This window comes from Phyllobates terribilis, unplaced genomic scaffold, assembly GCF_046119375.1.
Source record: "Phyllobates terribilis strain yellow unplaced genomic scaffold, ASM4611937v1 Scaffold_13__5_contigs__length_258822181, whole genome shotgun sequence".
Classification (NCBI taxonomy): Eukaryota; Metazoa; Chordata; class Amphibia; order Anura; family Dendrobatidae; genus Phyllobates; species Phyllobates terribilis.
Window position 1 is genome coordinate 17,070,610 of NW_027362773.1, and position 72,089 is coordinate 17,142,698.

Below are 72,089 nucleotides of genomic sequence, written 5' to 3' on the forward strand. Positions count from 1 at the left end.
AAAAAATTTTTTTCAACTTTTTTCAATTTTACCCCCGTGGGATATATATTCTACCCACTCACATTTGTAACTCTCCTGGGGTACACTCACACATATTATTCCCTCATTTAGTGGATATTTTCACAAAAAAGTGAAATTTTCCAATATTCAGAAAATTGGCTGAAAACTACTAAATATGAAGGACTCAACGGGCGAATCCAGGGGAGGAGTCCTGAGGAGATAATTTGCATATTTCCACTGCATTTTGGGGTAAGTGAAGAGTCTCCGCGAGCTCAAAGAACACTGGATTTTGGCTGTTGGAGCTGAAAAGAGGACATCGGTAAACCAGGGGAGGAGTCCTGAGGAGATAATTTGCATATTCCCACTGCATTTTGGGGTAAGTGAAGAGTCTCCGCGAGCTCAAAGAACACTGGATTTTGGCTGTTGGAGCTGAAAAGAGGACATCGGTAAACCAGGGGAGGAGTCCTGAGGAGATAATTTGCATATTCCCACTGCATTTTGGGGTAAGTGAAGAGTCTCCGCGAGCTCAAAGAACACTGGATTTTGGCTGTTGGAGCTGAAAAGAGGACATCGGTAAACCGCGCGCCGTTAGGCGCGCGCATTTTGAAGCATTTTTCACTGTTTTCAGAACATTAACAGTAAGAACATGGAAGAGTCCAGGAGCCATTTGGTGAGCTGCATATCCTGCTACATGTTCACAGACTTGCCAGTGGAAAAGCCAAACTTCACATGCCAGAAATGCAAGCTTGTGTCCCTGTTGGAGGAAAAGTTGCGAAATCTAGAAGAGAGGTTAACTACCTTGAAAATCATTAAGGAAGGTGAAGAGTTCTTAGACAGAGCAGAATTATCTCTTCATGATTCAGAAAGAGAAGAAATTCGAACTGCACCTGACGAAACAGAGGAATGGAAGCATGTGACCCACAGAAGCAGGAGGATCGAGAGGCAGTCAGCACCCATACTGCTCAGGAACCAGTACCAGGCTCTCACACAGGAGAACCATGAAGAAATACAGCAAAATAAGACTTTGCCAGCAATGAATAACCTTGTAAGCCCTCAGAATCCTCCTGGATGGAGAAAGAAGAATGTTGTGAAGAAAAAACGGAGAGTGGTGGTCATGGGGGATTCCCTGTTAAGAGGAACAGAGGCCGCTATCTGCAGACCAGACATAACCTCAAGAGAAATGTGCTGTCTTCCAGGAGCAAAAATTAAAGATGTGTCTGACAGGATATCAAGACTCTTCAGACATACAGATCACTACCCATTCCTGCTAATACATGTGGGGACAAATGACACCGCAAGAAAGGACCTGGAAACCATCTGCAGTGACTTTGAAGACTTAGGCAAGAAAGTGAAAGAATTGGGAGCGCAGGTGGTCTTCTCATCCATCCTCCCAGTGGATGGCCATGGAACAATGAGGTGGAATAAGATTCTACAGGTGAACAACTGGCTACGTCGATGGTGCCGTCAACAAGGATTTGGATTTCTGGATCACGGGATGAATTACCTATACGATGGACTACTTGCTAGAGATGGGGTGCACCTTACGAAGACTGGAAAACATGTATTTGGAAGTCGCCTTGCTACACTCATCAGGAGAGCTTTAAACTAGAACAATGTGGGAAGGGAAGCAAAAGGCCAGAAAAAGCCATACAGCTGACAAATACTATTGAGATCTCTGCTACTGGAAGTGGAAAGAAAGAACATAGACAAAAAAATCTAAATAAAAATATGGGAGGAAGAGAAACCAATCACAAACTAAAATGTTTTTATACAAATGCACAAAGCATGGGCAACAAACAAGGAGAATTGGAACTACTAATGCAGGAAAAGGAATATGATGTCATTGGAATCACTGAAACTTGGTGGGACGATACACATGATTGGAATAAAAGGCTAAAAGGATACAACTTATTTGCAAGAAACAGAATTGATAAACGAGGAGGAGGTGTCGCATTGTATGTTAGAAAAGCGTATATCTGCACAGAGATTGATGCTTCAGAGACTGGGAGTTCTGTGGAAACTGTTTGGGTAAGAATACAAGGAGAGAACAACGGAAAGGACACCATTGTAGGCATTTACTACAGGCCACCTGGGCAAGCTGAAGATATGGATGAACTCTTTATGTATCAAATGACCAAGTTCTCCAAAAAATATGACGTAGTGGTCATGGGAGATTTCAACTATCCAGACATTTGTTGGGAATCTCTCTCAAGTAAAACTAACAGGTCAAGCAAATTCTTATTCTCTCTTGCTGACAACTTTATCTTCCAAAAGGTAGGGGAGAAAACAAGGGGATCTGCTACTTTGGATCTAATCCTTATAAACAGGGAGGAAATGGTTGAGGAGGTAAAGGTGGCTGGGACCCTAGGAGGCAGCGATCATGCTATTATAGAATTTTGGATAACTAGAGGAGGAAGACATGTGAAGACTCAAACTTCAAGGTTAGATTTTAGAAAGGCAGATTTTAAGAGACTCAGAAAGAGAATAGGAGGGATCCAATGGCTGGATGTCCTTAAGGACAAAAATGTCCAGGAAGGATGGGAAATTTTTAAAAATGAGATTCTCAAAGCACAATCGTTAACAATCCCGAAAAGTAGGAAGAATGGGAAGCATTTAAGGAAACCAGGATGGATGAACACAGAACTTAAACACATGCTAAAAAGAAAGAAAGAAATGTTTATTAAATGGAAAGAGGGAGGCATATCTAAAGAAGATTATAATGCAGTCTGCAGATCCTGCAGGGCACGTATCAGGTTAGCTAAAGCTGACAATGAATTAAGGCTTGCAAGAGATGTCAAAAGCAATAAAAAAGGATTTTGGGGGTATGTCAAAAGTAAAAGAAAAGTCAAAGATGCTATAGGATTTTTACAGGATGAAAATGGAGAAATGGTAAGAGAGGATGTTGAGAAGGCCGAACTTTTTAATTCCTATTTTGCATCTGTTTTCTCTCAGAAAGAAAATGTAACATCAACTGATTTTCACTGTCCTTTTAAAGGAATAGAAGAATCCAAGTTATCTGTAAACAGAAAGATTGTGAGGGAATATTTAGCTAACATAAATGAGTTCAAGTCTCCAGGTCCAGATGAATTACACCCCAGAGTACTGAAGGAGATCGTAGAAGAAATTTTAGAACCACTCTCCATAATCTTTGAAAATTCTTGGAGAACAGGAGAAGTCCCAGAAGACTGGAGAAGAGCAAATGTTGTTCCTATCTTCAAAAAGGGGAAGAAGGTGGACCCAGGGAACTATAGGCCGGTGAGTCTGACTTCTATACCAGGAAAGATCTTTGAACAAATTATTAAACATCATGTATGTAAGTACCTGGATAAGAATGAAGTGATTAACCAGAGTCAGCATGGGTTTGTAACTAACAAGTCATGTCAGACTAACTTAATTTCCTTCTATGACAGAATCACTGACTGGGTGGATCAGGGAAATGCTGTAGATATAGTATATCTTGACTTCAGCAAAGCATTTGACAAAGTATCTCACACCATCCTTATTGAAAAAATGACCAAGTATGTAATGGACCAGGCAACTGTTAGGTGGATTCATAACTGGCTTAGTGATCGGACTCAAAGGGTGGTTGTAAATGGCTTCACATCCAGCTGGATGAATGTCTCAAGTGGGATACCACAGGGCTCTGTCCTGGGACCTGTATTGTTCAACATCTTCATCAATGATTTAGATGAAGGAATTGAGGGTAAACTGATTAAATTTGCTGATGACACAAAGCTAGGAGGGATAGCTAATACTAGAGAAGAGAGAGAGAGGATTCAAAAAGACCTAAATAAACTGGAGCAGTGGGCAGCAACCAACAGAATGGTTTTTAACAGGGAAAAATGCAAAGTACTACATCTGGGCAATAAAAATGAAAAAAGCATATACAGAATGGGAGGAATAGAGCTAAGCAACAGTACATGTGAAAAAGACTTAGGTATACTAATAGATCATAGACTGAACATGAGTCAACAGTGTGATGCAGCAGCAAAAAAGGCAAATACAATTCTGGGATGTATTAACAGAAGCATACAGTCTAGATCACGTGAAGTCATTATCGGTCTTTACTCCTCTTTGGTCAGACCTCATCTGGAATACTGTGTACAGTTTTGGGCACCACATTTTAAAAAAGACATTGACAAACTGGAACAAGTTCAGAGAAGAGCGACCAGAATGGTGACTGGTCTGCAAACCATGTCCTATGAGGAACGGTTGCAGGATTTGGGAATGTTTAGCTTGCAAAAAAGAAGACTGAGAGGAGACTTAATAGCTGTCTACAAATATGTCAAGGGCTGTCACATTGTAGAAGGATCATCTTTATTCTCATTTGCACAGGGAAAGACTAGAAGCAATGGGATGAAACTAAATGGGAGGAGACACAGATTAGATATTAGAAAAAACTTTTTGACAGTTAGGGTGATTAATGAGTGGAACAGGCTGCCACGAGACGTGGTGAGTTCCCCTTCAATGGACGTCTTCAAACAGAGGCTGGACAGACATCTGTCTGAGATGATTTAGTGAATCCTGCTTTGAGCAGGGGGTTGGACCAGATGACCCAGGAGGTCCCTTCCAACTCTACCATTCTATGATTCTATGAATCACTCTGGAACTGAAATCGGAACGCTCACTGACATTTGCCCTAATTGAAAGTCTGATAAACGCCGGAAAAATGACTAAGTCCAAAAAAATTTTTTTTTAAACTTTTTTCAATTTTACCCCCGTGGGATATATATTCTACCCACACACATTTGGAATTCTCCTGGGGTACCCTCACACATATTATTCCCTCATTTAGTGGATATTTTCACAAAAAAGTGAAATTTTCAAAAATTCAGAAAATTGGCTGAAAACGACTAAATATGAAGGACTCATCAGGCGAATCGCTCTGGAACTGAAATTGGAACGCTCACTGACATTTCCCCTATCTGAAAGTCTGATAAACGCCGGAAAAATGACTAAGTCTAAAAAAAATTTTTTTTAAACTTTTTTCAATTTTACCCCCGTGGGATATATATTCTGCCCACACACATTTGGAACTCTCCTGGGGTACCTTCACACATATTATTCCCTCATTTAGTGGATATTTTCACAAAAAAGTGAAATTTTCAAAAATTCAGAAAATTGGCTGAAAACGGCTAAATATGAAGGACTCATCGGGCGAATCGCTCTGGAAGTGAAATCGGAACGCTCACTGACATTTGCCCTAATTGAAAGTCTGATTAACGCCGGAAAAATGACTAAGTCCAAAAATATTTTTTTTCAACTTTTTCAATTTTACTCCTGTGGGATATATATTCTACCCACACACATTTGGAACTCTCCTGGGGTACCCTCACACATATTATTTCCTCATTTAGTGGATATTTTCACAAAAAAGTGAAATTTTCAAAAATTTAGAAAATTGGCTGAAAACGACTAAATATGAAGGACTCATCGGGCGAATTTCTCTGGAACTGAAATTGGAACGCTCACTGACATTTCCCCTATCTGAAAGTCTGATAAACGCTGAAAAAATGACTAAGTCCAAAAAAAAAATTTTTCTCCTTTTTTCAATTTTACCCCTGTGGGATATATATTCTACCCACACACATTTGGAATTCTCCTGGGGTACCCTCACACATATTATTCCCTCATTTAGTGGATATTTTCACAAAAAAGTGAAATTTTCAAAAATTCAGAAAATTGGCTCAAAACGACTAAATATGAAGGACTCATCAGGCGAATCGCTCTGGAACTGAAATTGGAACACTCACTGACATTTCCCCTATCAGAAAGTCTGATAAACGCCGGAAAAATGACTAAGTCTAAAAAAAATTTTTTTTAAACTTTTTTCAATTTTACCCCCGTGGGATATATATTCTACCCACTCACATTTGGAACTCTCCTGGGGTACCCTCACACATATTATTCCCTCATTTAGTGGATATTTTCACAAAAAAGTGAAATTTTCAAAAATTCTGAAAATTGGCTGAAAACGACTAAATATGAAGGACTCATTGGGCGAATCGCTCTGGAACTGAAATCGGAATGCTCACTGACATTTCCCCTATCTGAAAGTCTGATAAACGCCGGAAAAATGACTAAGTCCAAAATAATTTTTTTTCAACTTTTTTCAATTTTACCCCTGTGGGATATATATTCTACCCACACACATTTGGAACTCCCCTGTGGTACCCTCACACATATTATTCCCTCATTTAGTGGAGATTTTCACAAAAAAGTGAAAATTTCAAAATTCTGAAAATTGGCTGAAAACGACTAAATATGAAGGACTCATCGGGCGAATTGCTCTGAGACTGAAATTGGAACACTCACTGACATTTCCCCTATCTGAAAGTCTGATAAACGCTGAAAAAATGACTAAGTCCAAAAAAAAAATTTTTCTCCTGTTTTCAATTTTACCCCCGTGGGATATATATTCTACCCACACACATTTGGAACTCTCCTGGGGTACCCTCACACATATTATTCCCTCATTTAGTGGATATTTTCACAAAAAAGTGAAATTTTCAAATATTCAGAAAATTGGCTGAAAACGACTAAATATGAAGGACTCATCGGGCGAATCGCTCTGGAACTGAAATTGGAACGCTCACTGACATTTCCCCTATCTGAAAGTCTGATAAACGCCGGAAAAATGACTAAGCCTAAAAAAAATTTTTTTTAAACTTTTTTCAATTTTACCCCCGTGGGATATATATTCTACCCACACACATTTGGAACTCTCCTGGGGTACCCTCACACATATTATTCCCTCATTTAGTGGATATTTTCACAAAAAAGTGAAATTTTCAAAAATTCTGAAAATTGTGTGAAAACGACTAAATATGAAGGACTCATCGGGCGAATCGCTCTGGAACTGAAATCGGAACGCTCACTGACATTTGCCCTAATTGAAAGTCTGATTAACGCTGGAAAAATAACTAAGTCCAAAAAAAAATTTTTTTAAACTTTTTTCAATTTTACCCTCGTGGGATATATATTCTACCCACACACATTTGGAAATCTCCTGGGGTACCCTCACACATATTATTCCCTCATTTAGTGGATATTTTCACAAAAAAGTGAAATTTTCAAAAATTCAGAAAATTGGCTGAAAACGACTAAATATGAAGGGCACATCGGGCGAATCGCTCTGGAACTGAAATTGGAACGCTCACTGACATTTCCCCTATCTGAAAGTCTGATAAACGCCGGAAAAATGACTAAGCCTAAAAAAAATTTTTTTTAAACTTTTTTCAATTTTACCCCCGTGGGATATATATTCTACCCACACACATTTGGAACTCTCCTGGGGTACCCTCACACATATTATTCCCTCATTTAGTGGATATTTTCACAAAAAAGTGAAATTTTCAAAAATTCTGAAAATTGGCTGAAAACGACTAAATATGAAGGAATCATCGGGCGAATCGCTCTGGAACTGAAATTGGAACAGTCACTGACATTTCCCCTATCTGAAAGTCTGATAAACGCCGGAAAAATGACTAAGTCTAAAAAAAATTTTTTTCAACTTTTTTCAATTTTACCCCCGTGGGATATATATTCTACCCACTCACATTTGGAACTCTCCTGGGGTACCCTCACACATATTATTCCCTCATTTAGTGGATATTTTCACAAAAAAGTGAAATTTTCCAATATTCAGAAAATTGGCTGAAAACGACTAAATATGAAGGACTAAACGGGCGAATCGCTCTGGAACTGAAATCGGAACGCTCACTGACATTTGCCCTAATTGAAAGTCTGATAAACACCGGAAAAATGACTAAGTCCAAAAAAATTTTTTTTTAAACTTTTTTCAATTTTACCCCCGTGGGATATATATTCTACCCACACACATTTGGAACTCTCCTGGGGTACCTTCACACATATTATTCCCTCATTTAGTGGATATTTTCACAAAAAAGTGAAATTTTCAAAAATTCAGAAAATTGACTGAAAACGACTAAATATGAAGGACTCATCGGGCGAATTTCTCTGGAACTGAAATTGGAACGCTCACTGACATTTCCCCTATCTGAAAGTCTGATAAACGCTGAAAAAATGACTAAGTCCCAAAAAAAAATTTTTCTCCTTTTTTCAATTTTACCCCCGTGGGATATATATTCTACCCACACACATTTGGAATTCTCCTGGGGTACCCTCACACATATTATTCCCTCATTTAGTGGATATTTTCACAAAAAAGTGAAATTTTCAAAAATTCAGAAAATTGGCTGAAAACGACTAAATATGAAGGACTCATCAGGCGAATCGATCTGGAACTGAAATTGGAACGCTCACTGACATTTCTCCTATCTGAAAGTCTGATAAACGCCGGAAAAATGACTAAGTCTAAAAAAAATTTTTTTTAAACTTTTTTCAATTTTACCCCCGTGGGATATATATTCTACCCACACACATTTGGAACTCTCCTGGGGTACCTTCACACATATTATTCCCTCATTTAGTGGATATTTTCACAAAAAAGTGAAATTTTCAAAAATTCAGAAAATTGACTGAAAACGACTAAATATGAAGGACTCATCGGGCGAATCGCTCTGGAACTGAAATTGGAACACTCACTGACATTTCCCCTATCTGAAAGTCTGATAAACGCCGGAAAAATGACTAAGTCTAAAAAAAATTTTTTTCAACTTTTTTCAATTTTACCCCCGTGGGATATATATTCTACCCACTCACATTTGGAACTCTCCTGGGGTACCCTCACACATATTATTCCCTCATTTAGTGGATATTTTCACAAAAAAGTGAAATTTTCCAATATTCAGAAAATTGGCTGAAAACGACTAAATATGAAGGACTCAACGGGCGAATCGCTCTGGAACTGAAATCGGAACGCTCACTGACATTTGCCCTAATTGAAAGTCTGATAAACGCCGGAAAAATGACTAAGTCCAAAAAAATTTTTTTTTAAACTTTTTTCAATTTTACCCCCGTGGTATATATATTCTACCCACACACATTTGGAACTCTCCTGGGGTACCCTCACACATATTATTCCCTCATTTAGTGGATATTTTCACAAAAAAGTGAAATTTTCAAACATTCAGAAAATGGGCTGAAAACGACTAAATATGAAGGACTCATCGGGCGAATCGCTCTGGAACTGAAATCGGAACGCTCACTGACATTTGCCCTAATTGAAAGTCTGAAACGCCGGAAAAATGACTAAGTCCAAAAAAAATTTTTTTAAAACTTTTTTCAATTTTACCCCCGTGGGATATATATTCTACCCACACACATTTGGAACTCTCCTGGGGTACCCTCACACATATTATTCCCTCATTTAGTGGATATTTTCACAAAAAAGTGAAATTTTCAAAAATTCAGAAAATTGGCTGAAAACGACTAAATATAAAGGACTCATCGGGCGAATCGCTCTGGAACTGAAATCGGAACGCTCACTGACATTTCCCCTATCTGAAAGTCTGATAAAGGCCGGAAAAATGACTAAGTCTAAAAAAAATTTTTTTTCAACTTCTTTCAATTTTACCCCCGTGGGATATATATTCTACCCACACACATTTGGAACTCTCCTGGGGTACCTTCACACATATTATTCCCTCATTTAGTGGATATTTTCACAAAAAAGTGAAATTTTCAAAAATTCAGAAAATTGGCTGAAAACTACTAAATATGAAGGACTCATCGGGCGAATTGCTCTGGAACTGAAATTAGAACGCTCACTGACATTTCCCCTATCTGAAAGTCTGATAAACGCCGAAAAAATGACTAAGTCCAAAAAAAATATTTTTCACCTTTTTTCAATTTTACCCCCGTGGGATATATATTCTACCCACACACATTTGGAACTCTCCTGGGGTACCCTCACACATATTATTCCCTCATTTAGTGGATATTTTCACAAAAAAGTGAAATTTTCAAATATTCAGAAAATTGGCTGAAAACGACTAAATATGAAGGACTCATCGGGCGAATCGCTCTGGAACTGAAATCGGAACGCTCACTGACATTTGCCCTAATTGAAAGTCTGATAAACGCCGGAAAAATGACTAAGTTGAAAAAAAATTTTTTTAAAACTTTTTTCAATTTTACCCCCGTGGGATATATATTCTACCCACACACATTTGGAACTCTCCTGGGGTACCCTCACACATATTATTCCCTCATTTAGTGGATATTTTCACAAAAAAGTGAAATTTTCCAATATTCAGAAAATTGGCTGAAAACGACTAAATATGAAGGACTCAACGGGCGAATCGCTCTGGAACTGAAATCGGAACGCTCACTGACATTTGCCCTAATTGAAAGTCTGATAAACGCCGGAAAAATGACTAAGTCCAAAAAAATTTTTTTTTAAACTTTTTTCAATTTTACCCCCGTGGGATATATATTCTACCCACACACATTTGGAACTCTCCTGGGGTACCCTCACACATATTATTCCCTCATTTAGTGGATATTTTCACAAAAAAGTGAAATTTTCAAACATTCAGAAAATGGGCTGAAAACGACTAAATATGAAGGACTCATCGGGCGAATCGCTCTGGAACTGAAATCGGAACGCTCACTGACATTTGCCCTAATTGAAAGTCTGAAACGCCGGAAAAATGACTAAGTCCAAAAAAATTTTTTTTAAAACTTTTTTCAATTTTACCCCCGTGGGATATATATTCTACCCACACACATTTGGAACTCTCCTGGGGTACCCTCACACATATTATTCCCTCATTTAGTGGATATTTTCACAAAAAAGTGAAATTTTCAAAAATTCAGAAAATTGGCTGAAAACGACTAAATATAAAGGACTCATCGGGCGAATCGCTCTGGAACTGAAATCGGAACGCTCACTGACATTTCCCCTATCTGAAAGTCTGATAAAGGCCGGAAAAATGACTAAGTCTAAAAAAAATTTTTTTTCAACTTTTTTCAATTTTACCCCCGTGGGATATATATTCTACCCACACACATTTGGAACTCTCCTGGGGTACCTTCACACATATTATTCCCTCATTTAGTGGATATTTTCACAAAAAAGTGAAATTTTCAAAAATTCAGAAAATTGGCTGAAAACTACTAAATATGAAGGACTCATCGGGCGAATTGCTCTGGAACTGAAATTGGAACGCTCACTGACATTTCCCCTATCTGAAAGTCTGATAAACGCCGAAAAAATGACTAAGTCCAAAAAAAAAATTTTTCACCTTTTTTCAATTTTACCCCCGTGGGATATATATTCTACCCACACACATTTGGAACTCTCCTGGGGTACCCTCACACATATTATTCCCTCATTTAGTGGATATTTTCACAAAAAAGTGAAATTTTCAAAAATTCAGAAAATTGGCTGAAAACGACTAAATATGAAGGGCACATCGGGCGAATCGCTCTGGAACTGAAATTGTAACGCTCACTGACATTTCCCCTATCTGAAAGTCTGATAGAGGCCGGAAAAATGACTAAGTCTAAAAAAAATATTTTTTCAACTTTTTTCAATTTTACCCCCGTGGGATATATATTCTACCCACACACATTTGGAACTCTCCTGGGGTACCTTCACACATATTATTCCCTCATTTAGTGGATATTTTCACAAAAAAGTGAAATTTTCAAAAATTCAGAAAATTGACTGAAAACTACTAAATATGAAGGACTCATCGGGCGAATCGCTCTGGAACTGAAATTGGAACACTCACTGACATTTCCCCTATCTGAAAGTCTGATAAACGCCGGAAAAATGACTAAGTCTAAAAAAATTTTTTTTCAACTTTTTTCAATTTTACCCCCGTGGGATATATATTCTACCCACTCACATTTGGAACTCTCCTGTCGTAGCCTCACACATATTATTCCCTCATTTAGTGGATATTTTCACAAAAAAGTGAAATTTTCAAACATTCAGAAAATGGGCTGAAAACGACTAAATATGAAGGACTCATCGGGCGAATCACTCTGGAACTGAAATCGGAACGCTCACTGACATTTGCCCTAATTGAAAGTCTGAAACGCCGGAAAAATGACTAAGTCCAAAAAAAATTTTTTTAAAACTTTTTTCAATTTTACCCCCGTGGGATATATATTCTACCCACACACATTTGGAACTCTCCTGGGGTACCTTCACACATATTATTCCCTCATTTAGTGGATATTTTCACAAAAAAGTGAAATTTTCAAAAATTCAGAAAATTGGCTGAAAACTACTAAATATGAAGGACTCATCGGGCGAATTGCTCTGGAACTGAAATTGGAACGCTCACTGACATTTCCCCTATCTGAAAGTCTGATAAACGCCGAAAAAATGACTAAGTCCAAAAAAAAAATGTTTCACCTTTTTTCAATTTTACCCCCGTGGGATATATATTCTACCCACACACATTTGGAACTCTCCTGGGGTACCCTCACACATATTATTCCCTCATTTAGTGGATATTTTCACAAAAAAGTGAAATTTTCAAATATTCAGAAAATTGGCTGAAAACGACTAAATATGAAGGACTCATCGGGCGAATCGCTCTGGAACTGAAATCGGAACGCTCACTGACATTTGCCCTAATTGAAAGTCTGATAAACGCCGGAAAAATGACTAAGTCCAAAAAAAATTTTTTTAAAACTTTTTTCAATTTTACCCCCGTGGGATATATATTCTACCCACACACATTTGGAACTCTCCTGGGGTACCTTCACACATATTATTCCCTCATTTAGTGGATATTTTCACAAAAAAGTGAAATTTTCAAAAATTCAGAAAATTGGCTGAAAACGACTAAATATGAAGGACTCATCGGGCGAATCGCTCTGGAACTTAAATTGGAATGCTCACTGACATTTCCCCTATCTGAAAGTCTGATAAACGCCGGAAAAATGACTAAGTCTAAAAAAAATTTTTTTTAAACTTTTTTCAATTTTACCCCCGTGGGATATATATTCTGCCCACACACATTTGGAACTCTCCTAGGGTACCCTCACACATATTATTCCCTCATTTAGTGGATATTTTCACAAAAAAGTGAAATTTTCAAAATTCTGAAAATTGGCTGAAAATGACTAAATATGAAGGACTCATCGGGCGAATTGCTCTGGAACTGAAATTGGAACACTCACTGACATTTCCCCTATCTGAAAGTCTGATAAACGCTGAAAAAATGACTAAGTCCAAAAAAAAAATTTTTCTCCTTTTTTCAATTTTACCCCCGTGGGATATATATTCTACCCACACACATTTGGAACTCTCCTTGCATGCCCTCATACATATTATTCCCTCATTTAGTGGATATTTTCACAAAAAAGTGAAATTTTCAAAAATTCTGAAAATTGGCTGAAAACGACTAAATATGAAGGACTCATCGGCCGAATCGCTCTGGAACTGAAATCGGAACGCTCACTGACATTTCCCCTATCTGAAAGTCTGATAAACGCCGGAAAAATGACTAAGTCTAAAAAAAAATTTTTTTCAACTTTTTCAATTTTACCCCCGTGGGATATATATTCTACCCACACACATTTGGAACTCTCCTGGGGTACCTTCACACATATTATTCCCTCATTTAGTGGATATTTTCACAAAAAAGTGAAATTTTCAAAAATTCAGAAAATTGGCTGAAAACGGCTAAATATGAAGGACTCATCGGACGACTCGCTCTGGAAGTGAAATCGGGACGCTCACTGTCATTCGCCCTAATTGAAAGTCTGATTAACGCCGGAAAAATGACTAAGCCTAAAAAAAATTTTTTTTAAACTTTTTTCAATTTTACCCCCGTGGGATATATATTCTACCCACACACATTTGGAACTCTCCTGGGGTCCCTTCACACATATTATTCCCTCATTTAGTGGATATTTTCACAAAAAAGTGAAATTTTCAAAAATTCAGAAAATTGACTGAAAACGACTAAATATGAAGGACTTATCGGGCGAATCGCTCTGGAACTGAAATTGGAACACTCACTGACATTTCCCCTATCTGAAAGTCTGATAAACGCCGGAAAAATGACTAAGTCTAAAAAAAATTTTTTTCAACTTTTTTCAATTTTACCCCCGTGGGATATATATTCTACCCACTCACATTTGGAACTCTCCTGGGGTACCCTCACACATATTATTCCCTCATTTAGTGGATATTTTCACAAAAAAGTGAAATTTTCCAATATTCAGAAAATTGGCTGAAAACGACTAAATATGAAGGACTCATCGGGCGAATCGCTCTGGAACTGAAATCGGAACGCTCACTGACATTTCCCCTATCTGAAAGTCTGATAAAGGCCGGAAAAATGACTAAGTCTAAAAAAAATTTTTTTTAAACTTTTTTCAATTTTACCCCCGTGGGATATATATTCTGCCCACACACATTTGGAACTCTCCTAGGGGACCCTCACACATATTATTCCCTCATTTAGTGGATATTTTCACAAAAAAGTGAAATTTTCAAAAATTCAGAAAATTGGCTGAAAACGACTAAATATGAAGGACTCATCAGGCGAATCGCTCTGGAACTGAAATTGGAACGCTCACTGACATTTCCCCTATCTGAAAGTCTGATAAACGCCGGAAAAATGACTAAGTCCAAAAAAAATTTTTTTTTAACTTTTTTCAATTTTACCCCCGTGGGATATATATTCTACCCACTCACATTTGGAACTCTCCTGGGGTACCCTCACACATATTATTCCCTCATTTAGTGGATATTTTCACAAAAAAGGGAAATTTTCAAAAATTCTGAAAATTGGCTGAAAACGACTAAATATGAAGGACTCATCGGGCGAATCGCTCTGGAACTGAAATCGGAACGCTCACTGACATTTGCCCTAATTGAAAGTCTGATTAACGCTGGAAAAATAACTAAGTCCAAAAAAAAATTTTTTTAAACTTTTTTCAATTTTACCCTCGTGGGATATATATTCTACCCACACACATTTGGAAATCTCCTGGGGTACCCTCACACATATTATTCCCTCATTTAGTGGATATTTTCACAAAAAAGTGAAATTTTCAAAAATTCAGAAAATTGGCTGAAAACGACTAAATATGAAGGGCACATCGGGCGAATCGCTCTGGAACTGAAATTGTAACGCTCACTGACATTTCCCCTATCTGAAAGTCTGATAAAGGTCGGAAAAATGACTAAGTCTAAAAAAAATTTTTTTTCAACTTTTTTCAATTTTACCCCCGTGGGATATATATTCTACCCACACACATTTGGAACTCTCCTGGGGTACCCTCACACATATTATTCCCTCATTTAGTGGATATTTTCACAAAAAAGTGAAATTTTCAAACATTCAGAAAATGGGCTGAAAATGACTAAATATGAAGGACTCATCGGGCGAATCGCTCTGGAACTGAAATAGGAACGCTCACTGACATTTGCCCTAATTGAATGTCTGAAACGCCGGAAAAATGACTAAGTCCCAAAAAAATTTTTTTAAAACTTTTTTCAATTTTACCCCCGTGGGATATATATTCTACCCACACACATTTGGAACTCTCCTGGGGTACCCTCACACATATTATTCCCTCATTTAGTGGATATTTTCACAAAAAAGTGAAATTTTCAAAAATTCAGAAAATTGGCTGAAAACTACTAAATATGAAGGACTCATCGGGCGAATAGCTCTGGAACTGAAATCGGAACGCTCACTGACGTTTCCCCTATCTGAAAGTCTGATAAAGGCCGGAAAAATGACTAAGTCTAAAAAAAATTTTTTTTCAACTTTTTTCAATTTTACCCCCGTGGGATATATATTCTACCCACACACATTTGGAACTCTCCTGGGGTACCTTCACACATATTATTCCCTCATTTAGTGGATATTTTCACAAAAAAGTGAAATTTTCAAAAATTCAGAAAATTGGCTGAAAACTACTAAATATGAAGGACTCATCGGGCGAATTGCTCTGGAACTGAAATTGGAACGCTCACTGACATTTCCCCTATCTGAAAGTCTGATAAACGCCGAAAAAATGACTAAGTCCAAAAAAAAAATTTTTCACCTTTTTTCAATTTTACCCCCGTGGGATATATATTCTACCCACACACATTTGGAACTCTCCTGGGGTACTCTCACACATATTATTCCCTCATTTAGTGGATATTTTCACAAAAAAGTGAAATTTTCAAATATTCAGAAAATTGACTGAAAACGACTAAATATGAAGGACTCATCGGGCGAATCGCTCTGGAACTGAAATCGGAACGCTCACTGACATTTGCCTTAATTGAAAGTCTGATAAACACCGGAAAAATGACTAAGTCCAAAAAAAATTTTTTTAAAACTTTTTTCAATTTTACCCCTGTGGGATATATATTCTACCCACACACATTTGGAACTCTCCTGGGGTACCTTCACACATATTATTCCCTCATTTAGTGGATATTTTCACAAAAAAGTGAAAATTTCAAAAATTCAGAAAATTTGGCTGAAAACGACTAAACATGAAGGACTCATCGGGCGCATCGCTCTGGAACTTAAATTGGAATGCTCACTGACATTTCCCCTATCTGAAAGTCTGATAAACGCCGGAAAAATGACTAAGTCTAAAAAAAATTTTTTTTAAACTTTTTTCAATTTTACCCCCGTGGGATATATATTCTGCCCACACATATTTGGAACTCTCCTAGGGTACCCTCACACATATTATTCCCTCATTTAGTGGATATTTTCACAAAAAAGTGAAATTTTCAAAAATTCAGAAAATTGGCTGAAAACGACTAAATATGAAGGACTCATCAGGCGAATCGCTCTGGAACTGAAATTGGAACGCTCACTGACATTTCCCCTATCTGAAAGTCTGATAAACGCCGGAAAAATGACTAAGTCCAAAAAAATTTTTTTTCAACTTTTTTCAATTTTACCCCTGTGGGATATATATTCTACCCACACACATTTGGAACTCTCCTGGGGTACCCTCACACATATTATTCCCTCATTTAGTGGATATTTTCACAAAAAAGTGAAATTTTCAAAATTCTGAAAATTGGCTGAAAACGACTAAATATGAAGGACTCATCGGGCGAATTGCTCTGGAACTGAAATTGGAACACTCACTGACATTTCCCCTATCTGAAAGTCTGATAAACGCTGAAAAAATGACTAAGTCCAAAAAAAAAATTTTTCTCCTTTTTTCAATTTTACCCCCGTGGGATATATATTCTACCCACACACATTTGGAACTCTCCTGGGGTACCCTCACACATATTATTCCCTCATTTAGTGGATATTTTCACAAAAAAGTGAAATTTTAAAAAATTCAGAAAATTGGCTGAAAACGACTAAATATGAAGGACTCATCGGGCGAATCGCTCTGGAACTGAAATTGGAACGCTCACTGACATTTCCCCTATCTGAAAGTCTGATAAACGTCGGAAAAATGACTAAGCCTAAAAAAAATTTTTTTTAAACTTTTTTCAATTTTACCCCCGTGGGATATATGTTCTACCCACACACATTTGGAACTCTCCTGGGGTCCCTTCACACATATTATTCCCTCATTTAGTGGATATTTTCACAAAAAAGTGAAATTTTCAAAAATTCAGAAAATTGACTGAAAACGACTAAATATGAAGGACTTATCGGGCGAATCGCTCTGGAACTGAAATTGGAACACTCACTGACATTTCCCCTATCTGAAAGTCTGATAAACGCCGGAAAAATGACTAAGTCTAAAAAAAATTTTTTTCAACTTTTTTCAATTTTACCCCCGTGGGATATATATTCTACCCACTCACATTTGGAACTCTCCTGGGGTACCCTCACACATATTATTCCCTCATTTAGTGGATATTTTCACAAAAAAGTGAAATTTTCCAATATTCAGAAAATTGGCTGAAAACGACTAAATATGAAGGACTCATCGGGCGAATCGCTCTGGAACTGAAATCGGAACGCTCACTGACATTTCCCCTATCTGAAAGTCTGATAAAGGCCGGAAAAATGACTAAGTCTAAAAAAAATTTTTTTTCAACTTTTTTCAATTTTACCCCCGTGGGATATATATTCTACCCACACACATTTGGAACTCTCCTGGGGTACCTTCACACATATTATTCCCTCATTTAGTGGATATTTTCACAAAAAAGTGAAATTTTCAAAAATTCAGAAAATTGGCTGAAAACTACTAAATATGAAGGACTCATCGGGCGAATTGCTCTGGAACTGAAATTGGAACGCTCACTGACATTTCCCCTATCTGAAAGTCTGATAAACGCCGAAAAAATGACTAAGTTCAAAAAAAAAATTTTTCACCTTTTTTCAATTTTACCCCCGTGGGATATATATTCTACCCACACACATTTGGAACTCTCCTGGGGTACCCTCACACATATTATTCCCTCATTTAGTGGATATTTTCACAAAAAAGTGAAATTTTCAAATATTCAGAAAATTGGCTGAAAACGACTAAATATGAAGGACTCATCGGGCGAATCGCTCTGGAACTGAAATCGGAACGCTCACTGACATTTGCCCTAATTGAAAGTCTGATAAACGCCGGAAAAATGACTAAGTCCAAAAAAAATTTTTTTAAAACTTTTTTCAATTTTACCCCCGTGGGATATATATTCTACCCACACACATTTGGAACTCTCCTGGGGTACCTTCACACATATTATTCCCTCATTTAGTGGATATTTTCACAAAAAAGTGAAATTTTCAAAAATTCTGAAAATTGGCTGAAAACGACTAAACATGAAGGACTCATCGGGCGAATCGCTCTGGAACTTAAATTGGAATGCTCACTGACATTTCCCCTATCTGAAAGTCTGATAAACGCCGGAAAAATGACTAAGTCTAAAAAAAATTTTTTTTAAACTTTTTTCAATTTTACCCCCGTGGGATATATATTCTACCCACACACATTTGGAACTCTCCTGGGGTGCCCTCATACATATTATTCCCTCATTTAGTGGATATTTTCACAAAAAAGTGAAATTTTCAAAAATTCTGAAAATTGGCTGAAAACGACTAAATATGAAGGACTCATCGGGCGAATCGCTCTGGAACTGAAATTGGAACGCTCACTGACATTTCCCCTATCTGAAAGTCTGATAAACGCCGGAAAAATGACTAAGCCTAAAAAAAATTTTTTTAAAACTTTTTTCAATTTTACCCCCGTGGGATATATATTCTACCCACACACATTTGGAACTCTCCTGGGGTACCCTCACACATATTATTCCCTCATTTAGTGGATATTTTCACAAAAAAGTGAAATTTTCAAAAATTCTGAAAATTGGCTGAAAACGACTAAATATGAAGGACTCATCGGGCGAATCGCTCTGGAACTGAAATCGGAACGCTCACTGACATTTCCCCTATCTGAAAGTCTGATAAACGCTGAAAAAATGACTAAGTCCAAAAAAAAAATTTTTCTCCTTTTTTCAATTTTACCCCCGTGGGATATATATTCTACCCACACACATTTAGAATTCTCCTGGGGTACCCTCACACATATTATTCCCTCATTTAGTGGATATTTTCACAAAAAAGTGAAATTTTCAAAAATTCAGAAAATTGGCTGAAAACGACTAAATATGAAGGACTCATCAGGCGAATCGCTCTGGAACTGAAATTGGAACGCTCACTGACATTTCCCCTATCTGAAAGTCTGATAAACGCCGGAAAAATGACTAAGTCTAAAAAAAATTTTTTTTAAACTTTTTTCAATTTTACCCCCGTGAGATATATATTCTGCCCACACACATTTGGAACTCTCCTGGGGTACCCTCACACATATTATTCCCTCATTTAGTGGATATTTTCACAAAAAAGTGAAATTTTCAAATATTCAGAAAATTGGCTGAAAACGACTAAATATGAAGGACACATCGGGCGAATCGCTCTGGAACTGAAATTGGATTGCTCACTGACATTTCCCCTATCTGAAAGTCTGATAAACGCCGGAAAAATTACTAAGTCTAAAAAAAAATTGTTTAAACCTTATTTCAATTTTACCCCCGTGGGATATATATTCTACCCACACACATTTGGAAATCTCCTGAGGTACCCTCACACATATTATTCCCTCATTTAGTGGATATTTTCACAAAATAGTGAAATTTTCAAATATTCAGAAAATTGGCTGAAAACGACTAAATATGAAGGACTCATCGGGCGAATCGCTCTGGAAGTGAAATCGGAACGCTCACTGACATTTGCCCTAATTGAAAGTCTGATTAACGCCGGAAAAATGACTAAGTCTAAAAAAAATTTTTTTTAAACTTTTTTCAATTTTACCCCCGTGGGATATATATTCTACCCACTCACATTTGGAACTCTCCTGGGGTACCCTCACACATATTATTCCCTCATTTAGTGGATATTTTTACAAAAAAGTGAAATTTTCAAAAATTCTGAAAATTGGCTGAAAACGACTAAATATGAAGGACTCATTGGGTGAATCGCTCTGGAACTGAAATCGGAACGCTCACTGACATTTCCCCTATCTGAAAGTCTGATAAACGCCGTGAAAATGACTAAGTCCAAAAAAATTTTTTTAAAACTTTTTTCAATTTTACCCCTGTGGGATATATATTCTACCCACACACATTTGGAACTCTCCTGGGGTACCCTCACACATATTATTCCCTCATTTAGTGGATATTTTCACAAAAAAGTGAAATTTTCAAAATTCTGAAAATTGGCTGAAAACGACTAAATATGAAGGACTCATCGGGCGAATCGCTCTGGAACTGAAATCGGAATGCTCACTGACATTTCCCCTATCTGAAAGTCTGATAAACGCCGGAAAAATGACTAAGTCCAAAAAAATTTTTTTTCAACTTTTTTCAATTTTACCCCCGTGGGATATATATTCTACCCACACACATTTGGAACACTCCTGGCGTACCGTCACACATATTATTCCCTCATTTAGTGGATATTTTCACAAAAAAGTGAAATTTTCAAAAATTCAGAAAATTGGCTGAAAACGACTAAATATGAAGGACTTATCAGGCGAATCGCTCTGGAACTGAAATCGGAACACTCACTGACATTTCCCCTATCTGAAAGTCTGATAAAAGCCGGAAAAATGGCTAAATCTAAAAAAAAATTTTTTAAACTTTTTTCAATTTTAACCCCGTGGGATATATTTTCTACGCACACACATTTGGAACTCTCCTGGGGTACCCTCACACATATTATTCCCTCATTTAGTGGATACTTTCACAAAAAAGTGAAATTTTCAAAATTCTGAAAATTGGCTGAAAACGACTAAATATGAAGGACTCATCGGGCGAATTGCTCTGTAACTGAAATTGGAACGCTCACTGACATTTCCCCTATCTGAAAGTCTGATAAACACTGGAAAAATGACTAAGTCTAAAAAAATTTTTTTAAACTTTTTTCAATTTTACCCCCGTGGGATATATATTCTACCCACACACATTTGGAACTCTCCTGGGGTACCCTCACACATATTATTCCCTCATTTAGTGGATATTTTCACAAAAAAGTGAAATTTTCAAATATTCAGAAAATTGGATGAAAACGACTAAATATTAAGGACTCATTGGGCGAATCGCTCTGGAACTGAAATCGGAACGCTCACTGACATTTCCCCTATCTGAAAGTCTGATAAACGCCGGAAAAATGACTAAGTCCAAAAAAATTTTTTTTCAACTTTTTTCAATTTTACCCCCGTGGGATATATATTCTACCCACACACATTTGGAACACTCCTGGGGTACCGTCACACATATTATTCCCTCATTTAGTGGATATTTTCACAAAAAAGTGAAATTTTCAAAAATTCAGAAAATTGGCTGAAAGCGACTAAATATGAAGGACTCATCAGGCGAATCGCTCTGGAACTGAAATCGGAACGCTCACTGACATTTCCCCTATCTGAAAGTCTGATAAAAGCCGGAAAAATGGCTAAATCTAAAAAAAATTTTTTTAAACTTTTTTCAATTTTACCCCCTTGGGATATATATTCTACCCACACACATTTGGAACTCTCCTGGGGTACCCTCACACATATTATTCCCTCATTTAGTGGATATTTTCACAAAAATGTGAAATTTTCAAAAATTCTGAAAATTGGCTGAAAACGACTAAATATGAAGGACTCATCGGGCAAATCGCTCTGGAAGTGAAATCGGAACGCTCACAGACATTTCCCTATCTGAAAGTCTGATATACGCCGGAAAAATGACTAAGTCCAAAAAAATTTTTTTTCAACTTTTTTCAATTTTGTTCCTGTGGGATACATATTCTACCCACACACATTTGGAACTCTCCTGGGGTACCCTCACACATATTATTCCCTCATTTAGTGGATATTTTCACAAAAAAGTGAAATTTTCAAAATTCTGAAAATTGGCTGAAAACGACTAAATATGAAGGACTCATCGGGCGAATTGCTCTGGAACTGAAATTGGAACGCTCACTGACATTTCCCCTATCTGAAAGTCTGATAAACGCTGAAAAAATGACTAAGTCCAAAAAAATTTTTTTTCTCCTTTTTTCAATTTTACCCCCGTGGGATATATATTCTACCCACACACATTTGGAACTCTCCTGGGGTACCCTCACACATATTATTCCCTCATTTAGTGGATATTTTCACAAAAAAGTGAAATTTTCAAAAATTCAGAAAATTGGCTGAAAACGACTAAATATGAAGGACTCATCGGGCGAATCGCTCTGGAACTGAAATCGGAACGCTCACTGACATTTCCCTATCTGAAAGTCTGATAAACGCCGGAAAAATGACTAAGTCCAAAAAAATTTTTTTTTAACTTTTTTCAATTTTACCCCTGTGGGATATATATTCTACCCACACACATTTGGAACTCTCCTGGGGTACCCTCACACATATTATTCCCTCATTTAGTGGATATTTTCACAAAAAAGTGAAATTTTCAAAATTCTGAAAATTGGCTGAAAACGACTAAATATGAAGGACACATCGGGCGAATTGCTCTGGAACTGAAATTGGAACGCTCACTGACATTTCCCCTATCTGAAAGTCTGAAAAACGCTGAAAAAATGACTAAGTCCAAAAAAAAAATTTTTCTCCTTTTTTCAATTTTACCCCCGTGGGATATATATTCTACCCACACACATTTGGAACTCTCCTGGGGTACCCTCACACATATTATTCCCTCATTTAGTGGATATTTTCACAAAAAAGTGAAATTTTCAAAATTCTGAAAATTGGCTGAAAACGTCTAAATATGAAGGACTCATCGGGCGAATTGCTCTGGAACTGAAATTGGAACGCTCACTGACATTTTCCCTATCTGAAAGTCTGATAAACGCCGGAAATAGTGACTAAGTCCAAAAAAAAAATTTTTCTCCTTTTTTCAATTTTACCCCTGTGGGATATATATTCTACCCACACACATTTGGAACTCTCCTGGGGTACCCTCACACATATTATTCCCTCATTTAGTGGATATTTTCACAAAAAAGTGAAATTTTCAAATATTCAGAAAATTGGCTGAAAACGACTAAATATGAAGGACTCATCGGGCGAATCGCTCTGGAACTGAAATCGGAACGCTCACTGACATTTCCCCTATCTGAAAGTCTGATAAACGCCGGAAAAATGACTAAGTCTAAAAAAAATTTTTTTTCAACTTTTTTCAATTTTACCCCAGTGGGATATATATTCTACCCACACACATTTGGAACTCTCCTGGGGTACCATCACACATATTATTCCCTCATTTAGTGGATATTTTCACAAAAAAGTGAAATTTTCAAAATTCTGAAAATTGGCTGAAAACGACTAAATATGAAGGACACATCTGGCGAATTGCTCTGGAACTGAAATTGGAGCGCTCACTGACATTTCCCCTATCTGAAAGTCTGATAAACGCTGAAAAAATGACTAAGTCCAAAAAAAAATTTTTTCTCCTTTTTTCAATTTTACCCCCGTGGGATATATATTCTACCCACACACATTTGGAACTCTCCTGGGGTACCCTCACACATATTATTCCCTCATTTAGTGGATATTTTCACAAAAAAGTGAAATTTTCAAAACTCTGAAAATTGGCTGAAAACGTCTAAATATGAAGGACTCATCGGGCGAATTGCTCTGGAACTGAAATTGGAACGCTCACTGACATTTCCCCTATCTGAAAGTCTGATAAACGCCGGAAATAGTGACTAAGTCCAAAAAAAAAATTTTTCTCCTTTTTTCAATTTTACCCCTGTGGGATATATATTCTACCCACACACATTTGGAACTCTCCTGGGGTACCCTCACACATATTATTCCCTCATTTAGTGGATATTTTCACAAAAAAGTGAAATTTTCAAATATTCAGAAAATTGGCTGAAAACGACTAAATATGAAGGACTCATCGGGCGAATTGCTCTGGAACTGAAATCGGAACGCTCACTGACATTTCCCCTATCTGAAAGTCTGATAAACGCCGGAAAAATGACTAAGTCTAAAAAAAAATTTTTTTCAACTTTTTTCAATTTTACCCCCGTGGGATATATATTCTACCCACACACATTTGGAACTCTCCTGGGGTACCATCACACATATTATTCCTTCATTTAGTGGATATTTTCACAAAAAAGTGAAATTTTCAAAAATTCAGAAAATTGGCTGAAAACGACTAAATATGAAGGACTCATCGGGCGAATTGCTCTGGAACTGAAATTGGAACGCTCACTGACATTTCCCCTATCTGAAAGTCTGATAAACGCCGGAAAAATGACTAAGTCTAAAAAAATTTTTTTTTAACTTTTTTCAATTTTACCCCCATGGGATATATATTCTACCCACACACATTTGGAACTTTCCTGGGGTACCCTCACACATATTATTCCCTCATTTAGTGGATATTTTCACAAAAAAGTGAAATTTTCAAAAATACAGAAAATTGGCTGAAAACGACTAAATATGAAGGACTCATCGGGCAAATCACTCTGGAACTGAAATTGGAATGCTCACTGACATTTCCCCTATCTGAAAGTCTGATAAAAGCCGGAAAAATGACTAAGTCTAAAAAAATTTTTTTAAAACTTTTTTCAATTTTACCCCCGTGGGATATATATTCTACCCACACACATTTGGAACTCTCCTGGCATACCCTCACACATATTATTCCCTCATTTAGTGGATATTTTCAGAAAAAAGTGAAATTTTCAAATATTCAGAAAATTGGCTGAAAACGACTGAATATGAAGGACTCATCGGGCAAATCGCTCTGGAAGTGAAATCGGAACGCTCACTGACATTTGCCCTAATTGAAAGTCTGATTAACGCCTGAAAAATGACTAAGTCCAAAAAAAATTTTTTTTAAACTTTTTTCAATTTTACCCCCGTGGGATATATATTCTACCCACACACATTTGGAACTCTCCTGGGGTACCCTCACACATATTATTCCCTCATTTAGTGGATATTTTCACAAAAAAGTGAAATTTTCAAAAATTCTGAAAATTGGCTTAAAACGTCTAAATATGAAGGACTCATCGGGCGAATCGCTCTGGAATTGAAATCGGAACGCTCACTGACATTTCCCCTATCTGAAAGTCTGATAAACGCCGGAAAAATGACGAAGTCCAAAAAAAATTTTTTTTAAACTTTTTTCAATTTTACCCCCGTGGGATATATATTCTACCCACACACATTTGGAACTCTCCTGGGGTACCCTCACACATATTATTCCCTCATTTAGTGGATATTTTCACAAAAAAGTGAAATTTTCAAAATTCTGAAAATTGGCTGAAAACGACTGAATATGAAGGACTCATCGGGCGAATTGCTCTGGAACTGAAATTGGAACGCTCAATGACATTTCCCCTATCTGAAAGTGTGATAAACGCTGAAAAAATGACTAAGTCAAAAAAAAATTTTTTTTAAACTTTTTTCAATTTTACCCCCGTGGGATATATATTCTACCCACACACATTTGGAACTCTCCTGGCGTACCCTCACACATATTATTCCCTCATTTAGTGGATATTTTCACAAAAAAGTGAAATTTTCAAAAATTCAGAAAATTGGCTGAAAACGACTAAATATGAAGGACTCATCGGGCGAATCGCTCTGGAACTGAAATTGGAACGCTCACTGACATTTCCCCTATCTGAAAGTCTGATAAACGCCGGAAAAATGACTAAGCCTAAAAAAAATTTTTTTTAAACTTTTTTCAATTTTACCCCCGTGGGATATATATTCTACCCACACACATTTGGAACTCTCCTGGGGTACCCTCACACATATTATTCCCTCATTTAGTGGATATTTTCACAAAAAAGTGAAATTTTCAAAAATTCAGAAAATTGGCTGAAAACGACTAAATATGAAGGACTCATCGGGCGAATCGCTCTGGAACTAAAATTGGAACGCTCACTGACATTTGCCCTAATTGAAAGTCTGATTAACGCCGGAAAAATGACTAAGTCCAAAAAAAAATTTTTTTAAACTTTTTTAAATTTTACCCCCGTGGGATATATATTCTACCCACACACATTTGGAACTCTCCTGGGGTACCCTCACACAAATTATTCCCTCATTTAGTGGATATTTTCACAAAAAAGTGAAATTTTCAAAAATTCAGAAAACTGGCTGAAAACGACTAAATATGAAGGACTCATCGGGCGAATCGCTCTGGAACTGAAATTGGAACGCTCACTGACATTTCCCCTATCTGAAAGTCTGATAAACGCCGGAAAAATGACTAAGCCTAAAAAAAATTTTTTTTAAACTTTTTTCAATTTTACCCCCGTGGGATATATATTCTACCCACACACATTTGGAACTCTCCTGGGGTACCCTCACACAAATTATTCCCTCATTTAGTGGATATTTTCACAAAAAAGTGAAATTTTCAAAAATTCAGAAAACTGGCTGAAAACGACTAAATATGAAGGACTCATCGGGCGAATCGCTCTGGAACTGAAATTGGAACGCTCACTGACATTTCCCCTATCTGAAAGTCTGATAAACGCCGGAAAAATGACTAAGTCTAAAAAAAATTTTTTTTAAACTTTTTTCAATTTTACCCCCGTGGGATATATATTCTACCCACACACATTTGGAACTCTCCTGGCGTACCCTCACACATATTATTCCCTCATTTAGTGGATATTTTCACAAAAAAGTGAAATTTTCAAAAATTCAGAAAATTGGCTGAAAACGACTAAATATGAAGGACTCATTGGGCGAATCGCTCTGGAACTGAAATCGGAACGCTCACTGACATTTCCCCTATCTGAAAGTCTGATAAACACTGAAAAAATGACTAAGTCTAAAAAAAAATTTTTTAAAACTTTTTTCAATTTTACCCCCGTGGGATATATATTCTACCCACACAGATTTGGAACTCTCTTGGGGTTCCCTCACACATATTATTCCCTCATTTAGTGGATATTTTCACAAAAAAGTGAAATTTTCAAATATTCAGAAAATTGGCTGAAAACGACTAAATATGAAGGACTCATCGGGCGAATCGCTCTGGAAGTGAAATCGGAACGCTCACTGACATTTGCCCTAATTGAAAGTCTGATTAACGCCGGAAAAATGACTAAGTCTAAAAAAAATTTTTTTTTAGCTTTTTTCAATTTTACCCCCGTGGGATATATATTCTACCCACACACATTTGGAACTCTCCTGGGGTACCTTCACACATATTATTCCCTCATTTAGTGGATATTTTCACAAAAAAGTGAAATTTTCAAAAGTTCAGAAAATTGGCTGAAAACGACTAAATATGATGGAGTCATCGGGCGAATTGCTCTGGAACTGAAATTGGAACGCTCACTGACATTTCCCCTATCTGAAAGTCTGATAAACGCTGAAAAAATGACTAAGTCCAAAAAAAATTTTTTTCTCCTTTTTTCAATTTTACCCCCGTGGGATATATATTCTACCGACACACATTTGGAACTCTCCTGGGGTACCCTCACACATATTATTTCCTCATTTAGTGGATATTTTCACAAAAAAAGTGAAATTTTGAAAATTCTGAAAATTGGCTGAAAGCGACTAAATATGAAGGACTCATTGGGCGAATCGCTCTGGAACTGAAATCGGAACGCTCACTGACATTTCCCCTATCTGAAAGTCTGATAAACGCTGAAAAAATGACTAAGTCTAAAAAAATTTTTTTTAAAACTTTTTTCAATTTTACCCCCGTGGGATATATATTCTACCCACACACATTTGGAACTCTCCTGGGGTACCCTCACACATATTATTCCCTCATTTAGTGGATATTTTCACAAAAAAGTGAAATTTTCAAATATTCAGAAAATTGGCTGAAAACGACTAAATATGAAGGACTCATCGGGCGAATCGCTCTGGAACTGAAATCGGAACGCTCACTGACATTTCCCCTATCTGAAAGTCTGATAAACGCTGAAAAAATGACTAAGTCCAAAAAAAAATTTTTTCTCCTTTTTTCAATTTTACCCCCGTGGGATATATATTCTACCCACACACATTTGGAACTCTCCTGGGGCACCCTCACACATATTATTTCCTCATTTAGTGGATATTTTCACAAAAAAGTGAAATTTTCAAAAATTCAGAAAATTGGCTGAAAACGACTAAATATGAAGGACTCATCGGGCGAATCGCTCTGGAACTGAAATTGGAACGCTCACTGACATTTCCCCTATCTGAAAGTCTGATAAACGCCGGAAAAATGACTAAGTCTAAAAAAAATTTTTTTTAAACTTTTTTCAATTTTACCCCCATGGGATATATATTCTACCCACACACATTTGGAACTCTCCTGGGGTACCCTCACACATATTATTCCCTCATTTAGTGGATATTTTCACAAAAAAGTGAAATTTTCAAATATTCAGAAAATTGGCTGAAAACGACTAAATATGAAGGACTCATCGGGCGAATCGCTCTGGAACTGAAATCGGAACGCTCACTGACATTTCCCCTATCTGAAAGTCTGATAAACGCCTGAAAAATGACTAAGTCTAAAAAAATTTTTTTTTCAACTTTTTTCAATTTTACCCCCGTGGGATATATATTCTACCCACACACATTTGGAACTCTCCTGGGGTACCTTCACACATATTATTCCCTCATTTAGTGGATATTTTCGCAAAAAAGTGAAATTTTCAAAAATTCAGAAAATTGGCTGAAAACGACTAAATATGAAGGACTCATTGGGCGAATCGCTCTGGAACTGAAATTGGAACGCTCACTGACATTTCCCCTATCTGAAAGTCTGATAAACGCTGAAAAAATGACTAAGTCCAAAAAAAAATTTTTTCTCCTTTTTTCAATTTTACCCCCGTGGGATATATATTCTACCCAAACACATTTGGAACTCTCCTGGGGTACCCTCACACATATTATTTCCTCATTTAGTGGATATTTTCACAAAATGAAATTTTCAAAAATTCTGAAAATTGGCTGAAAACGACTAAATATGAAGGACTCAATCGGCGAATCGCTCTGGAACTGAAATCGGAACGCTCACTGACATTTCCGCTATCTGAAAGTCTGATAAATGCCGGAAAAATGACTAAGTCTAAAAAAAATTTTTTTTCAACTTTTTTCAATTTTACCCCCGTGGGATATATATTCTACCCACACACATTTGGAACTCTCTTGGGGTACCCTCACACATATTATTCCCTTATTTAGTGGATATTTTCACAAAAAAGTGAAATTTTCAAAAATTCAGAAAATTGGCTGAAAACGACTGAATATGAAGGACTCATCGGGCGAATTGCTCTGGAACTGAAATTGGAACGCTCAATGACATTTCCCCTATCTGAAAGTGTGATAAACGCTGAAAAAATGACTAAGTCAAAAAAAAATTTTTTTAAACTTTTTTCAATTTTACCCCCGTGGGATATATATTCTACCCACACACATTTGGAACTCTCCTGGGGTACCTTCACACATATTATTCCCTCATTTAGTGGATATTTTCGCAAAAAAGTGAAATTTTCAAAAATTCAGAAAATTGGCTGAAAACGACTAAATATGAAGGACTCATTGGGCGAATCGCTCTGGAACTGAAATTGGAACGCTCACTGACATTTCCCCTATCTGAAAGTCTGATAAACGCTGAAAAAATGACTAAGTCCAAAAAAAAATTTTTTCTCCTTTTTTCAATTTTACCCCCGTGGGATATATATTCTACCCACACACATTTGGAACTCTCCTGGCGTACCCTCACACATATTATTCCCTCATTTAGTGGATATTTTCACAAAAAAGTGAAATTTTCAAAAATTCAGAAAATTGGCTGAAAACGACTAAATATGAAGGACTCATCGGGCGAATCGCTCTGGAACTGAAATTGGAACGCTCACTGACATTTCCCCTATCTGAAAGTCTGATAAACGCCGGAAAAATGACTAAGCCTAAAAAAAATTTTTTTTAAACTTTTTTCAATTTTACCCCCGTGGGATATATATTCTACCCACACACATTTGGAACTCTCCTGGGGTACCCTCACACATATTATTCCCTCATTTAGTGGATATTTTCACAAAAAAGTGAAATTTTCAAAAATTCAGAAAATTGGCTGAAAACGACTAAATATGAAGGACTCATCGGGCGAATCGCTCTGGAACTGAAATTGGAACGCTCACTGACATTTGCCCTAATTGAAAGTCTGATTAACGCCGGAAAAATGACTAAGTCCAAAAAAAAATTTTTTTAAACTTTTTTAAATTTTACCCCCGTGGGATATATATTCTACCCACACACATTTGGAACTCTCCTGGGGTACCCTCACACAAATTATTCCCTCATTTAGTGGATATTTTCACAAAAAAGTGAAATTTTCAAAAATTCAGAAAACTGGCTGAAAACGACTAAATATGAAGGACTCATCGGGCGAATCGCTCTGGAACTGAAATTGGAACGCTCACTGACATTTCCCCTATCTGAAAGTCTGATAAACGCCGGAAAAATGACTAAGCCTAAAAAAAAATTTTTTTAAACTTTTTTCAATTTTACCCCCGTGGGATATATATTCTACCCACACACATTTGGAACTCTCCTGGGGTACCCTCACACAAATTATTCCCTCATTTAGTGGATATTTTCACAAAAAAGTGAAATTTTCAAAAGTTCAGAAAATTGGCTGAAAACGACTAAATATGAAGGAGTCATCGGGCGAATTGCTCTGGAACTGAAATTGGAACGCTCACTGACATTTCCCCTATCTGAAAGTCTGATAAACGCTGAAAAAATGACTAAGTCCAAAAAAAATTTTTTTCTCCTTTTTTCAATTTTACCCCCGTGGGATATATATTCTACCGACACACATTTGGAACTCTCCTGGGGTACCCTCACACATATTATTTCCTCATTTAGTGGATATTTTCACAAAAAAAGTGAAATTTTGAAAATTCTGAAAATTGGCTGAAAGCGACTAAATATGAAGGACTCATTGGGCGAATCGCTCTGGAACTGAAATCGGAACGCTCACTGACATTTCCCCTATCTGAAAGTCTGATAAACGCTGAAAAAATGACTAAGTCTAAAAAAATTTTTTTTAAAACTTTTTTCAATTTTACCCCCGTGGGATATATATTCTACCCACACACATTTGGAACTCTCCTGGGGTACCCTGACACATATTATTCCCTCATTTAGTGGATATTTTCACAAAAAAGTGAAATTTTCAAATATTCAGAAAATTGGCTGAAAACGACTAAATATGAAGGACTCATCGGGCGAATCGCTCTGGAACTGAAATCGGAACGCTCACTGACATTTCCCCTATCTGAAAGTCTGATAAACGCTGAAAAAATGACTAAGTCCAAAAAAAAATTTTTTCTCCTTTTTTCAATTTTACCCCCGTGGGATATATATTCTACCCACACACATTTGGAACTCTCCTGGGGTACCCTCACACATATTATTTCCTCATTTAGTGGATATTTTCACAAAAAAGTGAAATTTTCAAAAATTCAGAAAATTGGCTGAAAACGACTAAATATGAAGGACTCATCGGGCGAATCGCTCTGGAACTGAAATTGGAACGCTCACTGACATTTCCCCTATCTGAAAGTCTGATAAACGCCGGAAAAATGACTAAGTCTAAAAAAAATTTTTTTTAAACTTTTTTCAATTTTACCCCCATGGGATATATATTCTACCCACACACATTTGGAACTCTCCTGGGGTACCCTCACACATATTATTCCCTCATTTAGTGGATATTTTCACAAAAAAGTGAAATTTTCAAATATTCAGAAAATTGGCTGAAAACGACTAAATATGAAGGACTCATCGGGCGAATCGCTCTGGAACTGAAATCGGAACGCTCACTGACATTTCCCCTATCTGAAAGTCTGATAAACGCCTGAAAAATGACTAAGTCTAAAAAAAATTTTTTTTCAACTTTTTTCAATTTTACCCCCGTGGGATATATATTCTACCCACACACATTTGGAACTCTCCTGGGGTACCTTCACACATATTATTCCCTCATTTAGTGGATATTTTCGCAAAAAAGTGAAATTTTCAAAAATTCAGAAAATTGGCTGAAAACGACTAAATATGAAGGACTCATTGGGCGAATCGCTCTGGAACTGAAATTGGAACGCTCACTGACATTTCCCCTATCTGAAAGTCTGATAAACGCTGAAAAAATGACTAAGTCCAAAAAAAAATTTTTTCTCCTTTTTTCAATTTTACCCCCGTGGGATATATATTCTACCCACACACATTTGGAACTCTCCTGGGGTACCCTCACACATATTATTTCCTCATTTAGTGGATATTTTCACAAAAAAGTGAAATTTTCAAAAATTCAGAAAATTGGCTGAAAACGACTAAATATGAAGGACTCATCGGGCGAATCGCTCTGGAACTGAAATTGGAACGCTCACTGACATTTCCCCTATCTGAAAGTCTGATAAACGCCGGAAAAATGACTAAGTCTAAAAAAAATTTTTTTTTAACTTTTTTCAATTTTACCCCCGTGGGATATAGATTCTACCCACACACATTTGGAACTCTCCTGGGGTACCCTCACACATATTATTCCCTCATTTAGTGGATATTTTCACAAAATGAAATTTTCAAAAATTCTGAAAATTGGCTGAAAACGACTAAATATGAAGGACTCAATCGGCGAATCGCTCTGGAACTGAAATCGGAACGCTCACTGACATTTCCGCTATCTGAAAGTCTGATAAATGCCGGAAAAATGACTAAGTCTAAAAAAAATTTTTTTTCAACTTTTTTCAATTTTACCCCCGTGGGATATATATTCTACCCACACACATTTGGAACTCTCTTGGGGTACCCTCACACTTATTATTCCCTTATTTAGTGGATATTTTCACAAAAAAGTGAAATTTTCAAAAATTCAGAAAATTGGCTGAAAACGACTAAATATGAAGGACTCATCGGGCGAATCGCTCTGGAACTGAAATTGGAACACTCACTGACATTTCCCCTATCGGAAAGTCTGATAAACGCTGGAAAAATGACTAAGTCTAAAAAAATTTTTTTTTAAACTTTTTTCAATTTTACCCCCGTGAGATATATATTCTACCCACACACATTTGGAACACTCCTGGGGTACCGTCACACATATTATTCCCTCATTTAGTGGATATTTTCACAAAAAAGTGAAATTTTCAAAAATTCAGAAAATTGGCTGAAAACGACTAAATATGAAGGACTCATCAGGCGAATCGCTCTGGAACTGAAATCGGAACGCTCACTGACATTTCCCCTATCTGAAAGTCTGATAAACGCCGGAAAAATGACTAAGTCGAAAAAAAAATTTTTTTCAACTTTTTTCAATTTTACCACCTTTGGATATATCTTCTACCCACACACATTTGGAACTCTCCTGGGGTACCCTCACACATTTTATTCCCTCATTTAGTGGATATTTTCACAAAAAAGTGAAATTTTCACAAATTCTGAAAATTGGCTGAAAACGACTAAATATGAAGGACTCATCGGGAGAATCGCTCTGGAACTGAAATCGGAACGCTCACTGACATTTCCCCTATCTGAAAGTCTGATAAACGCCGTAAAAATGACTAAGTCTAAAAAAAATTTTTTTTTTACTTTTTTCAATTTTACTCCCGTGGGATATAGATTCTACCCACACACATTTGGAACTCTCCTGGGGTACCCTCACACATATTATTCCCTCATTTAGTGGATATTTTCACAAAAAAGTAAAATTTTCAAAAATTCACAAAATTGGCTGAAAACAACTAAATATGAAGGACTCATCGGGCGAATCGCTCTGGAACTGAAATTGGAATGCTCAATGACATTTCCCCTATCTGAAAGTCTGATAAACGCCGGAAAAATGACTAAGTCTAAAAAAAATTTTTTTAAAACTTTTTTAAATTTTACCCCCGTGGGATATATACTCTACCCACACACATTTGGAACTCTCCTGGGGTACCCTCACACATAGTATTCCCTCATTTAGTGGATATTTTCACAAAAAATTGAAATTTTCAAAAATTCTGAAAATTGGCTGAAAACGACTAAATATGAAGGACTCATCGGGCGAATCGCTCTGGAACTGAAATCGGAACGCTCACTGACATTTCCCCTATCTGAAAGTCTGATAAACGCTGGAAAAATGACTAAGTCTAAAAAAAATATTTTTTTAACTTTTTTCAATTTTACCCCCGTGGGATATAGATTCTACCCACACACATTTGAAACTCTCCTGGGGTACCCTCACACATATTATTCCCTCATTTAGTGGATATTTTCACAAAAAAGTGAAATTTTCAAAAATTCTGAAAACTGGCTGAAAACGACTAAATATGAAGGACTCATTGGGCGAGTCGCTCTGGAACTGAAATCGGAACTCTCACTGACATTTCCCCTATCCGAAAGTCTGATAAACGCCGGAAAAATGACTAAGTCCAAAAAAATTTTTTTTCAACTTTTTTCAATTTTACCCCCATGGGATATATATTCTACCCACACACATTTGGAACTCTCCTGGGGTACCCTCACACATATTATTCCCTCATTTAGTGGATATTTTCACAAAAAAGTGAAATTTTCAAATATTCAGAAAATTGGCTGAAAACGACTAAATATGAAGGACTCATCGGGCGAATCGCTCTGGAACTGAAATCGGAACGCTCACTGACATTTCCCCTATCTGAAAGTCTGATAAACGCCTGAAAAATGACCAAGTCTAAAAAAAAATTTTTTTCAACTTTTTTCAATTTTACCCCCGTGGGATATATATTCTACCCACACACATTTGGAACTCTCCTGGGGTACCTTCACACATATTATTCCCTCATTTAGTGGATATTTTCACAAAAAAGTGAAATTTTCAAAAATTCAGAAAATTGGCTGAAAACGACTAAATATGAAGGACTCATTGGGCGAATCGCTCTGGAACTGAAATTGGAACGCTCACTGACATTTCCCCTATCTGAAAGTCTGATAAACGCTGGAAAAATGACTAAGTCTAAAAAAAATATTTTTTTAACTTTTTTCAATTTTACCCCCGTGGGATATAGATTCTACCCACACACATTTGGAACTCTCCTGGGGTACCCTCACACATATTATTCCCTCATTTAGTGGATATTTTCACAAAAAAGTGAAATTTTCAAAAATTCTGAAAACTGGCTGAAAACGACTAAATATGAAGGACTCATTGGGCGAGTCGCTCTGGAACTGAAATCGGAACTCTCACTGACATTTCCCCTATCCGAAAGTCTGATAAACGCCGGAAAAATGACTAAGTCCAAAAAAATTTTTTTTCAACTTTTTTCAATTTTGCCCCCATGGGATATATATTCTACCCACACACATTTGGAACTCTCCTGGGGTACCCTCACACATATTATTCCCTCATTTAGTGGATATTTTCACAAAAAAGTGAAATTTTCAAATATTCAGAAAATTGGCTGAAAACGACTAAATATGAAGGACTCATCGGGCGAATCGCTCTGGAACTGAAATCGGAACGCTCACTGACATTTCCCCTATCTGAAAGTCTGATAAACGCCTGAAAAATGACTAAGTCTAAAAAAAAATTTTTTTCAACTTTTTTCAATTTTACCCCCGTGGGATATATATTCTACCCACACACATTTGGAACTCTCCTGGGGTACCTTCACACATATTATTCCCTCATTTAGTGGATATTTTCACAAAAAAGTGAAATTTTCAAAAATTCAGAAAATTGGCTGAAAACGACTAAATATGAAGGACTCATTGGGCGAATCGCTCTGGAACTGAAATTGGAACGCTCACTGACATTTCCCCTATCTGAAAGTCTGATAAACGCTGAAAAAATGACTAAGTCCAAAAAAAAATTTTTTCTCCTTTTTTCAATTTTACCCCCGTGGGATATATATTCTACCCACACACATTTGGAACTCTCCTGGGGTACCCTCACACATATTATTTCCTCATTTAGTGGATATTTTCACAAAAAAGTGAAATTTTCAAAAATTCAGAAAATTGGCTGAAAACGACTAAATATGAAGGACTCATCGGGCGAATCGCTCTGGAACTGAAATTGGAACGCTCACTGACATTTCCCCTATCTGAAAGTCTGATAAACGCCGGAAAAATGACTAAGTCTAAAAAAAATTTTTTTTTAACTTTTTTCAATTTTACCCCCGTGGGATATAGATTCTACCCACACACATTTGGAACTCTCCTGGGGTACCCTCACACATATTATTCCCTCATTTAGTGGATATTTTCACAAAATGAAATTTTCAAAAATTCTGAAAATTGGCTGAAAACGACTAAATATGAAGGACTCAATCGGCGAATCGCTCTGGAACTGAAATCGGAACGCTCACTGACATTTCCGCTATCTGAAAGTCTGATAAATGCCGGAAAAATGACTAAGTCTAAAAAAAATTTTTTTTCAACTTTTTTCAATTTTACCCCCGTGGGATATATCTTCTACCCACACACATTTGGAACTCTCCTGGGGTACCCTCACACATTTTATTCCCTCATTTAGTGGATATTTTCACAAAAAAGTGAAATTTTCACAAATTCTGAAAATTGGCTGAAAACGACTAAATATGAAGGACTCATCGGGAGAATCGCTCTGGAACTGAAATCGGAACGCTCACTGACATTTCCCCTATCTGAAAGTCTGATAAACGCCGTAAAAATGACTAAGTCTAAAAAAAATTTTTTTTTACTTTTTTCAATTTTACCCCCGTGGGATATAGATTCTACCCACACACATTTGGAACTCTCCTGGGGTACCCTCACACATATTATTCCCTCATTTAGTGGATATTTTCACAAAAAAGTGAAATTTTCAAAAATTCAGAAAATTGGCTGAAAACAACTAAATATGAAGGACTCATCGGGCGAATCGCTCTGGAACTGAAATTGGAATGCTCAATGACATTTCCCCTATCTGAAAGTCTGATAAACGCCGGAAAAATGACTAAGTCTAAAAAAAATTTTTTTAAAACTTTTTTAAATTTTACCCCCGTGGGATATATATTCTACCCACACACATTTGGAACTCTCCTGGGGTACCCTCACACATAGTATTCCCTCATTTAGTGGATATTTTCACAAAAAAGTGAAATTTTCAAATATTCAGAAAATTGGCTGAAAACGACTAAATATGAAGGACTCATCGGGCGAATCGCTCTGGAACTGAAATCGGAACGCTCACTGACATTTCCCCTATCTGAAAGTCTGATAAACGCCTGAAAAATGACTAAGTCTAAAAAAAATTTTTTTTCAACTTTTTTCAATTTTACCCCCGTGGGATATATATTCTACCCACACACATTTGGAACTCTCCTGGGGTACCTTCACACATATTATTCCCTCATTTAGTGGATATTTTCACAAAAAAGTGAAATTTTCAAAAATTCAGAAAATTGGCTGAAAACGACTAAATATGAAGGACTCATTGGGCGAATCGCTCTGGAACTGAAATCGGAACGCTCACTGACATTTCCCCTATCTGAAAGTCTGATAAACGCTGAAAAAATGACTAAGTCCAAAAAAAAATTTTTTCTCCTTTTTTCAATTTTACCCCCGTGGGATATATATTCTACCCACACACATTTGGAACTCTCCTGGGGTACCTTCACACATATTATTCCCTCATTTAGTGGATATTTTCACAAAAAAGTGAAATTTTCAAAAATTCAGAAAATTGGCTGAAAACGACTAAATATGAAGGACTCATTGGGCGAATCGCTCTGGAACTGAAATTGGAACGCTCACTGACATTTCCCCTATCTGAAAGTCTGATAAACGCTGAAAAAAAGACTAAGTCCAAAAAAAAATTTTTTCTCCTTTTTTCAATTTTACCCCCGTGGGATATATATTCTACCCACACACATTTGGAACTCTCCTGGGGTACCCTCACACATATTATTTCCTCATTTAGGGGATATTTTCACAAAAAAGTGAAATTTTCAAAAATTCAGAAAATTGGCTGAAAACGACTAAATATGAAGGACTCATCGGGCGAATCGCTCTGGAACTGAAATTGGAACGCTCACTGACATTTCCCCTATCTGAAAGTCTGATAAACGCCGGAAAAATGACTAAGTCTAAAAAAAATTTTTTTTTAACTTTTTTCAATTTTACCCCCGTGGGATATAGATTCTACCCACACACATTTGGAACTCTCCTGGGGTACCCTCACACATATTATTCCCTCATTTAGTGGATATTTTCACAAAATGAAATTTTCAAAAATTCTGAAAATTGGCTGAAAACGACTAAATATGAAGGACTCAATCGGCGAATCGCTCTGGAACTGAAATCGGAACGCTCACTGACATTTCCGCTATCTGAAAGTCTGATAAACGCCGGAAAAATGACTAAGTCTAAAAAAAATTTTTTTTCAACTTTTTTCAATTTTACCCCCGTGGGATATATATTCTACCCACACACATTTGGAACTCTCTTGGGGTACCCTCACACATATTATTCCCTTATTTAGTGGATTTTTTCACAAAAAAGTGAAATTTTCAAAAATTCAGAAAATTGGCTGAAAACGACTAAATATGAAGGACTCATCGGGCGAATCGCTCTGGAACTGAAATTGGAACGCTCACTGACATTTCCCCTATCGGAAAGTCTGATAAACGCTGGAAAAATGACTAAGTCTAAAAAAATTTTTTTTTAAACTTTTTTCAATTTTACCCCCGTGAGATATATATTCTACCCACACACATTTGGAACACTCCTGGGGTACCGTCACACATATTATTCCCTCATTTAGTGGATATTTTCACAAAAAAGTGAAATTTTCAAAAATTCAGAAAATTGGCTGAAAACGACTAAATATGAAGGACTCATCAGGCGAATCGCTCTGGAACTGAAATCGGAACGCTCACTGACATTTCCCCTATCTGAAAGTCTGATAAACGCCGGAAAAATGACTAAGTCGAAAAAAAAATTTTTTTTCAACTTTTTTCAATTTTACCACCTTTGGATATATCTTCTACCCACACACATTTGGAACTCTCCTGGGGTACCCTCACACATTTTATTCCCTCATTTAGTGGATATTTTCACAAAAAAGTGAAATTTTCACAAATTCTGAAAATTGGCTGAAAACGACTAAATATGAAGGACTCATCGGGAGAATCGCTCTGGAACTGAAATCGGAACGCTCACTGACATTTCCCCTATCTGAAAGTCTGATAAACGCCGTAAAAATGACTAAGTCTAAAAAAAATTTTTTTTTTACTTTTTTCAATTTTACCCCCGTGGGATATAGATTCTACCCACACACATTTGGAACTCTCCTGGGGTACCCTCACACATATTATTCCCTCATTTAGTGGATATTTTCACAAAAAAGTGAAATTTTCAAAAATTCAGAAAATTGGCTGAAAACAACTAAATATGAAGGACTCATCGGGCGAATCGCTCTGGAACTGAAATTGGAATGCTCAATGACATTTCCCCTATCTGAAAGTCTGATAAACGCCGGAAAAATGACTAAGTCTAAAAAAAATTTTTTTAAAACTTTTTTAAATTTTACCCCCGTGGGATATATATTCTACCCACACACATTTGGAACTCTCCTGGGGTACCCTCACACATAGTATTCCCTCATTTAGTGGATATTTTCACAAAAAATTGAAATTTTCAAAAATTCTGAAAATTGGCTGAAAACGACTAAATATGAAGGACTCATCGGGCGAATCGCTCTGGAACTGAAATCGGAACGCTCACTGACATTTCCCCTATCTGAAAGTCTGATAAACGCTGGAAAAATGACTAAGTCTAAAAAAAATTTTTTTTTTACTTTTTTCAATTTTACCCCCGTGGGATATAAATTCTACCCACACACATTTGGAACTCTCCTGGGGTACCCTCACACATATTATTCCCTCATTTAGTGGATATTTTCACAAAAAAGTGAAATTTTCAAAAATTCTGAAAACTGGCTGAAAACGACTAAATATGAAGGCCTCAATCGGCGAATCGCTCTCGAACTGAAATCGGAACGCTCACTGACATTTCCCCTATCTGAAAGTCTGATAAACGCCGGAAAAATGACTAAGTCTAAAAAAAATTTTTTTTCAACTTTTTTCAATTTTACCCCCGTGGGATATATATTCTACCCACACACATTTGGAACTCTCCTGGGGTACCCTCACACATTTTATTCCCTCATTTAGTGGATATTTTCACAAAAAAGTGAAATTTTCAAAAATTCTGAAAATTGGCAGAAACGACTAAATATGAAGGACTCATCAGGCGAATCGCTCTGGAACTGAAATTGGAACGCTCACTGACATTTCCCCTATCGGAAAGTCTGATAAACGCTGGAAAAATGACTAGGTCTAAAAAAAATTTTTTTTAAACTTTTTTCAATTTTACCCCCGTGAGATATATATTCTACCCACACACATTTGGAACACTCCTGGGGTACCGTCACACATATTATTCCCTCATTTAGTGGATATTTTCACAAAAAAGTGAAATTTTCAAAAATTCAGAAAATTGGCTGAAAACAACTAAATATGAAGGACTCATCGGGCGAATCGCTCTGGAACTGAAATTGGAATGCTCAATGACATTTCCCCTATCTGAAAGTCTGATAAACGCCGTTAAAATGACTAAGTCTAAAAAAAATTTTTTTAAAACTTTTTTCAATTTTACCCCCGTGGGATATATATTCTACCCACACACATTTGGAACTCTCCTGGGTTCCCTCACACATATTATTTCCTCATTTAGTGGATATTTTCACAAAAAAGTGAAATTTTCAAAAATTCAGAAAATTGGCTGAAAACGACTAAATATGAAGGACTCATCGGGCGAATCGCTCTGGAACTGAAATTGGAACGCTCACTGACATTTCCCCTATCTGAAAGTCTGATAAACGCCGGAAAAATGACTAAGTCTAAAAAAAATTTTTTTTTAACTTTTTTCAATTTTACCCCCATGGGATATATATTCTACCCACACACATTTGGAACTCTCCTGGGGTACCCTCACACATATTATTCCCTCATTTAGTGGATATTTTCAGAAAAAAGTGAAATTTTGAAATATTCAGAAAATTGGCTGAAAACGACTAAATATGAAGGACTCATCGGGCGAATCGCTCTGGAACTGAAATCGGAACGCTCACTGACATTTCCCCTATCTGAAAGTCTGATAAACGCCTGAAAAATGACTAAGTCTAAAAAAAATTTTTTTTCAACTTTTTTCAATTTTACCCCCGTGGGATATATATTCTACCCACACACATTTGGAACTCTCCTGGGGTACCTTCACACATATTATTCCCTCATTTAGTGGATATTTTCACAAAAAAGTGAAATTTTCAAAAATTCAGAAAATTGGCTGAAAACGACTAAATATGAAGGACTCATTGGGCGAATCGCTCTGGAACTGAAATTGGAACGCTCACTGACATTTCCCCTATCTGAAAGTCTGATAAACGCTGAAAAAATGACTAAGTCCAAAAAAAAATTTTTTCTCCTTTTTTCAATTTTACCCCTGTGGGATATATATTCTACCCACACACATTTGGAACTCTCCTGGGGTACCCTCACACATATTATTCCCTCATTTAGTGGATATTTTCACAAAAAAGTGAAATTTTCAAAATTCTGAAAATTGGCTGAAAGCGACTAAATATGAAGGACTCATCGGGCGAATTGCTCTGGAACTGAAATTGGAACGCTCACTGACATTTCCCCTATCTGAAAGTCTGATAAACGCTGAAAAAATGACTAAGTCCAAAAAAAAATTTTTTCTCCTTTTTTCAATTTTACCCCCGTGGGATATATATTCTACCCACACACATTTGGAACTCTCCTGGGGTACCCTCACACATATTATTTCCTCATTTAGTGGATATTTTCACAAAAAAGTGAAATTTTCAAAAATTCAGAAAATTGGCGGAAAACGACTAAATATGAAGAAATCATCGGGCGAATTGCTCTGGAACTGAAATCGGAATGCTCACTGACATTTCCCCTATCTGAAAGTCTGATAAACGCCGGAAAAATGACTAAGTCTAAAAAAAATTTTTTTTTAACTTTTTTCAATTTTACCCCCGTGGGATATAGATTCTACCCACACACATTTGGAGCTCTCCTGGGGTACCCTCACACATATTATTCCCTCATTTAGTGGATATTTTCACAAAAAAGTGAAATTTTCAAAAATTCTGAAAACTGGCTGAAAACGACTAAATATGAAGGACTCAATCGGCGAATTGCTCTGGAACTGAAATCGGAACGCTCACTGACATTTCCCCTATCTGAAAGTCTGATAAACGCCGGAAAAATGACTAAGTCTAAAAAAAATTTTTTTTCAACTTTTTTCAATTTTACCCCCGTGGGATATATATTCTACCCACACACATTTGGAACTCTCCTGGGGTACCCTCACACATTTTATTCCCTCATTTAGTGGATATTTTCACAAAAAAGTGAAATTTTCAAAAATTCTGAAAATTGGCTGAAAACGACTAAATATGAAGGACTCATCGGGCGAATCGCTCTGGAACTGAAATCGAAACGCTCACTGACATTTCCCCTATCTGAAAGTCTGATAAATGCCAGAAAAATGACTAAGTCCAAAAAAAAATTTTTTCACCTTTTTTCAATTTTACCCCCGTGAGATATATATTCTACCCACACACATTTGGAACTCTCCTGGGGTACCCTCACACATATCATTCCCTCATTTAGTGGATATTTTCACAAAATGAAATTTTCAAAAATTCAGAAAATTGGCTGAAAATGACTAAATTTGAAGGACTCATCGGGCGAATCGCTCTGGAACTGAAATTGGAACGCTCACTGACATTTCCCCTATCGGAAAGTCTGATAAACGCTGGAAAAATTATTAAGTCAAAAAAATTTTTTTTTAAATTTTTTTCAATTTTACCCCCGTGAGATATATATTCTACCCACACACATTTGGAACACTCCTGGGGTACCGTCACACATATTATTCCCTCATATAGTGGATATTTTCACAAAAAAGTGAAATTTTCAAAAATTCAGAAAATTGGCTGAAAACGACTAAATATGAAGGACTCATCAGGCGAATCGCTCTGGAACTGAAATCGGAACGCTCACTGACATTTCCCCTATCTGAAAGTCTGATAAACGCCGGAAAAATGACTAAGTCGAAAAAAAAAATTTTTTTCAACTTTTTTCAATTTTACCACCTTTGGATATATCTTCTACCCACACACATTTGGAACTCTCCTGGGGTACCCTCACACATTTTATTCCCTCATTTAGTGGATATTTTCACAAAAAAGTGAAATTTTCACAAATTCTGAAAATTGGCTGAAAACGACTAAATATGAAGGACTCATCGGGCGAATCGCTCTGGAACTGAAATCGGAACGCTCACTGACATTTCCCCTATCTGAAAGTCTGCTAAACGCCGGAAAAATGACTAAGTCTAAAAAAAATTTTTTTTTTACTTTTTTCAATTTTACCCCCATGGGATATAGATTCTACCCACACACATTTGGAACTCTCCTGGGGTACCCTCACACATATTATTCCCTCATTTAGTGGATATTTTCACAAAAAAGTGAAATTTTCAAAAATTCTGAAAATTGGCTGAAAACGACTAAATATGAAGGACTCAATAGGCGAATCGCTCTGGAACTGAAATTGGAACGCTCACTGACATTTCCCCTATCTGAAAGTCTGATAAACGCCGGAAAAATGACTAAGTCTAAAAAAAATTTTTTTAAAACTTTTTTAAATTTTACCCCCGTGGGATATATATTCTACCCACACACATTTGGAACTCTCCTGGGGTACCCTCACACATAGTATTCCCTCATTTAGTGGATATTTTCACAAAAAATTGAAATTTTCAAAAATTCTGAAAATTGGCTGAAAACGACTAAATATGAAGGACTCATCGGGCGAATCGCTCTGGAACTGAAATCGGAACGCTCACTGACATTTCCCCTATCTGAAAATCTGATAAACGCTGGAAAAATGACTAAGTCTAAAAAAAATTTTTTTTCAACTTTTTTCAATTTTACCCCCGTGGGATATATATTCTAACCACACACATTTGGAACTCTCCTGGGGTACCCTCACACATTTTATTCCCTCATTTAGTGGATATTTTCACAAAAAAGTGAAATTTTCAAAAATTCTGAAAATTGGCTGAAAACGACTAAATATGAAGGACTCATCGGGCGAATCGCTCTGGAACTGAAATCGGAACGCTCACTGACATTTCCCCTATCTGAAAGTCTGATAAAGGCCGGAAAAATGACTAAGTCCAAAAAAAAATTTATTCACCTTTTTTCAATTTTACCCCCGTGGGATATATATTCTACCCACACACATTTGGAACTCTCTTGGGGTACCCTCACACATATTATTCCCTTATTTAGTGGATATTTTCACAAAAAAGTGAAATTTTCAAAAATTCAGAAAATTGGCTGAAAACGACTAAATATGAAGGACTCATCGGGCGAATCGCTCTGGAACTGAAATTGGAATGGTCACTGACATTTCCCCTATCGGAAAGTCTGATAAACGCTGGAAAAATGACTAAGTCATTGACTAAGTCACTAAACCAGGGATTGAAGCTTGAAGAGGGCAATTTGCATATTCCAGGTGCCTTCTGGGAAAAGCGAAGAGTCTCCTTCAGCTAGAAGATCGTTGGGTACAGCCGGGACCAGCTGCTTGGAAAGCATCGCCAAACCAGGGATTGAAGCTTGAAGAGGGCAATTTGCATATTCCAGGTGCCTTCTGGGAAAAGCGAAGAGTCTCCTTCAGCTAGAAGATCGTTGGGTACAGCCGGGACCAGCTGCTTGGAAAGCATCGCCAAACCAGGGATTGAAGCCTGAAGAGGGCAATTTGCATATTCCAGGTGCCTTCTGGGAAAAGCGAAGAGTCTCCTTCAGCTAGAAGATCGTTGGGTACAGCCGGGACCAGCTGCTTGGAAAGCATCGCCTAACGGCGCGCGAATTTGTTTCTCCTAGGGTATCACAAGAAAGAAGACAGACATCAAGTCAGCAGGGACAAGGAGCAGCATGGCAGATGTGACAACCTACATGGTGAGCTGCAACATGTGCTACATGTTCACAGATCGACCAGAAGCTGAAACCAACTTCACCTGCCAGAAGTGTAGACTACTGGCTCTTTTAGAAGAAAAGGTGCGGGGACTGGAAGAAAGAATTGCGACATTAAAACTCATCAAGGAAAATGAAGACTTCCTGGACAGAACAGAAGCGTCACTACTGGTCACAGAAAGTGAACGAAGCGTCAGAGAACCTCCAGAGGCAGACAAGTGGAGGCAAGTGACCAAAAGAAGCAAGAAGACCATGGAGACACCACCAACCACACAACTGAGAAACAGATTCCAAGGACTTGTGGAGGACGAAGATGGCACACCTAAGGATGAGGAACTACCAGCAAGCAAAAAAGAAAAGAGCACCCAGAAACACCCAGAAGCGACAAGAAAAAGGACAGCCAAGAAGGGAAGAAGAGTGGTGGTGGTGGGAGACTCGCTACTGAGAGGAACAGAAGCAGCTATCTGCAGACCGGATATAACCGCAAGAGAAGTATGCTGCCTCCCAGGGGCGAAGATCAAGGATGTTACCGATAGGATACCAAAGCTCATCAGTCCCAAGGATGTCCACCCATTTCTTCTGATACATGTTGGCACCAATGACACGGCAAAGAAGGACCTACCGACAATCTGCAAGGACTTTGAAGCATTGGGGAAGAAAGTAAAAGAACTGGATGCGCAGGTAGTTTTTTCTTCTATCCTTCCAGTAGACGGGCATGGCGTCAGGAGATGGAACAGGATCCTTGATGTGAACAGCTGGCTGAGACGATGGTGCAGACAACAAGGATTTGGATTCCTGGACCACGGTGTGAATTACCTCTATGATGGACTCCTTGCCAGAGACGGACTACACCTCAACAAACCCGGGAAACACACATTCGCCAGGAGAATCGCAACACTCATCAGGAGGGCGTTAAACTAGAAGAAGAGGGGATGGGAAGAAAAACGCCGGACACGAAGATGCAACCAGAGGACATACTAATGAAAGATATGAAGTGCGACAAAGAAGGTCCAAGACCAGATACTTGGAAGGAAGGTAAGAAAATTTCTAATACAATCCACAGGGAGAAGATTGGAACAAAACAAAATCGTGTAAACTGCGTGCTAGCAAATGCCAGGAGCCTGACAAACAAGATGGATGAACTGGAAGCAGAAATATCTACAGGTAACTATGACATAGTGGGAATAACCGAGACATGGTTGGATGAAAGCTATGACTGGGCAGTTAACTTACAGGGTTACAGTCTGTTTAGAAAGAATCGAAGAAATCGGAAAGGGGGTGGAGTCTGTCTATATGTAAAGACGTGTCTAAAGCCTACAATACGGGAGGATGTATGGGAGGGAAATGAGGAGGTCGAGTCCTTATGGGTGGAGATACATGGGGCAAAAAACAATAATAAAATTATCATAGGAGTCTGTTATAAACCACCAAATATAGCAGAAGCCACGGAAAGTCTATTAATGAGACAAATAGATGAAGAAGCAAAAAATAACGAGGTGATTATTATGGGGGACTTCAACTACCCCGATATAGACTGGGAAACCGAAAGCTGTAGATCTCAGAAAGGAAACAGGTTTCTGTCAATTATCAAAGACAATTATTTGTCACAACTTGTGCAGGAACCAACTAGAGGGACGGCCCTTTTAGACTTAATATTAACTAACAGGCCAGACAGAATAACTGAGGTGCAGGTTGGGGGGCACCTCGGAAATAGTGACCACAACATTATACAATTCCACATGTGCTTCAGTAGGGAGCCCAGCAAGGGAGTCACAAAAACACTGAACTTCAGGAGGGCAAAGTTTGATCAGCTAAGAGATGCCCTTCACCTTATAGACTGGGATAGTATCTTCAGTAATAGGAGCACGGATAGAAAATGGGAAATTTTCAAAACAGTCCTACATAGTCACTGTAGAAGGTACATACCTTATGGGAATAAAAGGGCTAGGAATAGGAGGAAGCCAATGTGGCTAAATAAGGAAGTCAAGAGGGCAATGAAAAACAAAAAAAGGGCTTTCGGTAAACTTAAACAAGAAGGCAGCGAGGAAGCGCTAATATCTTATAGGGAAAAAAACAGAATCTGTAAGAAACAAATAAGAATAGCAAAAGAGGAGACAGAGAGACTAATTGCCAAAGAAAGTAAAACGAATCCCAAACTGTTCTTTAACTATATAAACAGTAAAAGGATTAAAACTGATGGAGTTGGCCCATTGAAAAATAACCTGGGTAAAATCATAGAGGGCGATGAGGGTAAAGCAAACCTACTCAATAGCTTCTTCTCCACTGTTTTCACAAAAGAAAACAATTTATCGGAGGAAATGCAAAGTGATAAAGTAAACCCTCCGCTAAATATCACCCACCTAACCCAGGAGGAAGTTCAGAAACGCCTAAATAATATCAAAATAGACAAGTCACCAGGCCCAGATGGCATACACCCCCGGGTACTAAAAGAATTAAGTAATGTGATAGACAGACCGCTGTATCTTATATTCAAGCACTCTTTATGGACAGGGACTGCCCCACTAGACTGGCGCCAAGCAAATGTGGTACCAATATTCAAAAAGGGGTCTAAAAGTGACCCTGGGAACTATAGACCAGTCAGCTTAACCTCTGTTGTGGGTAAATTGTTTGAAGGATTTCTTAGAGATGCTATTGTAGAATATCTTAATGATAATAACTGTCTAACTCCATATCAACATGGATTCATGAGGGATCGCTCCTGCCAAACAAACCTGATTGCCTTCTACGAGGAGGTGAGCTCACAGCTGGACCGTGGAGAGTCAGTGGATGTTGTATACCTTGACTTCTCCAAAGCATTTGATACCGTGCCACACAAAAGGTTGGTATATAAAATGAGAATGCTTGGTCTGGGGGATAATGTGTGTAAGTGGGTAAATAGCTGGCTGAGTGATAGAAAGCAGAGGGTGGTTATCAATGGAGTAAGCTCAGGGTGTGTCAGGGTTACTAGCGGGGTGCCTCAAGGGTCTGTCTTGGGCCCTATATTATTTAATATATTTATTAATGATCTAGTGGAAGGGTTGCATAGTAAAATAGCAATATTTGCAGATGATACTAAACTTTGTAAAGTAGTTAACACAGATGAGGATAGGGCACAGCTACAGGAGGATTTAGATAAATTGGGGAGTTGGGCTAAAAAATGGCAAATGGGGTTCAATGCCGATAAATGTAAGGTCATGCACATGGGAAAGAAAAACAGCAGTCACCCATACATATTAAATGGGAAATCGTTGGGGAAATCTGACATGGAGAAGGACCTGGGTGTCTTGGTTAATAGCAAATTAAATTGGAGTGCCCAGTGTCAGGCAGCAGCTGCGAAGGCAAATAGAGTCATGGCATGCATCAGAAGAGGAATAGGGGCATATGATGAGAACATTGTTCTTCCTCTGTATAAAGCGCTGGTAAGGCCGCACTTAGAATATTGTGCACAGTTCTGGGCTCCGGTGCTCAGGAAAGACATATTGGAGCTAGAGAGGGTACAAAGGAGGGCGACTAAGGTAATAAAGGGAATGGAGGGACTAGAATACCCAGAGAGGTTGTCAAAATTAGGCCTATTTACGTTGGAAAAGAGAAGGCTTAGGGGAGACCTCATAAACATGTATAAATACATCAGGGGGCAGTACAGAGATCTCTCCCATGACCTGTTTATACCAAGGATGGTGACAAAGACGAGGGGGCACACTATGCGTCTGGAGGAAAGGAGGTTCCTGCACCAGCATAGAAGGGGATTCTTTACGGTCAGAGCCGTGAGACTCTGGAACTCTCTGGGAGAGGAAGTGGTGATGTCCAACTCACTTAATGAGTTCAAGAGAGGCCTGGACGCCTTTCTTGAGAACAATAAAATTACATCTTATGCTTAGTGATAGTTAATTAATCCAGATTGGTGTCGGGAAGTGAATTTTTTCCTCAATGATGTCAATTGGCCTATACCGCATGTTTTTTTTTTTTTTTTTTTTTTTTTGCGTTCCGCTGGATCAACGCTGCGGAATAGCTGCAGTGCACAAGAAATAGGCTGAACTGGATGGACGCTTGTCTTTTTTCGGCCTTATAAACTATGTAACTATGTAACTATGTAAGTCTAAAAAAAATTTTTTTTAAACTTTTTTCAATTTTACCCCCGTGAGATATATATTCTACCCACACACATTTGGAACACTCCTGGGGTACCGTCACACATATTATTCCCTCATTTAGTGGATATTTTCACAAAAAAGTGAAATTTTCAAAAATTCAGAAAATTGGCTGAAAACAACTAAATATGAAGGATGCATCGGGCGAATCGCTCTGGAACTGAAATCGGAACGCTCACTGACATTTCCCCTATCTGAAAGTCTGATAAACGCTGGAAAAATGACTAAGTCTAAAAAAAATTTTTTTTTTACTTTTTTCAATTTTACCCCCGTGGGATATAGATTCTACCCACACACATTTGGAACTCTCCTGGGGTACCCTCACACATATTATTCCCTCATTTAGTGGATATTTTCACAAAAAAGTGAAATTTTCAAAAATTCTCAAAATTGGCTGAAAACGACTAAATATGAAGGACTCAATCGGCGAATCGCTCTGGAACTGAAATCGGAACGCTCACTGACATTTCCCCTATCTGAAAGTCTGATAAACGCCGGAAAAATAACTAAGTCTAAAAAAAAATTTTTTTCAACTTTTTTCAATTTTACCCCTGTGGGATATATATTCTACCCACACACATTTGGAACTCTCTTGGGGTACCCTCACACATTTTATTCCCTCATTTAGTGGATATTTTCACAAAAAAGTAAAATTTTCAAAAATTCTGAAAATTGGCTGAAAACGACTAAATATGAAGGACTCAATCGGCGAATCGCTCTGGAACTGAAATCGGAATGCTCACTGACATTTCCCCTATCTGAAAGTCTGATAAACGCCGGAAAAATGACTAAGTCTAAAAAAAATTTTTTTTCAACTTTTTTCAATTTTACCCCCGTGGGATATATATTCTACCCACACACAATTGGAACTCTCCTGGGGTACCCTCACACATTTTATTCCCTCATTTAGTGGATATTTTCACAAAAAAGTGAAATTTTCAAAAATTCTGAAAATTGGCTGAAAACGACTAAATATGAAGGACTCATCGGGCGAATCGCTCTGGAACTGAAATCGGAACGCTCACTGACATTTCCCCTATCTGAAAGTCTGATAAAGGCCGGAAAAATGACTAAGTCCAAAAAAAATTTTTTCACCTTTTTTCAATTTTACCCCCGTGGGATATATATTCTACCCACACACATTTGGAACTCTCTTGGGGTACCCTCACACATATTATTCCCTTATTTAGTGGATATTTTCACAAAAAAGTGAAATTTTCAAAAATTCAGAAAATTGGCTGAAAACGACTAAATATGAAGGACTCATCGGGCGAATCGCTCTGGAACTGAAATCGGAACGCTCACTGACATTTCCCCTATCTGAAAGTCTGATAAAGGCCGGAAAAATGACTAAGTCTAAAAAAAATTTTTTTTAAACTTTTTTCAATTTTACCCCCGTGAGATATATATTCTACCCACACACATTTGGAACACTCCTGGGGTACCGTCACACATATTATTCCCTCATTTAGTGGATATTTTCACAAAACAGTGAAATTTTCAAAAATTCAGAAAATTGGCTGAAAACAACTAAATATGAAGGACTCATCGGGCGTATCGCTCTGGAACTGAAATTGGAATGCTCAATGACATTTCCCCTATCTGAAAGTCTGATAAACGCCGGAAAAATGACTAAGTCTAAAAAGAATTTTTTTAAAACTTCTTTCAATTTTACCCCCGTGGGATATAGATTCTACCCACACACATTTGGAACTCTCCTGGGGTACCCTCACACATATTATTCCCTCATTTAGTGGATATTTTCACAAAAAAGTGAAATTTTCAAAAATTCTGAAAATTGGCTGAAAACGACTAAATATGAAGGACTCAATCGGCGAATCGCTCTGGAACTGAAATCGGAACGCTCACTGACATTTCCCCTATCTGAAAGTCTGATAAACGCCAGAAAAATGACTAAGTCTAAAAAAAATTTTTTTTTTACTTTTTTCAATTTTACCCCCGTGGGATATAGATTCTACCCACACACATTTGGAACTCTCCTGGGGTACCCTCACACATATTATTCCCTCATTTAGTGGATATTTTCACAAAAAAGTGAAATTTTCAAAAATTCTGAAAATTGGCTGAAAACGACTAAATATGAAGGACTCAATAGGCGAATCGCTCTGGAACTGAAATTGTAACGCTCACTGACATTTCCCCTATCTGAAAGTCTGATAAACGCCGGAAAAATGACTAAGTCTAAAAAAAAATTTTTTTAAACTTTTTTCAATTTTACCCCCGTGGGATATCTATTCTACCCACACACATTTGGAACTCTCCTGGGGTACCCTCACACATATTATTTCCTCATTTAGTGGATATTTTCACAAAAAAGTGAAATTTTCAAAAATTCAGAAAATTGGCTGAAAATGACTAAATATGAAGGACTCATCGGGCGAATCGCTCTGGAACTGAAATTGGAATGCTCAATGACATTTCCCCTATCTGAAAGTCTGATAAACGCCGGAAAAATGACTAAGTCTAAAAAAAATTTTTTTAAAACTTTTTTCAATTTTACCCCCGTGGGATATAGATTCTACCCACACACATTTGGAACTCTCCTGGGGTACCCTCACACATATTATTCCCTCATTTAGTGTATATTTTCACAAAAAAGTGAAATTTTCAAAAATTCTGAAAATTGGCTGAAAACGACTAAATATGAAGGACTCAATCGGCGAATCGCTCTGGAACTGAAATCGGAACGCTCACTGACATTTCCCCTATCTGAAAGTCTGATAAACGCCGGAAAAATGACTAAGTCTAAAAAAATTTTTTTTTCAACTTTTTTCAATTTTACCCCCGTGGGATATATATTCTACCCACACACATTTGGAACTCTCCTGGGGTACCCTCACACATTTTATTCCCACATTTAGTGGATATTTTCACAAAAAAGTGAAACTTTCAAAAATTCTGAAAATTGGCTGAAAACGACTAAATATGAAGGACTCAATAGGCGAATCGCTCTGGAACTGAAATCGGAACGCTCACTGACATTTCCCCTATCTGAAAGTCTGATAAAGGCCGGAAAAATGACTAAGTCCAAAAAAAATTTTTTCACCTTTTTTCAATTTTACCCCCGTGGGATATATATTCTACCCACACACATTTGGAACTCTCTTGGGGTACCCTCACACATATTATTCCCTTATTTAGTGGATATTTTCACAAAAAAGTGAAATTTTCAAAAATTCAGAAAATTGGCTGAAAACGACTAAATATGAAGGACTCATCGGGCGAATCGCTCTGGAACTGAAATCGGAACGCTCACTGACATTTCCCCTATCTGAAAGTCTGATAAAGGCCGGAAAAATGACTAAGTCTAAAAAAAATTTTTTTTAAACTTTTTTCAATTTTACCCCCGTGAGATATATATTCTACCCACACACATTTGGAACACTCCTGGGGTACCGTCACACATATTATTCCCTCATTTAGTGGATATTTTCACAAAACAGTGAAATTTTCAAAAATTCAGAAAATTGGCTGAAAACAACTAAATATGAAGGACTCATCGGGCGTATCGCTCTGGAACTGAAATTGGAATGCTCAATGACATTTCCCCTATCTGAAAGTCTGATAAACGCCGGAAAAATGACTAAGTCTAAAAAGAATTTTTTTAAAACTTTTTTCAATTTTACCCCCGTGGGATATAGATTCTACCCACACACATTTGGAACTCTCCTGGGGTACCCTCACACATATTATTCCCTCATTTAGTGGATATTTTCACAAAAAAGTGAAATTTTCAAAAATTCTGAAAATTGGCTGAAAACGACTAAATATGAAGGACTCAATCGGCGAATCGCTCTGGAACTGAAATCGGAACGCTCACTGACATTTCCCCTATCTGAAAGTCTGATAAACGCCAGAAAAATGACTAAGTCTAAAAAAAATTTTTTTTTTACTTTTTTCAATTTTACCCCCGTGGGATATAGATTCTACCCACACACATTTGGAACTCTCCTGGGGTACCCTCACACATATTATTCCCTCATTTAGTGGATATTTTCACAAAAAAGTGAAATTTTCAAAAATTCTGAAAATTGGCTGAAAACGACTAAATATGAAGGACTCAATAGGCGAATCGCTCTGGAACTGAAATTGTAACGCTCACTGACATTTCCCCTATCTGAAAGTCTGATAAACGCCGGAAAAATGACTAAGTCTAAAAAAAAATTTTTTTAAACTTTTTTCAATTTTACCCCCGTGGGATATCTATTCTACCCACACACATTTGGAACTCTCCTGGGGTACCCTCACACATATTATTTCCTCATTTAGTGGATATTTTCACAAAAAAGTGAAATTTTCAAAAATTCAGAAAATTGGCTGAAAATGACTAAATATGAAGGACTCATCGGGCGAATCGCTCTGGAACTGAAATTGGAATGCTCAATGACATTTCCCCTATCTGAAAGTCTGATAAACGCCGGAAAAATGACTAAGTCTAAAAAAAATTTTTTTAAAACTTTTTTCAATTTTACCCCCGTGGGATATAGATTCTACCCACACACATTTGGAACTCTCCTGGGGTACCCTCACACATATTATTCCCTCATTTAGTGTATATTTTCACAAAAAAGTGAAATTTTCAAAAATTCTGAAAATTGGCTGAAAACGACTAAATATGAAGGACTCAATCGGCGAATCGCTCTGGAACTGAAATCGGAACGCTCACTGACATTTCCCCTATCTGAAAGTCTGATAAACGCCGGAAAAATGACTAAGTCTAAAAAAATTTTTTTTTCAACTTTTTTCAATTTTACCCCCGTGGGATATATATTCTACCCACACACATTTGGAACTCTCCTGGGGTACCCTCACACATTTTATTCCCACATTTAGTGGATATTTTCACAAAAAAGTGAAACTTTCAAAAATTCTGAAAATTGGCTGAAAACGACTAAATATGAAGGACTCAATAGGCGAATCGCTCTGGAACTGAAATTGTAACGCTCACTGACATTTCCCCTATCTGAAAGTCTGATAAACGCCGGAAAAATGACTAAGTCTAAAAAAAAATTTTTTTAAACTTTTTTCAATTTTACCCCCGTGGGATATCTATTCTACCCACACACATTTGGAACTCTCCTGGGGTACCCTCACACATATTATTTCCTCATTTAGTGGATATTTTCACAAAAAAGTGAAATTTTCAAAAATTCAGAAAATTGGCTGAAAATGACTAAATATGAAGGACTCATCGGGCGAATCGCTCTGGAACTGAAATTGGAATGCTCAATGACATTTCCCCTATCTGAAAGTCTGATAAACGCCGGAAAAATGACTAAGTCTAAAAAAAATTTTTTTAAAACTTTTTTCAATTTTACCCCCGTGGGATATAGATTCTACCCACACACATTTGGAACTCTCCTGGGGTACCCTCACACATATTATTCCCTCATTTAGTGTATATTTTCACAAAAAAGTGAAATTTTCAAAAATTCTGAAAATTGGCTGAAAACGACTAAATATGAAGGACTCAATCGGCGAATCGCTCTGGAACTGAAATCGGAACGCTCACTGACATTTCCCCTATCTGAAAGTCTGATAAACGCCGGAAAAATGACTAAGTCTAAAAAAAATTTTTTTTCAACTTTTTTCAATTTTACCCCCGTGGGATATATATTCTACCCACACACATTTGGAACTCTCCTGGGGTACCCTCACACATTTTATTCCCACATTTAGTGGATATTTTCACAAAAAAGTGAAACTTTCAAAAATTCTGAAAATTGGCTGAAAACGACTAAATATGAAGGACTCAATCGGCGAATCGCTCTGGAACTGAAATTGGAACGCTCACTGACATTTCCCCTATCTGAAAGTCTGATAAACGCCGGAAAAATGACTAAGTCTAAAAAAAATTTTTTTAAAACTTTTTTAAATTTTACCCCCGTGGGATATATATTCTACCCACACACATTTGGAACTCTCCTGGGGTACCCTCACACATATTATTCCCTCATTTAGTGGATATTTTCACAAAAAAGTGAAATTTTCAAAAATTCTGAAAATTGGCTGAAAACGACTAAATAAGAAGGACTCATCGGGAGAATCGCTCTGGAACTGAAATTGGAACGCTCACTGACATTTCCCCTATCTGAAAGTCTGATAAAAGACGGAAAAATGGCTAAATCTAAAAAAAAAATTTTTAAACTTTTTTCAATTTTACCCCCGTGGGATATCTATTCTACCCACACACATTTGGAACTCTCCTGGGGTACCCTCACACATATTATTTCCTCATTTAGTGGATATTTTCACAAAAAAGTGAAATTTTCAAAAATTCTCAAAATTGGCTGAAAACGACTAAATATGAAGGACTCAATCGGCGAATCGCTCTGGAACTGAAATCGGAACGCTCACTGACATTTCCCCTATCTGAAAGTCTGATAAACGCCGGAAAAATAACTAAGTCTAAAAAAAAATTTTTTTCAACTTTTTTCAATTTTACCCCTGTGGGATATATATTCTACCCACACACATTTGGAACTCTCTTGGGGTACCCTCACACATTTTATTCCCTCATTTAGTGGATATTTTCACAAAAAAGTAAAATTTTCAAAAATTCTGAAAATTGGCTGAAAACGACTAAATATGAAGGACTCAATCGGCGAATCGCTCTGGAACTGAAATCGGAATGCTCACTGACATTTCCCCTATCTGAAAGTCTGATAAACGCCGGAAAAATGACTAAGTCTAAAAAAAATTTTTTTTCAACTTTTTTCAATTTTACCCCCGTGGGATATATATTCTACCCACACACAATTGGAACTCTCCTGGGGTACCCTCACACATTTTATTCCCTCATTTAGTGGATATTTTCACAAAAAAGTGAAATTTTCAAAAATTCAGAAAATTGGCTGAAAACGACTAAATATGAAGGACTCATCGGGCGAATCGCTCTGGAACTGAAATTGGAACGCTCACTGACATTTCCCCTATCTGAAAGTCTGATAAACGCCGGAAAAATGACTAAGTCTAAAAAAAATTTTTTTTTTACTTTTTTCAATTTTACCCCCGTGGGATATAGATTCTACCCACACACATTTGGAACTCTCCTGGGGTACCCTCACACATATTATTCCCTCATTTAGTGGATATTTTCACAAAAAAGTGAAATTTTCAAAAATTCTGAAAATTGGCTGAAAACGACTAAATATGAAGGACTCAATCGGCGAATCGCTCTGGAACTGAAATTGGAACGCTCACTGACATTTCCCCTATCTGAAAGTCTGATAAACGCCGGAAAAATGACTAAGTCTAAAAAAAATTTTTTTAAAACTTTTTTAAATTTTACCCCCGTGGGATATATATTCTACCCACACACATTTGGAACTCTCCTGGGGTACCCTCACACATATTATTCCCTCATTTAGTGGATATTTTCACAAAAAAGTGAAATTTTCAAAAATTCTGAAAATTGGCTGAAAACGACTAAATAAGAAGGACTCATCGGGAGAATCGCTCTGGAACTGAAATTGGAACGCTCACTGACATTTCCCCTATCTGAAAGTCTGATAAAAGACGGAAAAATGGCTAAATCTAAAAAAAAAATTTTTAAACTTTTTTCAATTTTACCCCCGTGGGATATCTATTCTACCCACACACATTTGGAACTCTCCTGGGGTACCTTCACACATATTATTTCCTCATTTAGTGGATATTTTCACAAAAAAGTGAAATTTTCAAAAATTCTCAAAATTGGCTGAAAACGACTAAATATGAAGGACTCAATCGGCGAATCGCTCTGGAACTGAAATCGGAACGCTCACTGACATTTCCCCTATCTGAAAGTCTGATAAACGCCGGAAAAATAACTAAGTCTAAAAAAAAATTTTTTTCAACTTTTTTCAATTTTACCCCTGTGGGATATATATTCTACCCACACACATTTGGAACTCTCTTGGGGTACCCTCACACATTTTATTCCCTCATTTAGTGGATATTTTCACAAAAAAGTAAAATTTTCAAAAATTCTGAAAATTGGCTGAAAACGACTAAATATGAAGGACTCAATCGGCGAATCGCTCTGGAACTGAAATCGGAATGCTCACTGACATTTCCCCTATCTGAAAGTCTGATAAACGCCGGAAAAATGACTAAGTCTAAAAAAAATTTTTTTTCAACTTTTTTCAATTTTACCCCCGTGGGATATATATTCTACCCACACACAATTGGAACTCTCCTGGGGTACCCTCACACATTTTATTCCCTCATTTAGTGGATATTTTCACAAAAAAGTGAAATTTTCAAAAATTCTGAAAATTGGCTGAAAACGACTAAATATGAAGGACTCATCGGGCGAATCGCTCTGGAACTGAAATCGGAACGCTCACTGACATTTCCCCTATCTGAAAGTCTGATAAAGGCCGGAAAAATGACTAAGTCCAAAAAAAATTTTTTCACCTTTTTTCAATTTTACCCCCGTGGGATATATATTCTACCCACACACATTTGGAACTCTCTTGGGGTACCCTCACACATATTATTCCCTTATTTAGTGGATATTTTCACAAAAAAGTGAAATTTTCAAAAATTCAGAAAATTGGCTGAAAACGACTAAATATGAAGGACTCATCGGGCGAATCGCTCTGGAACTGAAATCGGAACGCTCACTGACATTTCCCCTATCTGAAAGTCTGATAAAGGCCGGAAAAATGACTAAGTCTAAAAAAAATTTTTTTTAAACTTTTTTCAATTTTACCCCCGTGAGATATATATTCTACCCACACACATTTGGAACACTCCTGGGGTACCGTCACACATATTATTCCCTCATTTAGTGGATATTTTCACAAAACAGTGAAATTTTCAAAAATTCAGAAAATTGGCTGAAAACAACTAAATATGAAGGACTCATCGGGCGTATCGCTCTGGAACTGAAATTGGAATGCTCAATGACATTTCCCCTATCTGAAAGTCTGATAAACGCCGGAAAAATGACTAAGTCTAAAAAGAATTTTTTTAAAACTTTTTTCAATTTTACCCCCGTGGGATATAGATTCTACCCACACACATTTGGAACTCTCCTGGGGTACCCTCACACATATTATTCCCTCATTTAGTGGATATTTTCACAAAAAAGTGAAATTTTCAAAAATTCTGAAAATTGGCTGAAAACGACTAAATATGAAGGACTCAATCGGCGAATCGCTCTGGAACTGAAATCGGAACGCTCACTGACATTTCCCCTATCTGAAAGTCTGATAAACGCCAGAAAAATGACTAAGTCTAAAAAAAATTTTTTTTTTACTTTTTTCAATTTTACCCCCGTGGGATATAGATTCTACCCACACACATTTGGAACTCTCCTGGGGTACCCTCACACATATTATTCCCTCATTTAGTGGATATTTTCACAAAAAAGTGAAATTTTCAAAAATTCTGAAAATTGGCTGAAAACGACTAAATATGAAGGACTCAATAGGCGAATCGCTCTGGAACTGAAATTGTAACGCTCACTGACATTTCCCCTATCTGAAAGTCTGATAAACGCCGGAAAAATGACTAAGTCTAAAAAAAAATTTTTTTAAACTTTTTTCAATTTTACCCCCGTGGGATATCTATTCTACCCACACACATTTGGAACTCTCCTGGGGTACCCTCACACATATTATTTCCTCATTTAGTGGATATTTTCACAAAAAAGTGAAATTTTCAAAAATTCAGAAAATTGGCTGAAAATGACTAAATATGAAGGACTCATCGGGCGAATCGCTCTGGAACTGAAATTGGAATGCTCAATGACATTTCCCCTATCTGAAAGTCTGATAAACGCCGGAAAAATGACTAAGTCTAAAAAAAATTTTTTTAAAACTTTTTTCAATTTTACCCCCGTGGGATATAGATTCTACCCACACACATTTGGAACTCTCCTGGGGTACCCTCACACATATTATTCCCTCATTTAGTGTATATTTTCACAAAAAAGTGAAATTTTCAAAAATTCTGAAAATTGGCTGAAAACGACTAAATATGAAGGACTCAATCGGCGAATCGCTCTGGAACTGAAATCGGAACGCTCACTGACATTTCCCCTATCTGAAAGTCTGATAAACGCCGGAAAAATGACTAAGTCTAAAAAAATTTTTTTTTCAACTTTTTTCAATTTTACCCCCGTGGGATATATATTCTACCCACACACATTTGGAACTCTCCTGGGGTACCCTCACACATTTTATTCCCACATTTAGTGGATATTTTCACAAAAAAGTGAAACTTTCAAAAATTCTGAAAATTGGCTGAAAACGACTAAATATGAAGGACTCAATAGGCGAATCGCTCTGGAACTGAAATCGGAACGCTCACTGACATTTCCCCTATCTGAAAGTCTGATAAAGGCCGGAAAAATGACTAAGTCCAAAAAAAATTTTTTCACCTTTTTTCAATTTTACCCCCGTGGGATATATATTCTACCCACACACATTTGGAACTCTCTTGGGGTACCCTCACACATATTATTCCCTTATTTAGTGGATATTTTCACAAAAAAGTGAAATTTTCAAAAATTCAGAAAATTGGCTGAAAACGACTAAATATGAAGGACTCATCGGGCGAATCGCTCTGGAACTGAAATCGGAACGCTCACTGACATTTCCCCTATCTGAAAGTCTGATAAAGGCCGGAAAAATGACTAAGTCTAAAAAAAATTTTTTTTAAACTTTTTTCAATTTTACCCCCGTGAGATATATATTCTACCCACACACATTTGGAACACTCCTGGGGTACCGTCACACATATTATTCCCTCATTTAGTGGATATTTTCACAAAACAGTGAAATTTTCAAAAATTCAGAAAATTGGCTGAAAACAACTAAATATGAAGGACTCATCGGGCGTATCGCTCTGGAACTGAAATTGGAATGCTCAATGACATTTCCCCTATCTGAAAGTCTGATAAACGCCGGAAAAATGACTAAGTCTAAAAAGAATTTTTTTAAAACTTTTTTCAATTTTACCCCCGTGGGATATAGATTCTACCCACACACATTTGGAACTCTCCTGGGGTACCCTCACACATATTATTCCCTCATTTAGTGGATATTTTCACAAAAAAGTGAAATTTTCAAAAATTCTGAAAATTGGCTGAAAACGACTAAATATGAAGGACTCAATCGGCGAATCGCTCTGGAACTGAAATCGGAACGCTCACTGACATTTCCCCTATCTGAAAGTCTGATAAACGCCAGAAAAATGACTAAGTCTAAAAAAAATTTTTTTTTTACTTTTTTCAATTTTACCCCCGTGGGATATAGATTCTACCCACACACATTTGGAACTCTCCTGGGGTACCCTCACACATATTATTCCCTCATTTAGTGGATATTTTCACAAAAAAGTGAAATTTTCAAAAATTCTGAAAATTGGCTGAAAACGACTAAATATGAAGGACTCAATAGGCGAATCGCTCTGGAACTGAAATTGTAACGCTCACTGACATTTCCCCTATCTGAAAGTCTGATAAACGCCGGAAAAATGACTAAGTCTAAAAAAAAATTTTTTTAAACTTTTTTCAATTTTACCCCGTGGGATATCTATTCTACCCACACACATTTGGAACTCTCCTGGGGTACCCTCACACATATTATTTCCTCATTTAGTGGATATTTTCACAAAAAAGTGAAATTTTCAAAAATTCAGAAAATTGGCTGAAAATGACTAAATATGAAGGACTCATCGGGCGAATCGCTCTGGAACTGAAATTGGAATGCTCAATGACATTTCCCCTATCTGAAAGTCTGATAAACGCCGGAAAAATGACTAAGTCTAAAAAAAATTTTTTTAAAACTTTTTTCAATTTTACCCCCGTGGGATATAGATTCTACCCACACACATTTGGAACTCTCCTGGGGTACCCTCACACATATTATTCCCTCATTTAGTGTATATTTTCACAAAAAAGTGAAATTTTCAAAAATTCTGAAAATTGGCTGAAAACGACTAAATATGAAGGACTCAATCGGCGAATCGCTCTGGAACTGAAATCGGAACGCTCACTGACATTTCCCCTATCTGAAAGTCTGATAAACGCCGGAAAAATGACTAAGTCTAAAAAAATTTTTTTTTCAACTTTTTTCAATTTTACCCCCGTGGGATATATATTCTACCCACACACATTTGGAACTCTCCTGGGGTACCCTCACACATTTTATTCCCACATTTAGTGGATATTTTCACAAAAAAGTGAAACTTTCAAAAATTCTGAAAATTGGCTGAAAACGACTAAATATGAAGGACTCAATAGGCGAATCGCTCTGGAACTGAAATTGTAACGCTCACTGACATTTCCCCTATCTGAAAGTCTGATAAACGCCGGAAAAATGACTAAGTCTAAAAAAAAATTTTTTTAAACTTTTTTCAATTTTACCCCCGTGGGATATCTATTCTACCCACACACATTTGGAACTCTCCTGGGGTACCCTCACACATATTATTTCCTCATTTAGTGGATATTTTCACAAAAAAGTGAAATTTTCAAAAATTCAGAAAATTGGCTGAAAATGACTAAATATGAAGGACTCATCGGGCGAATCGCTCTGGAACTGAAATTGGAATGCTCAATGACATTTCCCCTATCTGAAAGTCTGATAAACGCCGGAAAAATGACTAAGTCTAAAAAAAATTTTTTTAAAACTTTTTTCAATTTTACCCCCGTGGGATATAGATTCTACCCACACACATTTGGAACTCTCCTGGGGTACCCTCACACATATTATTCCCTCATTTAGTGTATATTTTCACAAAAAAGTGAAATTTTCAAAAATTCTGAAAATTGGCTGAAAACGACTAAATATGAAGGACTCAATCGGCGAATCGCTCTGGAACTGAAATCGGAACGCTCACTGACATTTCCCCTATCTGAAAGTCTGATAAACGCCGGAAAAATGACTAAGTCTAAAAAAATTTTTTTTTCAACTTTTTTCAATTTTACCCCCGTGGGATATATATTCTACCCACACACATTTGGAACTCTCCTGGGGTACCCTCACACATTTTATTCCCACATTTAGTGGATATTTTCACAAAAAAGTGAAACTTTCAAAAATTCTGAAAATTGGCTGAAAACGACTAAATATGAAGGACTCAATAGGCGAATCGCTCTGGAACTGAAATTGTAACGCTCACTGACATTTCCCCTATCTGAAAGTCTGATAAACGCCGGAAAAATGACTAAGTCTAAAAAAAAATTTTTTTAAACTTTTTTCAATTTTACCCCCGTGGGATATCTATTCTACCCACACACATTTGGAACTCTCCTGGGGTACCCTCACACATATTATTTCCTCATTTAGTGGATATTTTCACAAAAAAGTGAAATTTTCAAAAATTCAGAAAATTGGCTGAAAATGACTAAATATGAAGGACTCATCGGGCGAATCGCTCTGGAACTGAAATTGGAATGCTCAATGACATTTCCCCTATCTGAAAGTCTGATAAACGCCGGAAAAATGACTAAGTCTAAAAAAAATTTTTTTAAAACTTTTTTCAATTTTACCCCCGTGGGATATAGATTCTACCCACACACATTTGGAACTCTCCTGGGGTACCCTCACACATATTATTCCCTCATTTAGTGTATATTTTCACAAAAAAGTGAAATTTTCAAAAATTCTGAAAATTGGCTGAAAACGACTAAATATGAAGGACTCAATCGGCGAATCGCTCTGGAACTGAAATCGGAACGCTCACTGACATTTCCCCTATCTGAAAGTCTGATAAACGCCGGAAAAATGACTAAGTCTAAAAAAAATTTTTTTTCAACTTTTTTCAATTTTACCCCCGTGGGATATATATTCTACCCACACACATTTGGAACTCTCCTGGGGTACCCTCACACATTTTATTCCCACATTTAGTGGATATTTTCACAAAAAAGTGAAACTTTCAAAAATTCTGAAAATTGGCTGAAAACGACTAAATATGAAGGACTCATCGGGCGAATCGCTCTGGAACTGAAATCGGAACGCTCACTGACATTTCCCCTATCTGAAAGTCTGATAAACGCCAGAAAAATGACTAAGTCTAAAAAAAATTTTTTTAAACTTTTTTCAATTTTACCCCCGTGGGATATATATTCTACCCACACACATTTGGAACTCTCCTGGGGTACCCTCACACATAGTATTCCCTCATTTAGTGGATATTTTCACAAAAAATTGAAATTTTCAAAAATTCTGAAAATTGGCTGAAAATTACTAAATATGAAGGACTCATCGGGCGAATCGCTCTGGAACTGAAATCGGAACGCTCACTGACATTTCCCCTATCTGAAAGTCTGATAAACGCTGGAAAAATGACTAAGTCTAAAAAAAATTTTTTTTTAACTTTTTTCAATTTTACCCCCATGGGATATAGATTCTACCCACACACATTTGGAACTCTCCTGGGGTACCCTCACACATATTATTCCCTCATTTAGTGGATATTTTCACAAAAAAGTGAAATTTTCAAAAATTCTGAAAACTGGCTGAAAACGACTAAATATGAAGGACTCAATCGGCGAATCACTCTGGAACTGAAATTGGAACGCTCACTGACATTTCCCCTATCTGAAAGTCTGATAAACGCCGGAAAAATGACTAAGTCTAAAAAAAAATTTTTTTCAACTTTTTTCAATTTTACCCCCGTGGGATATATATTCTACCCACACACATTTGGAACTCTCCTGGGGTACCCTCACACATTTTATTCCCTCATTTAGTGGATATTTTCACAAAAAAGTGAAATTTTCAAAAATTCTGAAAATTGGCTGAAAACGACTAAATATGAAGGACTCAATCGGCGAATCGCTCTGGAACTGAAATCGGAACGCTCACTGACATTTCCCCTATCTGAAAGTCTGATAAACGCCGGAAAAATGACTAAGTGTAAAAAAAATTTTTTTTCAACTTTTTTCAATTTTACCCCCGTGGGATATATATTCTACCCACACACATTTGGAACTCTCTTGGGGTACCCTCACACATATTATTCCCTTATTTAGTGGATATTTTCACAAAAAAGTGAAATTTTCAAAAATTCAGAAAATTGGCTGAAAACGACTAAATATGAAGGACTCATCGGGCGAATCGCTCTGGAACTGAAATTGGAACGCTCACTGACATTTCCCCTATCTGAAAGTCTGATAAACGCCGGAAAAATGACTAAGTCTAAAAAAAATTTTTTTTTTACTTTTTTCAATTTTACCCCCGTGGGATATAGATTCTACCCACACACATTTGGAACTCTCCTGGGGTACCCTCACACATATTATTCCCTCATTTAGTGGATATTTTCACAAAAAAGTGAAATTTTCAAAAATTCTGAAAATTGGCTGAAAACGACTAAATATGAAGGACTCAATCGGCGAATCGCTCTGGAACTGAAATTGGAACGCTCACTGACATTTCCCCTATCTGAAAGTCTGATAAACGCCGGAAAAATGACTAAGTCTAAAAAAAATTTTTTTAAAACTTTTTTAAATTTTACCCCCGTGGGATATATATTCTACCCACACACATTTGGAACTCTCCTGGGGTACCCTCACACATATTATTCCCTCATTTAGTGGATATTTTCACAAAAAAGTGAAATTTTCAAAAATTCTGAAAATTGGCTGAAAACGACTAAATAAGAAGGACTCATCGGGAGAATCGCTCTGGAACTGAAATTGGAACGCTCACTGACATTTCCCCTATCTGAAAGTCTGATAAAAGACGGAAAAATGGCTAAATCTAAAAAAAAAATTTTTAAACTTTTTTCAATTTTACCCCCGTGGGATATCTATTCTACCCACACACATTTGGAACTCTCCTGGGGTACCCTCACACATATTATTTCCTCATTTAGTGGATATTTTCACAAAAAAGTGAAATTTTCAAAAATTCAGAAAATTGGCTGAAAATGACTAAATATGAAGGACTCATCGGGCGAATCGCTCTGGAACTGAAATTGAAATGCTCAATGACATTTCCCCTATCTGAAAGTCTGATAAACGCCGGAAAAATGACTAAGTCTAAAAAAAATTTTTTTAAAACTTTTTTCAATTTTACCCCCGTGGGATATAGATTCTACCCACACACATTTGGAACTCTCCTGGGGTACCCTCACACATATTATTCCCTCATTTAGTGTATATTTTCACAAAAAAGTGAAACTTTCAAAAATTCTGAAAATTGGCTGAAAACGACTAAATATGAAGGACTCAATCGGCGAATCGCTCTGGAACTGAAATCGGAACGCTCACTGACATTTCCCCTATCTGAAAGTCTGATAAACGCCAGAAAAATGACTAAGTCTAAAAAAAATTTTTTTTTTACTTTTTTCAATTTTACCCCCGTGGGATATAGATTCTACCCACACACATTTGGAACTCTCCTGGGGTACCCTCACAGATATTATTCCCTCATTTAGTGGATATTTTCACAAAAAAGTGAAATTTTCAAAAATTCTGAAAATTGGCTGAAAACGACTAAATATGAAGGACTCAATAGGCGAATCGCTCTGGAACTGAAATTGTAACGCTCACTGACATTTCCCCTATCTGAAAGTCTGATAAACGCCGGAAAAATGACTAAGTCTGAAAAAAATTTTTTTTAAACTTTTTTCAATTTTACCCCCGTGGGATATATATTCTACCCACACACATTTGGAACTCTCCTGGGGTACCCTCACACATAGTATTCCCTCATTTAGTGGATATTTTCACAAAAAATTGAAATTTTCAAAAATTCTGAAAATTGGCTGAAAACGTCTAAATATGAAGGACTCATCGGGCGAATCGCTCTGGAACTGAAATCGGAACGCTCACTGACATTTCCCCTATCTGAAAGTCTGATAAACGCTGGAAAAATGACTAAGTCTAAAAAAAATTTTTTTTTAACTTTTTTCAATTTTACCCCCATGGGATATAGATTCTACCCACACACATTTGGAACTCTCCTGGGGTACCCTCACACATATTATTCCCTCATTTAGTGGATATTTTCACAAAAAAGTGAAATTTTCAAAAATTCTGAAAACTGGCTGAAAACGACTAAATATGAAGGACTCAATCGGCGAATCACTCTGGAACTGAAATTGGAACGCTCACTGACATTTCCCCTATCTGAAAGTCTGATAAACGCCGGAAAAATGACTAAGTCTAAAAAAAATTTTTTTTCACCTTTTTTCAATTTTACCCCCGTGGGATATATATTCTACCCACACACATTTGGAACTCTCCTGGGGTACCCTCACACATATTATTTCCTCATTTAGTGGATATTTTCACAAAAAAGTGAAATTTTCAAAAATTCAGAAAATTGGCTGAAAACGACTAAATATGAAGAACTCATCGGGCGAATCGCTCTGGAACTGAAATTGGAACGCTCACTGACATTTCCCCTATCTGAAAGTCTGATAAACGCCGGAAAAATGACTAAGTCTAAAAAAAATTTTTTTTTAACTTTTTTCAATTTTACCCCCGTGGGATATAGATTCTACCCACACACATTTGGAACTCTCCTGGGGTACCCTCACACATATTATTCCCTCATTTAGTGGATATTTTCACAAAAAAGTGAAATTTTCAAAAATTCAGAAAATTGGCTGAAAACGACTAAATATGAAGGACTCATCGGGCGAATCGCTCTGGAACTGAAATTGGAACGCTCACTGACATTTCCCCTATCTGAAAGTCTGATAAACGCCGGAAAAATGACTAAGTCTAAAAAAAATTTTTTTTTTACTTTTTTCAATTTTACCCCCGTGGGATATAGATTCTACCCACACACATTTGGAACTCTCCTGGGGTACCCTCACACATATTATTCCCTCATTTAGTGGATATTTTCACAAAAAAGTGAAATTTTCAAAAATTCTGAAAATTGGCTGAAAACGACTAAATATGAAGGACTCAATCGGCGAATCGCTCTGGAACTGAAATTGGAACGCTCACTGACATTTCCCCTATCTGAAAGTCTGATAAACGCCGGAAAAATGACTAAGTCTAAAAAAAATTTTTTTAAAACTTTTTTAAATTTTACCCCCGTGGGATATATATTCTACCCACACACATTTGGAACTCTCCTGGGGTACCCTCACACATATTATTCCCTCATTTAGTGGATATTTTCACAAAAAAGTGAAATTTTCAAAAATTCTGAAAATTGGCTGAAAACGACTAAATAAGAAGGACTCATCGGGAGAATCGCTCTGGAACTGAAATTGGAACGCTCACTGACATTTCCCCTATCTGAAAGTCTGATAAAAGACGGAAAAATGGCTAAATCTAAAAAAAAAATTTTTAAACTTTTTTCAATTTTACCCCCGTGGGATATATATTCTACCCACACACATTTGGAACTCTCCTGGGGTACCCTCACACATATTATTCCCTCATTTAGTGGATATTTTCACAAAAAATTGAAATTTTCAAAAATTCAGAAAATTGGCTGAAAACGACTAAATATGAAGGACTCATCGGGCGAATCGCTCTGGAACTGAAATTGGAACGCTCACTGACATTTCCCCTATCTGAAAGTCTGATAAACGCTGGAAAAATGACTAAGTCTAAAAAAAATTTTTTTTTAACTTTTTTCAATTTTACCCCCGTGGGATATAGATTCTACCCACACACATTTGGAACTCTCCTGGGGTACCCTCACACATATTATTCCCTCATTTAGTGGATATTTTCACAAAAAAGTGAAATTTTCAAAAATTCTGAAAATTGGCTGAAAACGACTAAATATGAAGGACTCAATCGGCGAATCGCTCTGGAACTGAAATCGGAACGCTCACTGACATTTCCCCTATCTGAAAGTCTGATAAACGCCGGAAAAATGACTAAGTGTAAAAAAAATTTTTTTTCAACTTTTTTCAATTTTACCCCCGTGGGATATATATTCTACCCACACACATTTGGAACTCTCTTGGGGTACCCTCACACATATTATTCCCTTATTTAGTGGATATTTTCACAAAAAAGTGAAATTTTTAAAAATTCAGAAAATTGGCTGAAAACGACTAAATATGAAGGACTCATCGGGCGAATCGCTCTGGAACTGAAATTGGAACGCTCACTGACATTTCCCCTATCTGAAAGTCTGATAAACGCCGGAAAAATGACTAAGTCTAAAAAAAATTTTTTTTTAACTTTTTTCAATTTTACCCCCGTGGGATATAGATTCTACCCACACACATTTGGAACTCTCCTGGGGTACCCTCACACATATTATTCCCTCATTTAGTGGATATTTTCACAAAAAATTGAAATTTTCAAAAATTCTGAAAATTGGCTGAAAACGACTAAATATGAAGGACTCAATCGGCGAATCGCTCTGGAACTGAAATTGGAATGCTCACTGACATTTCCCCTATCTGAAAGTCTGATAAACGCCGGAAAAATGACTAAGTCTAAAAAAAAATTTTTTTAAACTTTTTTCAATTTTACCCCCGTGGGATATATATTCTACCCACACACATTTGGAACTCTCCTGGGGTACCCTCACACATATTATTTCCTCATTTAGTAGATATTTTCACAAAAAAGTGAAATTTTCAAAAATTCAGAAAATTGGCTGAAAACAACTAAATATGAAGGACTCATCGGGCGAATCGCTCTGGAACTGAAATTGGAATGCTCACTGACATTTCCCCTATCTGAAAGTCTGATAAACGCCGGAAAAATGACTAAGTCTAAAAAAAATTTTTTTTTAACTTTTTTCAATTTTACCCCCGTGGGATATAGATTCTACCCACACACATTTGGAACTCTCCTGGGGTACCCTCACACATATTATTCCCTCATTTAGTGGATATTTTCACAAAAAAGTGAAATTTTCAAAAATTCTGAAAATTGGCTGAAAACGACTAAATATGAAGGACTCAATCGGCGAATCGCTCTGGAACTGAAATCGGAACGCTCACTGACATTTCCCCTATCTGAAAGTCTGATAAATGCCGGAAAAATGACTAAGTGTAAAAAAAATTTTTTTTCAACTTTTTTCAATTTTACCCCCGTGGGATATATATTCTACCCACACACCTTTGGAACTCTCTTGGGGTACCCTCACACATATTATTCCCTTATTTAGTGGATATTTTCACAAAAAAGTGAAATTTTCAAAAATTCAGAAAATTGGCTGAAAACGACTAAATATGAAGGACTCATCGGGCGAATCGCTCTGAAACTGAAATTGGAACGCTCACTGACATTTCCCCTATCTGAAAGTCTGATAAACGCCGGAAAAATGACTAAGTCTAAAAAAAATTTTTTTTTAACTTTTTTCAATTTTACCCCCGTGGGATATAGATTCTACCCACACACATTTGGAACTCTCCTGGGGTACCCTCACACATATTATTCCCTCATTTAGTGGATATTTTCACAAAAAAGTGAAATTTTCAAAAATTCTGAAAATTGGCTGAAAACGACTAAATAAGGACTCATCGGGAGAATCGCTCTGGAACTGAAATTGGAACGCTCACTGACATTTCCCCTATCTGAAAGTCTGATAAAAGCCGGAAAAATGGCTAAATCTAAAAAAAAATTTTTTAAACTTTTTTCAATTTTACCCCCGTGGGATATATATTCTACCCACACACATTTGGAACTCTCCTGGGGTACCCTCACACATATTATTTCCTCATTTAGTGGATATTTTCACAAAAAAGTGAAATTTTCAAAAATTCAGAAAATTGGCTGAAAACGACTAAATATGAAGAACTCATCGGGCGAATCGCTCTGGAACTGAAATTGGAACGCTCACTGACATTTCCCCTATCTGAAAGTCTGATAAACGCCGGAAAAATGACTAAGTCTAAAAAAAATTTTTTTTTAACTTTTTTCAATTTTACCCCCGTGGGATATAGATTCTACCCACACACATTTGGAACTCTCCTGGGGTACCCTCACACATATTATTTCCTCATTTAGTAGATATTTTTACAAAAAAGTGAAATTTTCAAAAATTCAGAAAATTGGCTGAAAACGACTAAATATGAAGGATTCATCGGGCGAATCGCTCTGGAACTGAAATTGGAACGCTCACTGACATTTCCCCTATCTGAAAGTCTGATAAACGCTGGAAAAATGACTAAGTCTAAAAAAAATTTTTTTTTAACTTTTTTCAATTTTACCCCCGTGGGATATAGATTCTACCCACACACATTTGGAACTCTCCTGGGGTACCCTCACACATATTATTCCCTCATTTAGTGGATATTTTCACAAAAAAGTGAAATTTTCAAAAATTCTGAAAATTGGCTGAAAACGACTAAATATGAAGGACTCAATCGGCGAATCGCTCTGGAACTGAAATCGGAACGCTCACTGACATTTCCCCTATCTGAAAGTCTGATAAACGCCGGAAAAATGACTAAGTGTAAAAAAAATTTTTTTTAAACTTTTTTCAATTTTACCCCCGTGGGATATATATTCTACCCACACACATTTGGAACTCTCTTGGGGTACCTTCACACATATTATTCCCTTATTTAGTGGATATTTTCACAAAAAAGTGAAATTTTCAAAAATTCAGAAAATTGGCTGAAAACGACTAAATATGAAGGACTCATCGGGCGAATCGCTCTGGAACTGAAATTGGAACGCTCACTGACATTTCCCCTATCTGAAAGTCTGATAAACGCCGGAAAAATGACTAAGTCTAAAAAAAATTTTTTTTTTACTTTTTTCAATTTTACCCCCGTGGGATATAGATTCTACCCACACACATTTGGAACTCTCCTGGGGTACCCTCACACATATTATTCCCTCATTTAGTGGATATTTTCACAAAAAAGTGAAATTTTCAAAAATTCTGAAAATTGGCTGAAAACGACTAAATATGAAGGACTCAATCGGCGAATCGCTCTGGAACTGAAATTGGAATGCTCACTGACATTTCCCCTATCTGAAAGTCTGATAAACGCCGGAAAAATGACTAAGTCTAAAAAAAAATTTTTTTAAACTTCTTTCAATTTTACCCCCGTGGGATATATATTCTACCCACACACCTTTGGAACTCTCTTGGGGTACCCTCACACATATTATTCCCTTATTTAGTGGATATTTTCACAAAAAAGTGAAATTTTCAAAAATTCAGAAAATTGGCTGAAAACGACTAAATATGAAGGACTCATCGGGCGAATCGCTCTGAAACTGAAATTGGAACGCTCACTGACATTTCCCCTATCTGAAAGTCTGATAAACGCCGGAAAAATGACTAAGTCTAAAAAAAATTTTTTTTTTACTTTTTTCAATTTTACCCCCGTGGGATATAGATTCTACCCACACACATTTGGAACTCTCCTGGGGTACCCTCACACATATTATTCCCTCATTTAGTGGATATTTTCACAAAAAAGTGAAATTTTCAAAAATTCTGAAAATTGGCTGAAAACGACTAAATATGAAGGACTCAATCGGCGAATCGCTCTAGAATTGAAATTGGAACGCTCACTGACATTTCCCCTATCTGAAAGTCTGATAAACGCCGGAAAAATGACTAAGTCTTAAAAAAAAATTTTTT